Here is a 69,811-nt window from a genome sequence, read left to right as displayed (position 1 = left end):
TATTGCCTGTGAAATTCCAGTGAATAGAGGATCCTGGCAGGCTACAGTCCATGGGGGTCACAAAGAGTGAGACATGACTGAGCGACTAACACACTATTTTATAGGAAACATGTATATATCTTATGTAGCATAAGATTTATCTAAATCTTATATGATTTATATGTGTATATATTTATATTTATTGTAAAGAACTTTTTAAAGATTCATTATAAAGACTTGGCTCATGTGATTATGAAGGCTGGGAAGTGCAGAATCTTCAGGGTGAATTGATTGGTAAGCTGAAAATCCAGGGGACCGTGGAGAGCAAGTGTCACAGTCTGATCCCTGCAGACAGGGTCTCAGTCTCACCAAAGTGAGCTCCAGCCAGGATGTGTCTTAGTATCTAATCAGGAAATAAGGCCATGCCCTTTGTGGCTTCCAGCATCTTATGAATTCCCCACATCAAAGAAAGACAAAGATGCCTTTCTGTTGCTCTTACTCACATGGAAGCGACTGTACTGTTCCTATGGAAAGATTGACTCTCTACCCCATGACGAGGGTATCAGCTCAGGGTAACCATTGTTGTTGTTGTTCAGTCGCTCAGTCGTGTTGGCTCTTTGAGACCTCATGGACTGCAGCACGCCAGGCTTCCCTGTCCTTCACCAACTCCTGGACTTTGCTGAAACTCATGTCCATCAAGTTGGTGATGCCATCCAACCATCTCATCCTCTGTCGTCCCCTTCTCCTCCTGCTTTCAATCTTTCACAACATCAGGGTCTTTTCCAATGAATCAGCTCTTCCCATCAGGTGGGCAAAGTACTGGAGTTTTGGCTTCAGCCTCAGTCCTTTTGATGAATATTCAGGGTTGATTTCCTTTAGGATTGACTGGCTTGATCTTTTTGCTGTCCAAGGGACTCTCAAGAGTCTTCTCCAGCACCACAATTCAAAGGCATCAATTACTTGGTGCTCAGCTACTGGAAAAACCATAGCTTTGACTATATGGGTCTTTGTCAGCAAAGTAATGTGTCTGCTTTTTAATATGCCATCTAGGTTTGCCATTGCTTTTCTGCCAAGGAGCAAGCATGTTCTAATTTCATGGCTGCAGTCACCATCCACAGTGATTTTGGAGCCCAAGAAAATAAAGTCTGTCACTGTTTCCATCAGGCTCTAGAAGATACTAATTGTGCCCTCTGTGGGGATGGAGAGAATGAGAATGATTATTTGATAGCAGACTAATGTCATGCAGAAACAGACATTCACATCAGTAGGGGGGTCAACTCATGCTGTGCTCTCCCTGCCATCTTGGGCTTGGCCCCCCTGCTCTCTGCTCTCCTTCTGGCCGCTTCCACCATCCATCCCCAGTGGCAGCTGGGATGGGTCTTAGGAAGCCTGATTGCGCTTGCATTGCTCCACTGTGGTGCCTTCCAATGACTTTGCTTGCTGCTTATAGTAGAATCCATACTTGTCATCATGGGGCCCCCAGTGAGCCCCAACATCATTCTTCACCATTTTCTCCATTGCTCACCCCACTCTGGCCACATTGGCCTCTCCCAAGGCTCCAAGCTCACTCCTGCCTTGGCTATTCCTTCTGTGTAACACACTCCTCCCCAGATCTTCATGTGGCTGTCTGTCCCTAGTCGTTCATTCCACAACCTGAGTGTCAAGTTCTCTGAAAACTTTTCTCAGACCACCGTTCTAAGTGGTCTTCCCCATCCCAGCGTGGTCCTATGCCCCATTACCCTGTTCTGTGCTCTTCATTGGCTGTATAACCATTATAACAGTGATTATAACAGTGATCTCATTGATTTGTGTTCTTATTTTTTTGTCTGCCCTCGCCCACTAGATTATAACCTTCACAAGAGACTCTGTGGTTTAATCACCTCGGTCTCTCTAGTGTCTAAAACTTTGACGTTCAGGAACAACAGGTACTCAGATATTGATGGAATTAATCACAGCTCTTTCAGTGCACTTCGCTCGGTTTGCTCTTTTAACAAAGCTTTTAAAATATTATTTCAAACAAAATGTGAACATGATTTTGGGTGTTTTCCAGAGAAACTAGTTCATGGAGAAGCATTACAAAAATAAGACTCATTTGACAGAAATAGTATGGGATTCAGTTGGATCACAGTTTGCATTTGTAGGGGCGCATGTGAGGTCCTGAGCTATGGAATGCTTGCCTGTCTGACTTAAGGAGCTCACACCAAGTTCAGAATAAGCTTTTGCTTGTACCCTCTCCTCCTCTAAGTCCCTCTCTCATGCCCAGTGGCAAGGTGGCAAGAAGCAGCTGATGAAGGCGTGGGGCAGACAGGGTCAGACCTGGATCTCTGCCGCCTTCTGACATCCTAACACCTCGGGGAAGATAGCAGCTCTCAGCACCTGGCCCAGGGTCTCCATGAAACCCTGGCACAGCCACCCAAAATGCCAGGGTGCTGCACAGGCAGGCAAGGGACCTTCAGTGGAGGGGGCTGGTGCTGACAGAGGCAGAGAAGTGAGCCAGGGGCCAGCCGGAGACTGTGCTGGAGGCTGCTGGGAACAGACTCGTGTCTCCACCAAGGTTTCAAGCTATCCTCTGACAGTGCTTGTCAGGGGTTTTACCACTCTCCTGAATGTGTATGATTCAGCCCAGCTCAGCTGGCAGTGTGGAGGGGCAATGAGGCGTTTCCCTTGTGCTGTGTCTCACCAGGCTCATGGGTGGTCGCTGGGCTCCTCCAGGTGGTCTTGGGTGGGTAGAGATTGGCATCCAAAGCACAAGTCAGACTTAATCTCCTTTCTTTTAAAATTAAAAAAAAATTCTATTGAAGTATATTTACAATTTTGTGTTAGTTTCAGATGTACAGCAAAGTGCTTCAGTTATACATATACATATGTCAATTCGCTTTCAAATTCTTTTCCCATATATGTCATTACAGGGAATTGAGTAGAGTTCCCTGTGCTATACAATAGGTTCTTGTTGGCTATCTTTTTTATGTTTAGTAGTGTGTATATGTTAATCCCAACCTTCTAATTTATCCCTCCCTCCAACCTTTCTTCTTTGGTAATCCTAAACTTGTTTGCAAAATCTGTGTCTGTTTCTGTTTCATAAATCAGTTCATTTGTATAATTTTTTTAGATTCCACATATAAATGGTATCATATGATATTTGTCTTTTCCAAACTTATGTCATTTAGTGTGGTAGTCGTTAGAGCTATCCATGTTGCTGCAAGTGGCATTATTTCTTTTTATGGCTGAGTAATATTCCATTGTATATATGTGCCACATCTTCTTTATCCATTCCTCTGTCAACCAACAAGCAGATTGCTTCCATGTCTTGGCTGTTGTTAATAGTGCTGCAGTTAACATTGGGAGCATGCATCTTTCTGAGGTACAGTTTTCTCTGGGTATATACCCAGGGCTGGGATTGCTGAGTCATATGGTAGTTCTTTCTATTTTTAGTTTTTTAAGGAACTTTGAATCTACTTTCAAGGTGTATTTTCCACTAGAGATGTAAATTCCCATTTAAAAGTACAAAGTGAGAATTAAAACAGAGCCACATGAAGCCCAGAAAAAAAAAATCCCCCTGTTTTGTGTGTTGGGAAATAAAGGGGCATCAAAGGGTGAACAAAGTCAATTCAGGACCTTAGCATGTAGGTGGTTTTTGTAGCTGGGGCTCCACAAAAATTCTCAGAGATGGGGTGATTTGGGCGATGTCTATGAGGGGTCTGGTGTGGATGACTCTCTTGGTTCAGTTGGATTTAATTCAGGTATATGATCTGTGTCTCTGCTTCATGCCAGGCACTGTGCATAGAGTCTATCAGTTTCTGCCTTCTTGGACTTTATGTTTAGGCCGGGGATGCAAACAGACGTCCCTTCCACAGAAGTGTGATGACAGAGGGGGGCGGCTGCCTCCTTCTCAGCCAGACCTAGGGATTTAAAATCCCAAGAGTCAGTTCAAGTTCCTAACTCACCAACCTCTAGCTCTTTGAGTTTTGGCCAATTATTCAATATTTTTAAGGCTTTAGTTTTCTCAGCTGTAATATGAGGAAATGACATCTTCCTTGTTCATGTTATGAGGTTCATGTTATGAGGATCTGATGAGATCATTTATCTGAAAGCCCTTTTGAGCTCATAAGGAGAAATGTAAATTGTTACTGGGACCACCAAGAATTCAGTTTTGGAGTTTTCAGAGATAATCTTTTGCTGTTGACTGCTGTGTTGTGATGCTCCCTGTTAGCAATGGGATGTGAAAAGCTGAAAAAAGGTACAGAGATGCTCTGTCCAGTATGAGAGCCACATATGACTGTAAAGCCCCTGAAATAGACCTAGTCTGAACCGAGACGCACACAAGGATGTGAACTGTTGTAAAAAGAAAAAAGAGAGAGAGAGAGAGAGAAATAAGTAAAATCTCACTAACAATTTTTTTTGTATTGGTGACATGTTCAAATGATAATACATTGGATTATTAGGTTAAAAAATATATTATAATTGATTGAATTACTTATTTAACATGGTTACTAGAAAATTTTAAACTACCTGTTTGGCCCACATTAGGTTACCCTCGTGGCTCAGATGGTAAGGAATCAGCCTGCAGTGCAGGAGACCTGGGTTTGATCCCTGGGTTGGGAAGATCCCCTGGAGGAGGACATGGCTACCCATTCCAGTTTTCTTGCCTGGAGAATTCGATGGACAGAGAAGCTTGGCGGGCTACAGTCCATGGGGTTGCAAAGATTGGGCAACTAACACACACATACACACACACATATTTTCACTGGAAGTACAGCTGTAGGGTTTCTCTTTGGAAATATCATTCTATTCACAGTACACATAAACATTCGTATAATTTCAGACATGAAGACTCCTTAAAGCCTCAGCTGCTGCTGCTGCTGTTGCTAAGTTGCTTCAGTCGTGCCTCAGCTATGTAACTCTAAAATGACTGTTTTAAAGGTTGTTTTCCATTTACATTCAACATACACACGAAGAATGTTCATATGAACATTGGATCACCTTTAGTGAGAAGCATTACTGTGTTCCTCCAGGCAGGAAAGGGTTTCTTCATCATCGTCATCTAAGAGGCTGTATGGAAGGCCCCTGGACACTGTGTGCAGTGCACTTGGATCTAGACGGGCAGGTTTCTGCAGAGACACGACTGACGCATCACTACAGCTGTGTGGTTGAAACAGAGACACCCCAATGTGTCAGCAAGGAAGAGATTTTCCAAGGACCCCATGAACAACCACAGTTTCCTCCAACCCTCGAATCTTTTCGCCCTGTCACGGAAAAAAGACCAAACAGAAAGACCCAGCCTTTCGGTCCCTTTTTCTAATTCCCTAGCTCACTGTATTCATTCCCCAACCCTTTGAAGGATTACCCACACTGATTTTATCAGTGGAGGCAAGGTGGCTCAGAACAGCTCAGAAGTTGGCTGGCAGTCAGGTGGGTTGGAGGGCTGGGATGCAAACGCTTCCTAGGATTGGTCTCTTTTTGCCACTCAGCTGCTGTCAGAGGAAGAAGCAGGAAAGTAGAAGGAGTCGCGGGTGGGGGGTGGGGGAGGGAGGGAGATACTGGCCACGCCCACTCCCTTGCTTTTCTTCTGAGAAGGAAGCTTGGGTGTTCCTACCATGAACCAGGTGCAGGGGATTCCCTGGGGTTCTTGGAGTGCCACCTTTATTTTTTGTTCATTTTGTTTTGTTGTTTGCTTTTGTTTTTTGTTCATTTTTTATTGAAATATAGTTGATGGTGCAGACGGTTAAGAATCTGCCTGCAATGCTGGAGACCCGGGTTCAATCCCTGGGTCAGGAAGATCCCCTGGAGAAGGGCATGGCAACCCACTCCAGTATTCTTGTCTGGAGAATTCCATGGACAGAGGAGCCTGGTGGGCTTACAGTCCATGGGGTCGCAAAGGGTCAGAAATGGCTGAGCAACTCACACTTTCACTTTCATAGTTGATTTACACTGTTGTATTAATGTCTGCTGTACAGTAAAGTGACTCAGTTATACATATATATACATTCTTTTTTAAGTGTTCTTTTCCATTATGGTTTATCATAGGATACTGAGTATAGTTCTCTGTGCTATATAGGGAAACCATCTTTTCATGGATTCTTTCAGAGGAAAACCGCTAGATGCCTAACAGCAAAAATAAAGCCTCAAACCAGCAAGCAAAAAACCCAGTCTGTAGAATTTGTCCAGCTTGAGTTAGATGTGAGTCCTTGTCTAGAGGAGCTACAGAAACAAGTCGTGTCCCTCCGTGAAAGATGGGCTTGGAACGCCATCTACCCTCACACATGACACTGCTGAGGGCTTCTGGGTTGACTGGGATACAGTGAAATGCTGGTGTCAGTCACCTTCTGGAGGAGTTTGCTGGCCTGGTCCGCAAGCAGACCCAGCAGATCCCTGCCCAAGTTCCCCGAGTGGGATGACCAGTGGCGATATAAAGGGCAAGTGGACAAGTGAGTCTTTCTTTCTGAGAATGTTTTCACTGCAGTTAGGTTAGAAAATGATCCAGGGAAGATATAAACTAGCCCTTTCATTTAGCAAAATAAAATGCCTATCCCCTGGGTAATCCGTGGAGTAGATGTCACAGCCAGAATCTTGTTCTTAAAGTTTTCATTTAATTTGCAGACCCCCTTCCTGCCACCTGCCAGGATCAGGTTGGACAAGAAGAGAGGGAACAGCAGCCTGGCAGATGCTGCCACGTGGTATGTCCTTGTAGAATAGCTTCCATGGCATTTATGTTAAATAACCACTGGAAAATGTGAGGTGTCAATGATAGGAGGTGTCTGCGTCTCCTGGGGCTTTGTTCCAGTTTTAATGAATATGGACAATGCAGGGAATGTCTCAATTTTCAGAGCTGTGTTTCTTCATTAAACACTGTCACTCTTCACGGGGAAGGAACTAGACATTCCTGACACACGATTTGGCAGGTCTCAATCACAGACACTCCAATACTGGCTTTCAGAAACCTGTTCCAAATTTGGCCCAGGCTGTCAGACCTTGTCCACGCACTGATTAGGAGAGGACCTCCAGGTCTGGGCAGAGAGCCATGCTCTAAAATAATAGTTGCTGAGTCTCCCAAGGAAATCCGGTTGAAGAGGGTAAGTGGATTGCTCTTCAAATGACCTCTCCCCCCTTGGGAGAGAGCACATGGGGTGAAAGTACTCGGTGTACCTCTGGTGTCCCCACAAGAGTTTCAGACAAGAGAAAGGACCCTCTGTGTATGAACCAAGTGAAGGTTTTGTTTGATTCCTAGCACACCTGTCCTCATCAGCTAATTCAACTACAGCGCAGCTGGTGGCAGGGGCTTCTCAGGTGGCACAGTGGTAAAGAATCCTCCTGCCAATGCAGGAGACATGGGTTGGATCCCTGGTCAGGAAGACCCGCAGAGAAGGAAATGGCAACCCACTCCAGTATTCTTGCCTGGGAAATCCCATGGACAGAGGAGCATGGCGGGCTACCATCTGTGGGATTGCAAAGAGTGGGACTCGACTTAGTGACTGAACATGCGTGAACAGCTGGTGGCACCTGTCGATTAAAATGGAAATTGTAAGGTAAAAATGCATTTTGTTCAGGAATTGGGGCTGTGTCTTCCGAGTGGTGCCTCATTCAGCATTTCTCAAAGCATGTTCTTGAGATCCTCCTGCATCAGAACCTGGGGATCTGTTTCAGTTAGATTTGAGGGCTCCTAACTACCAAATATGTGAGAACTGGAGCCAAAAACTTGCACTGTGCCAACCCACAGGCAATCCTGATATACCCTGAAGTTTGTGAGCCGGGGATGTAAAGAGAATGACATTTGTTTCATTTTGAACTTGTATGTCCATTGACGGGAAATTTTGAACCACAAAAGACAGGGATCCTTATGTGTCTTGTGTTTGCTGACTAATGGCGTGTATCTTGTCCTTTCTCAGTTATAGGTCGCCATCTGCCAAATACAGTGTTTCTAAGAAGTTGTTTCTGTGCCTCTTCTGGAAAGAATTTGTCCTTCAGTATATGTGATTGCAACATGTTGATAAAAGCAAGAGAAAAACAATAAAACTGTTTTGTTGAGTTTCTCATTTTTCTGAAGCAAGCAGTTTTCAAGTGATAAAAAAGCAATTTAGTGAAACTTACTGTTCAGGAGCTTAATGATAGAAGGGATATGGGCCTGTGTATTCATACGCAGATCCTTGCACATATAATCATCCAAGAGTCTGAGTTGCTTGGTCCTCAAAAAGCATGCTTTTTGGAGTTTGCACTATACCTGAATCTAGAATGACGTTTGGTTGCTGAAAGGATGCTCATGTTAGATCAATGTAGCAGGGAGTCGAACATTTTTTGATAAAGTTTGGATGATCTGAATTGCTTGTGTGTGTGTGTGCTATGCCAAGTTGCTCAGTTGTGTCCAACTCTCTGTGACTTCATGGATTGTAATCTGCCAGGCTCCTCGGTCCATGGGATTTCCTAGGCAAGAATACTGGAGTGGGTTGCCATTTCCTCCTCTAGGAGATCTTCCTTACCCAGGGGTCGAAACCGCATCTCTTGTGTCTCCTACATTGGCAGGCAGATTCTTTACCACTGTGCCACCTGGGAAGCCTTATCTGCACTGTTTATGTTAGGAAAAATTTAGTTTTAAGCTATCTGGTTACCTTTCAGTTCAGTTCAGTTCAGTCACTCAGTCATGTCCGACTCTGACCCCATGAATTGCAGCATGCCAGGACTCCCCTGTCCATTACCAACTCCCAGAGTTCACTCAGACTCATGTCCATCGAGTCGATGGTGTCATCCAGCCATCTCATCCTCTGTCGTCCCCTTCTCCTCCTGCCCCCAATCCCTCCCAGCATCAGAGTCTTTTCCAATGAATCAACTCTTCACATGAGGTGGCCAAAGCATTGGAGTTTCAGCTTTAGCATCAGTCCTTCCAATGAACACCCAGGACTGATCTCCTTTAGAATGGACCGGTTGGATCTCCTTGCAGTCCAAGGGACTCTCAAGAGTATTCTCCAACACCACAGTTCAAAAGCATCAATTCTTTTGCGCTCAGCTTTCTTCACAGTCCAACTCTCACATCCATACATGACCACTGGAAAAACCATAGCCTTGACTAGACGGACCTTTGTTGGCAAAGTAATGTCTCTGCTTTTGAATGTGCTATCTAGTTTGGTCATAACTTTCCTTCCAAGGAGTAAGCGTCTTTTAATTTCATGGCTGCAATCACCATCTGCAGTGATTTTGGAGCCCAAAAAAATAACGTCAGCCACTGTTTCCACTGTTTCCCCATCTATTTCCCATGAAGTGATGGGACCAGATGCCATGATCTTCGTTTTCTGAATGTTGAGCTTTAAGCCAACTTTTTCACTCTCTGCTTTCACCTTCATCAAAAGGCTTTTTAGTTCCTCTTCACTTTCTGACATAAGGGTGGTATCATCTGCATGTCTGAGGTTATTGATATTTCTCCTGGCAATCTTGATTCCAGCTTCTGCTTATTCCAGCCCAGCGTTTCTCATGATGTACTCTGCATATAAGTTAAATAAGCAGGGTGATAGTATACAGCTTTGACGTACTCCTTTTCCTATTTGGAACCAGTCTATTGTTCCATGTCCAGTTTTAACTGTTGCTTCCTGACCTGCATATAGGTTTCTCAAGAGGCAGATCAGGTGGTCTGGTATTCCCATCTCTTTCAGAATATTCCACAGTTAATTGTGATCCACACAGTCAAAGGCTTTGGCATAGTCTGGTTACCTTAGGCAAGGCCTATTGCATTAGACAGCAATGGAAACAAATAACCCTTGCCCTACAAAGTAACAAGTGGCTCTTCAAACAAATAGTCCTTAATTACTGCAAAACCACTCTAGTTCTCTAACAGATCCCAAACCATGGCATCTAGGGACTGGCCACATGGAGTCAATGAGACAAAATGAAAACATCAACATTAGGCCAAAACTACATCTTTCTTCTTATGAACGGAGGAATCTTTTAGCCATCAAGGAAGCTCTTTGTAGTTTGTCTAGTTAACCTAGAAACACCAAGGTGGTGTCCTGGACAACCTAGCAAGCAAAGAAGAATGTTGTTTCCTTCATTGTGTGACTTTGGAGAGGCCTGAAAGTGTGTGCTGTGCTGTGCTTAGCTGCTCAGGAGCCCGCCAGGCTCCTCTGTCCATGGGGATTCTCCAGGCAAGAATACTGAAATGGGTTGCCATGCCTTCCTCCAGGGGATCTTCCTGACCCAGGGATTGAACCTGGGTCTCCTGCATCGCAGGTGGATTCTTTACCATCTGAGCCTCCAGAGAAGCCCTTGAAAGTGTATAGCCCACAAATTTATTAGTTTTAGAGGAGATACATTGATTTTGCTGAAGTTGTTGGGCCAGGAGGTTCTATAAAGTCCAGTCATGCTTCTCTGCACCCTTCTCTATGCTATTCTATACTATGCTAAGTCACTTCAGTCGTGTCTGACTCTGTGTGACCCCATAGACGGCAGCCACCAGGCTCCCCGTCCCTGGGATTCTCCAGGCAAGAACACTGGAGTGGGTTGCCATTTCCTTCTCCAATGCACGAAAGTGAAAAGTGAAAGCGAAGTTGCTCAGTCGTGTCTGACTCTTAGTGACCCCATGGACTGCAGCCTACCAGGCTCCTCCATCCATGGGATTTTCCAGGCAAAAGTACCGGAGTGGGGTGTCATTGCCTTCTCCGCACCCTTCTCTCAGGTCCTCTTATTACTCCGTCACAGTGATGGGGATCCACCTCGTTCAAATAAACACTTATGAAATAAATGATATGAAGTGTCCAGGGCTGATGAAAAGTGGTCTCAAAATGTATGTGTTTCCTTTACTTGATCTGGATTAAAATGAAAAATATCAGGTCTTAGACATTGCAAAGTTTAATCAGGAAATCAGAATCTACTCTGAGTCTTTTAAAAATTTATTTATTAAAAGTTTTATTTATTTATGGCCGTGCTGGGTCCTTGTGGCTGCATGTGGAATTTCCCTAGTTGCTACGAGCTGTAGCTACTCTCTAGTTGTGGTGCACAGCCTTTTCATTGCAGTGGCTGCTCTTGTTGCAGAGCACGCGGTCTAGGGTGCTCGCGCTTCAGTAGTCGCAGCATGTGGGCTCAGTAGTTGAGGCTTAGCAGGCTCTAGGGTATGGGCTCAGTAGTTGTGGGACACAGGCTTAGCTGCCTGCGGCATATGGGATCCTCCCGGACCAGGATCGAACCCGTGTCCCCTTGCATTAGCAGGCAGGTTCTTAACCACTGCACAACCAGTGAAGTCCCACTCTAACTATTTAAAATAGAGGATGTTTAATACAGGAAATTGGTTACACAGCTGATGAAAGTTCTGAGAAGCCAAGCAATGGGAAGTGAAGGAATCCAAAAATCAGCAAGAGCAGGAGGCCCCCAGTCCCCTAGGCTGGGGACTCAGGAAGGAGGGTGTTAGCAGAGTCAGGAGCCGAGTCACTCAGCACCCATGGTGGGCGTGTCTGGTGGGAGCTGGAGCCATGCTGGAGATGCAGCAGCTGCTGAGACAGCCCGTGAAGCAGAGAGAGAAAGAGGGTGGCCCCCTGGGTTCTCCCTTCCTCCTTCTCCTCAGTCTCTTTCCAGTGCTGTCCTTCAGCCAGGAAGCCTGGAAAACACAATTGACAGAGGTTCATTTCCATGTGATCAATACAGGGGAAGGAGGAGTGGATGGACGCGTCACTCTGCTGGGAGTAAGGCAGGACCGACTCCTTGCTGTCAAACATGGAATTCACTGAATTGTTGGAACTCTGGCCCAGCCTCTTGGCCAACCGCAGTAGGGCAACTTTCCTTCTGAATCGTTTATTTGCTTGAGTGTGATATGCCATGATCATCAATACAGACAAAGCAAGTGCAGACCTTTACCCACCGCATAGAATAACCACGGTACTTGGCGTCATCCACCTGTTGTGGCTGCCTGGGGCAGTGTGGCGGTTCTGATAGAAGTTAAAAACGTAACTAGGGCCTCTAAGAAAAGGACCACAACTTTCAGAGATCCTCCTCTGCTCAGGGATTGTGAATCTGGGATGGAGGCTCTGTATTAAGCCATGCTGGTTCTTTCCAAGGAAAGGTGTGTGCCTTGGGATAGTTGTACTGACTTATACTATTTAGCTATACTGAAGTAATATGGTCAGGAAAATACAGCAATTATTAGAGCAACGATCCATCTATAACATGAATCTTTCATGGGAAAATATTCATATTGTGAACTTTAAATGCTTTCCTTTTTCTGTACTGATCCCCTCCTCCCCCGTGTTACCCCAAAACTGAGTTTGCCTCTCGGTGGTTGTTCAGCCAAAAAACACAACCAAGCCAAAGATCAGGAGAAAGAAGGATTTATTATTACTTTCAGTAAGTAAGGAAAACACTGAAGATCTTTCCCAAAGCAGTGTCTCCCTGAACAGAAAACTGGGAAAGTTTTAAGCTAAGTGTTAGTCCAGTGGAGTCCGACTCTTTGCAACCCCATGGACTGTAGCCCTCCAGGCTTCTCTGTCCATGGGATTCCCCAGGCAAGAATACTGGAGTGGGTAGCCATTCCCTTCTCCATTTAAGCTAAGGGTATATGCATATTCATGAACAGGCTTGGGTTGTTGACAGAGTTCAAGCTTTAGTGGATTGAAGTCGTGAGGGTCAGAAAAGGCCAACACGATCATCCCTTAAGTTCCAACTGATCTGGTGGTTGAGCCTACAGGCTAATATTTAGCATTGAAACAGAACTGGGAGTTTTTGTTGTTATTTAGTTGCTGAGTCAAGTCCGACCGTTTTTGCAACCCCATGGACTATAGCCCACCAGGCTCCTCTGTTCATGGGACTTTCAAGAATACTTCAGCGGGTAGCCATTTCCTTCTCCATGGGATCTTCCTGACATGGGGATTGAATCCCAGTTTCCTGCATTGGCAGGCGGATTCTTTACCACTGAGCCACTTGGGAAGCTGGAGAGTCTTTACAACTGATACTTTATCTAAGCTATGGTTACTTCTCTTACCTGAAACCAGTAGTTTTATTTCTATATTCTTTTGTTCCTCTACAATTAGTAACTACTGAGACCTGTTCAAGGGCAAGCACTGTGGTCAAGCTTAGATCACAGAATGGCTTAAGGCAAAAATGGCTTCTCTTCTGTCAAGAAATCCATTCCCATTTCTCTTTTTCCAGGGACTCCCTACCCTATTTGCTCATATTACTTTCTGGTACTGCATCCCACGTTAGGCTCATCTTGTACATTTCCTGCTCCAGTCCTACAGTCAGCCACTTCTCTAAGGAGCCCTGGAGCCTTATATTGGAGAACAGCTTTAGAAACCAAGACCTCAGGGCTAGATGTGCTGTTTGACCACTCTTCATCCATCCATCCCTTTCTTAAGGATATACCTTTCCCAGTGCCGTCTTTGGACAAGACTCCAGAGCAGAAGAGACAAATGAAGTGTAAACAATTCTATTCTGCGTGGCCCAAGAGAAGTGCTGTCCCTGGGTATGCACAGAGCTCCACAGCAACCGGGAGGTGAAAGGCCATTTCCAGTTGGAGATCCATTTCACGGAAGTCTCTGTTCTTGATTCTAGACTCTACCTCCTATCTTCTAGGTCCATATCTTAGTAGCTTGGCTCATATCTGCCCTTCTACATTACGGTCTGTTATATCAGCCTGAGCTGAGTTGAAATTCTGGTTCTGTCACTTATTAGCTATGTGGCCTGGAGCCTGTGTTTTCACAGTGGGGATGGTGATGCCAATAGGACCCACCTTTGGAGGCCTTTGGGAAGATTCAGCAGAAGGCATGTGGAGTGCCTGGCACAGTGTCTGGCACAGTCACGAACAACAAATGCTGGCAAGCAGAATGACAATGAAAACTGGATTCCCTCTGGAGGCAGCATCACCTTGAGTGTGACACTGATTCTTAGGACAGAGATGCAGACGAGGCTGTGATTAAAACAGGCTGTAAAGGCAGAGCCCAAGAAGTGGCTGCAGAATGGTCTGACTCCTGGGGTCACAGTCAGGTCTTTCCTGCAGATGACACTGTTTTTGAGATGTGAACCATCAGTGATGGAGGTCTTGGGGTCACCTGGCGAATGGGGGCTCAGCACAAAACTTAGCACCAGGGGGACGAGACGGCTGTTGCCACTTTCTCCCACCTCCATCTCTGTGATTTATGCTTATCAGGATGCATTAACATAGCCTCCGATGTCAATGTATGCTTGATGTTCCAGAAGGAATCTTCGTGCTAGGGTTTTCCACCACAGAGCTGCTTCCCCTGACAGTGATGATGAGCCTATCAAATGTTTTCTGTTCTGGAAGGAAAACAGTATTTAAACTAAGGTGCTTCAGAGAGTCTTGAGAACTTTTAGGGGCAGGTGAAGCATAGATGTCATGAACTTTTGCTGGGACCAGGTGTGTCCCCAAAGTCTTAAAATAGAGTTTACTATGGAGGTTGTGGTTGTTTCACGTGATGTTTTTCTTTAAATCAAGAAGCATCTAGATTAGTGATCTCAAGGTGTGGCTCCTGGACCAATAGCATCAGCAACCTCTAGGAACTTGTTAGAAATATAAATTCTTGGGTCCTATCCCAGACCTACTGAATCAGACACCCTGGATGTACGCCTTGCCTCCTACCCCTGCCCATTACAATCTATGTTTTAACAAGCCCTCTAAATGATTCAGATGCCAGATAAACCTTTGAAACCATTGATCAAAAAGATGCAGGACTCTCCCAAACTTTCAGCCTTAAAGCTAAAAGTATTTTGAGCTCTGAGCGCCTGAAGAGAGGACTCTATCTAATGTATGACACTCAGTAGGTACACATTAAGTGTTTATTGAATGAATGAATTTAAAAATACTGAAGGGGTTAAAATTCAAGACACTGACAACAGCAAGTGCTGGGGAGGATTTGGAGCAAAATGAACACTCATTGACTGCTGATGGGAATGTGAAATGGTACAGCCACTTTCGAAGTCAGTTTGACAGTTTCTTACAAAACTGAACATTCTCTTAGCATACAATCTGGCAGTAGCACTTTTTAATACTTACTCCAAGGAATTAGAAACTTATGTCCACACAAAAAACCTGCACAGGTAGGTTTATAGCAGCTTTATTCATTAATTGCCCCAAAGTGGAATCAACCAAGAAGTCCTTCAGTAGGTGAATGGATAAATAATGTGGTATATCCAGACAATAGAATAGTATTCTGCAGTTAGAGGAAAGGAGCTATCAAACCATGACAAGACATAGAGGAACCCTAAATGCGTATCACTAAGTGAAAGAAGCCAATCTGAAAAAGCTACATTCTATTTGATTTCAACAGTGTGACATTGAGGAAAAGGGAAGACTATGGAGATAGTAAATAGGTCAGTGGCATTCAAGGGCCGGGGGAAGTGTGGGATAAAAAGGTGGCTCACAAGAGGATTTTTAGAGCAGTGAAAAGACTACTTTGTATGGTACTACAATGGTGAATATGTATCATTATACATTTGTCCAAACACATAGAAAGTACGGATAAAGAATGAGCCCTCGTGTAAACTATGAAATTCAGTTAATAATGATGTATCAACATTGGCTCATCAATTGTAATAAAGGGACCACACAAATGCAAGATGTTATCATCAAGCCTTAAACACATTAGCGTCAACCCTCCAGATACACATGGAACTGATTTAAGAGCATCTTGTTTCCTTGGAAGCATAAATTCCTTAGTCTCTTTTTCAAAAGGGAGGAGTCTTCTTTCCAAGAAGAAAGAGAAGGAAATTCTTCTAGCTCTTAAAGACTTGGTGCAGTGAGCCTGGAAGAGTTGTGCCTGTCCCCTTTGTGAAGATCCAGACCCTTGGGGCATGCTTTGGGAAATCAGTGGATGAATTTTGACAGTTGGGCTGTTCTTGGTACCTTGTTCCTCATGGGGGCCAGTTAGTCATTCTGAAGAAGCTCAGTATTTCCTACAGATGATAAGTAAGAGCTTCTCTGTGACATAACCACACTGCACACTTATAGAAACATTCTGGTGATAACTACATGGCTTTTTTTTAATCTTAAAGAATTCATAGTGCCTCACCAATGCTGGCAAAGGGGGTTTGCTGGAGAAACAATGGAAGTGGCAGCAGAGCACCATCTTTCTTTAGGGTTGGACTCAGCTAAGGTTGGACTAGCTAGGGTTGGACTAGCCAGAGAGGGCTGGGGACAGCTGCAGCCAATGTGATGTAGGCAGATGTTGTGGGGTGGGGCCTCCAGGTAAACTCTATAAAAGACAGAAAGAAAGGTGAAGTGGGAGGGAATAAATTGACATACACCTTTTGTCCTCTGTCCATCTCTTTCTTCTGCTTGGAATGCTGATGGAATGCTGAAAGTGGAGTTGCCACCCTGTAGCCATGAGGAGATCATGAGTGCCAAGTTCACAAACTGAGGATAGGCATACAGAAAGATAGGAGAAATGTCACACTTAGAGGGTGTTGTACTGCTTCTACCAGTCCTGCACTATTTACCACTGAATTTTATTTTTTACATGAGGGGAGAAAAATAACCCTAATTTGTTTAAGTTGATATTTTGGGAGTTTCTGCTACTTGCAGTCAAATCCCGCATCTAACTGAATGAGAGGTATATTCAGTTGATGCTTGTGGTTGAGAGCACAGACTTTGAGGTCTGCCTGGCCTGGTTATGTGTTCTGCCATGTGCGTTTGAGCATACTCAACTTTGGATACTTCATCTGTGAAATGGACTCAGTAGCACTTCTGACCACAGTATTGTTTTAAGGATGACTTGAAAGAACATATTTTAATGGTTATAAGCACAATGTCTGGTGCATATTAAGGACTATTAAGGACAGAATAGATGGTAGTACAAGACTGGAGTTGCCTCCCACCTCAGATATGCAAGAATTAAGAAAAAAATAGAGCAGGATCTGAGTGTTGTCTTGGACACTCTGAGTATTGTACAACTTCTGGATTTCATTGTCATGGGCTAAATCAAAGTCACATGATGCCAAGTGGATATTCCCAGACCTAACCCCAGACTGTTATCCACTCTCACCCACTTCTAGGGCTTGATGTCTACAGATCCCTCTGGGAAATAACCCCCACTCAACACAGAAGAGTCATGGACAGTCAAGCAGAGGGAGCAGCCTGCGATTCCTGCCCCAAGGCCATCGCTGATGGCACCAGAAGTAGACATCCAACCTGAAGGGGTACACTCTGTAGGCTGGCCAGCGGTCTGGCAAGGGTCCTAGTGGGACGATTCTTCCCACGAGGGTCAGTAGTTCTGCTGGCTGGCCACTCTTCTGGAGGGACCTCAGTGCTGCCTGGCAAGCTGGTTCCTTGTCACTGATCCACACATTCTCCTACCCTCTGAGATGGCTGTCTTGAATGTTTTTATCTCCCTCAGGGCTTTCCTGGTGGTTCAGATGGTAAAGAATCCACATGCCAATGCCAGGAGGCATGGGTGTGATCCCTGGGTTGGGAAGATCCCCTGGAGGAGGGCATGGCAACATCTTCAAGTATTCTTGTCTGGAGAATCCCCATGGACAGAGGAGCCTGGCGGGCTACAGTTTATGGGGTCACAAAGAGTCACACATGACTTTTGCATCTTGCTCTGTACAAACATGCCCAAAGGTTCTCATCTTGAAACAACATGTGACTTCCCTGTGGTCCAGTAGTTGAGAGTCTGCCTTCCAATGCAGGGGATGTAGGTTTGATCCCTGGTCTGGAAACTAAGATCCCACATGCCCCAGAGCAACTAAACCCGTGTGCTGCGACTAGAGCAGGCATCGCAATGAGAAGCCTACATGCTGCAGTGAAGACCCAGCACAAGCCAGAAAAAAAAAATCCTCCCTGCGCCCAAGTCCCCGATGCCCTCCACCCCGCCCTGTGCTTCCGTTTACAGCCCACTTCTGCCCTGTCCTCACTTCCTTGCCTTCTGTCCCCTTGGATTTCACTCAACAGGCTTCCATCTCCACTGTTCCAGGGACACGCTCTCGTCACCCGACGGTTTCTTCCTTATTGAATCTGGTGGTCACTTCTCAGTCCTCAGTTCATTCACACTTCTAGTAGCCTCTTACACAGATGATGATTCCTTTTTGGAAAAAGTGTCTTCACTTGGTCTCCTCAGTGTGAGAAATGGACAAGAATAAATACCTTGATGATATGGCTGGGGCAAGGACATTATTTCATTTTCAGCAGTATCCCCAGCACCTGGGACAGTATCTTTCATGTATGAGGAACAGAGTATCTGTTGAATGGATGAGTCTAGATCAGGGGTAGCAAAGTACAGTTCACAGGCCAAATCTGGCCCACTGCCTGTTTTTGTAAATAAAGTTTTATTAGAACACAACTGTGTTCATTTGTTTACAGATTGTCTAAGCCTGCTTTCACACATTCCACAAGTTGAATAGTGTGACAGAGACCACGTGTCCCACAAAGCCGAAGATATTTACTGTCTGGCCCGTTACAGAAAAAGTTTGCAGACCCCTGATTTAGACAATTGTTTCTATTTCCACTGTGTGCTATGTGTGTAAGACCCTGACTACAGATGATCAAAGAGACAAAGCTCACAAAAGGAATCACAATGCCCTCCCTCACCCACGGACATTATCAGGGTCTGTCTGTAGCCTGGTCTGTGGTGAATAATTCAGTGGTGATGGGAGAGTGAGGGAGGTGGAAAGGAACAGAAAAAGAATATTAACCTTATTTTTATTAATTAATTTTTATTGCAGTATTTGTGCTCAGTCGTGTCTGACTCTTTTCTACCTCATGGATTGTAGGCTGCCAGGTTCTTCTGTCCATGGAACTTTCCAGGCAAGAATACTAGAGTTGGGTGCCATTTCCTACTCCAAGGGATCTTCCCAACCCAGGGATCAAAGCTGCGTCTCTTGCATATCCTGCATTGGCAGGTGGATTCTTTACTCCCTAGTGCCACCTGGGAAGTGCTTATTGGAATAGAGTTATTTTACAATGTTGTGTTAGTCTCTGCTGTACAGCAAAGTTAATTGGCTCTATGTGTACGTACATCTTCTCTTTTTGGATTTCCTTCCAATATTAACCTCACAATCATTTTATACCATGCATTTTGCATAGTTTATTTCACTTCATCTGCACTGCCTTCTCCAATCTACGAATGAGGAAACTGAAGCACTGGCAGACTAAATGTTTCATGGAAAGTCACACAGAGCTCTGAAGTGTTGGAAAGGGGGTGGCAAGGCCAGAACCTGGGATGGACCCTGGCTCAAGTGGCAGTGATGATGGCAGCAAACACACATGGGGCCTCTGAAGATGTGCAGATACTGTTCTTAGTCTGTCCCATCAACCGTGGTAAACTAAGGCACAGGAAGAGTGACCAACTCCCCCAAGGTCACCTGGCCCTGGTCAAGGGCAGGGCCAGGACTTGACCTGTTAGTTTTGTTTTGTCTCTGTTCCCTTCCACTTTACCATAATGTGTATTAGGTCCTCAATGAATAGTCATCGAACTAGTGGATTTGAACTGGAACTTCCTGGCTCCCGGCCCAGAATCTTTGCCACTATCTGGCACCAGCCACCCATTGAGGGTTCAAAGGACTGTGCAACATTTTGCTCAGAGTAGAGCTGGAGGCCACCTAACTTGTTTCTGCAGAAATTACTAGAACATTTTAGAATTTACTCATCCTCTATCTATATTTTCATCTCTTGGTACACTGCCCGCTCCCTTGGGGAAACTATAATTTCCATAACTGATGATAACATCTGTTTTCAGACATGTGAATCGGTTGCAGAAATGTGTGTCAGCAGAGAACTAAGCCTCCAAGCTTCAAGGAGGTTTCTTACAAAAGTCGTCGGGAGTGGCTTTCTTGCTCAGTCCTGCCAAGAGTTTCAAATCGTGCAACAAAATATATTCTCCAGTTGACAGTTGTGTACATCATAGCTCTCCAGTGGGAGGTGAATTTTCTTCCCCATGTGAAAGTTACTTCACCTAAAATATGGTATTTGATGTATTTATCTTCCAAAATTAGATAAAACCATTATAAATTTTACATACACCAGCCATCCTTCAAGACTAGGACAGAGCTATTTGGGAAAGGAGGCATTCTGTATTCATTAAGGCACACTTCCAATTTATTGCTGGTGGGGAAAGAAGAAAGTGACATCTTTCTCTCTTAGTTATTTCTAATTCCCATAAAAAACAGAGAGTACTGCAGACTGGGTGGCTTGAACAACAGCATTCATTATTGGTTCTGGAGACTGAGAAGTCCAAGATTAACATACTGGCTGGTTCAGATCCTGGTAAGAGCTGTCTTCATCACTTGCACATGGCCACCCTCTTGCTCTGTCCTTGCATGGCTTTTCTTTGCTGCCTGCATTTGGGGCACCATTTGCGGTACCTTCTAGGAAGGCCACTAATCCTATTTGACTAGGACCCCACCTTCGTGAACTCATATAACCTTTACTTAGCTCCTAAAACAATCACTTGGGGGTTTGGACATCCAACATATGAATTTTTTAAAATTTAAATTAAAAATATTTTTATTTTGTATTGGAGTATAGCCAATTAACAATGTTGTGAATTTCAAGTGGACAGCAAATGGACTCAGCTATACATATACGTGTATCCATTCTCTCCCAAACTACCCTCCCATCCAGGCTGCCATATAACATTGAGCAGAGTTCCCTGTGCTATACAGTAGGTCCTTGTTGGTTATCCGTTTGAAATACAGCAGTGTGTATATATTGATCCCAAACTCCCTAACTATCCCTTCCCACCAACCTTCCCCCCTGGTAACCATAAATTTGTTCTCTAAGTCTGTAAGTCTGTTTCTGCTTTGTAAATATGGTCATTTGTATCATTTCTTTTTAGATTCTATCTATAAGGGAATCTGGGCTTCTCCTGTGGCTCAGCTGGCAAAGAATCGGTCTGCAATACAGGAGACCTGGGTTCAATCCCTGGGCTGGGAAGATCCCCTGGAGAAGGGAACAGCTACCCACTTCAGTATTCTGGCCTGGAGAATTCCATGGACTATATAGTCCATGGGATCACAAAGAGTCACACACGACTGGGAAACTTTCACATATAAGGCATATCATATAATAGTTCTCTTTCTCTGTCTGACTTACTTCACTCAGTAGCCAACACATGAGTTCTGGGAGGACAAAATTTAGTTCTCTTCTCATCCCTGGGAACCTCCCCATGGGACCTGACATGATGGAAGTTTGTTAGCTGATTTTGCAAATATGATTCAGTCTGGTTTTGAGTCTACATTAAACATGCTTCTATATGGGAAAACCTCCATCGGTTTGCTTTAGCTTCAAGTTCTTGTACCCAGGAGGAGAAGTCAGGTGTACCAGCAGCAGTTAATCATCTTTGTGACTCCTCCATATGGTAATAATAATGGAGGCTTTCTTTTAACAACTGCATAAGAGATGCCAGGTGCCATCTCAAGAAGTTAGTGTCTTGAAGCACTTTGTCTTATCTTTTCATCTTTTTGAGAACCTATGATGGACGGGGCTGTATTTATTTTTACTTCCGTTTTGTAGATGAGGAAACTCAGGTTAGAGAAGCCAAGTGATTTGCTTAAGAGGACACAGTTAGGAAATGACTCAGTCTGTATTTGAACTGAGTACAAACTCCAAGGAACTCTTCTGACCACACTCTCTGTCTCCCATTTGGCCAGGACACTTATATTTCCAGAAATGTCAGTCCACAATCATCAAGAATAATGGTTCAACACAATCCTTTAGACGAATCTCTAGCTGAGAAAGAAGCTGATTCATTTTGACTGAGTTCTTGCTTCCATTCGGATTTACCTTATTCATTTTTGTTGGTCATATAATTGAGGCCATGGGACACCTTTCTGAAAAGTCACTCATAACTTAAAAAGATTTGGTTTTTTATTAGATGTTTAGAAGTTTCTGGAAAGATTCACTTCTGAAAAGAAGCAGTGGAGGATCAGAACAGTGTTGTTTTCTCATTCTGTAATTTCTTTTCATGGCTGTCTTCTCTCATCTATGCGGAGGGGATCCTGAGACAGTTTTATGGCCTTTTTTTTTAAATGAAAATTTCCCTCACTTTTCAGAAATGCAAAGGAAAAATGATCACAGAAAATGTTTTTCTTTTCTCTCAGTTCTGTGTTGCAAGTAGTATGTTTTTGTCATGATTACAGTCATTTTTTTCAAAGGCGTCCAGCTGTTTGAACGCTCTGAGTTGGAAGCAGGGAAAGGAATGGAAGGATTGCTTCTTCCTTCTTGAAAGCTAACGTGGGCGGAATTCAGGCTGCACAGACCTTAGACATAAACAGTGATGGAGGCGAGAACATATGATCCAATAGGTTACCCCTAGTTACTAGAATTAGGGAGTTTATCTCTTTTCTTCCCCCTCTAAATGTTTATACTTACGGGAGAATTTTCCAGCTCCCTGAGAAAACATTTATTTCCCCAAGAAAGATAAGAGTGCTTATTCTGTGCCGTGTCTATTCAACTGCAAAGAAGTCTTGCAGGTGGAAAGAAGCCCTCTGATTACCAAGCGGCCCATTTCAGAGCATCCAGACTTGCTTTATTGTCCGTGCCCACTCATTTTGTAAACTGTTCATCAAATAGTTAACTCTCTCCCGCTGCCCACCTGCCTGGAGGATGGGAGGATGGAAGGAAGCCACCGGTACAAAATCATGCGGCAACAGTGACAAGCGTTTGGCTCGTTTAGAGGTGCCTGTCCAAGAACCACACAAGAAAACAATGGCGTGAGAGTATGTGAACTTCTAACCCTCTTCCCCACATGCCAGTGGGGCGGTGGGTGGTGTGAGCAAGTGTTCAAGTTCCCTGAAGTGGGTGTTTTTATGGAGCCAAGTGACAAAGAACCAAAGAGGGTCAGGACTTGTGAGCAGCAAGTGGAAAACTACCAAGAACTGTTCAACCCTGCCTGCCGCTTAAATCACTTCTCTGAAATGAGGGGAGCCTGGGTTCACTTCCCTCCCCTGTGCTTCTTTGACATGGGACAGCTCTAAGGGGCAGAGATTTTGCCAAACACTGACTTTTTTGCCCAGTCAGCCCCTTCTCAGTTCCTCTTGTCCAAACGTAGTGACAGTTTGTCAGCAAGCAGGGTGGGGAGGCTGGGGCCGGAGGGTGTTCATTATTGCTAAATGACTCCCATCTGCGATTCTGCCTGCAGCTTTTATGAACCCCACATGTTTTAATTAACACATCGCAAAGGCAACATCAGCTGAAAAGTGCCAGCAGTGAGAGTATTTCAGTGGATCCCCACTCTGTGATTGTCTGAATTGGATCTGCTAGAAGCATACTCGGAGGAGTACGCTTACAGTAAACATTTGGGAAAATAGTGTGAAAAGGCAGGCAGACCGTGCAGCAGCTCCATCAAGGAATTCCTGAAGGTTTACCTCTGGGTTTACACCGTGGCTTTAGCATTTGGTGAAAGCTTCCTAGGGGGTGGGAATATGGGAACCCCGGGGAAGAGCCAAGGTCTTTTCGTGATAAAAAGTGAATAGACGTTGGCTGAGCACGCCAAGTGTGCTTGGGTCAGTGGCTGGTATTTTTACAGAACATGCTTCAGGAAGGCAGTGGGATTTTTCTGGAAAGCACATTGGTTCTGGAGATGTGAGGGGTGGGATTGAGCTGGAATTTCTTCTCATTGTGACACCCTGGGCAAGAAATGTAACTTTTTGGAGAGTCTGTTAAAAGGGGACAATGCCACCTGCCTGTCTCGCATGAGGCCAAGTGTGCAGGAGTGCCTTGTAAAAACACAGCACTACTGCCATAAACGTTACATAAATTATCTGTAGCACTTATAAATAATGTAGGTGGTCACTTCATTTGTGGGTTCAGCAAACAGCATGAACATCTACAATTCCCTGTGCCCCCGAGTTTACAATTGACACACACAAATAAACAGAAAAATACTCTATGACATGTGAAGTATTATAATGGGGAAATAGAGATCGTGTGGAAGTTCATAAATATGGCACTTAACCTGGACTTGGAAAATTTCAAGAAGGCTTCTAGGAAGAAGGAATGTCCAAGCTGAGCTTAACTGTCATCTTCTGGGTGAGGACTCTCATACCCACGTTACTTAAAAAGTTAGCCCAGCCTCTTGTACACCCTGTCCCCCATCTAGCTTTATTTTCCTTTAATGCGCTTATTACCATCTGACACACACTACATGGCTACTTGTTTATGCTTTGTGTCTGTCTCCCTCAACCAAAATATAAGGTCATAAACTTAGATACTTTCTTTTGTTCCCTACAGTATCCTTATTCTCAGTACCTAGACTAGTTCATGGTGCAGAGTAGGCACTCAGCAGATGTTTGTTGAATGAATTATTGGGAAATGTAAGTGTTAGATGAACAGGAAGGAATATTCTAGGTGAGGAATAGGCATAAGCAAGGACCAGGAGCTGTAGAGCACAGGTGGGCTTGGTGTCTTGGTCTGTAGGGGCTACTATAACACAGTATCCTAGATTAGGGAGCTTACAAGCCACTGACATCTATCTCTCACAGATCTGGTTGCTGGGTGTTCAATGCCAAGTTGCTAGCGTACTTGATGTGTAGTGAGGGCCCTCTTCTTGGTTCTCAGTTGGCCATCTTCTCATATTGTCTTCATGAGAAGGGACTGGGAGCTCTCTGGGGTCTCTTCTATAAGGGCACTAATCCCATTCCTGAGGGCTTCACCTTCATAACAAACCACCTCCCTAAGGCCCCATCTCGAAATACCATCACACTGGGGATCAGATTTAAACATAAGAATTTGAGGTGGGGGGATACAACCATTTACCCTATAGCATTTGGTTTGGCTGGAATATTAACCTGTGTGTGTGTGCGCTCAGTCATGTCTGACTCTGTGACCCCATGGACTGTAACTTGCCAGGCTCCTCTGTCCATAGAATTTTCCAGACAAGAATACTGGAGTGGGTTTCCATTTCCTACTCCAAGGGATCTTCTTAACTCCAGGATCGAACCTGTATCTCCTATGTCTCCTGCATTGGCAGATGGATTCTTTACAATTGAGCCACCTGGAAAGCTGAGATATGGAGAGATGAAACTAGCCGGTAGGTTGGGCCAGATCCTGAAGGGCCATGTAAACCAAGTTAAAGAGTTTGGATTTTCTTTCGAGGGTAATAAGGACAATCGAAATGTTTAATGTGAAAATGACAATAATATCTGGGTTTCCACAGCTGGGCACTATGGGAAACTCCTACAATTGTCTGGGATCAAAATGGCGACAGTGTGAACTAGGACCATTGCAGTTTGGGGAGAGGTATTTGGGAGCTGGAGTTGAAAAGCCATTCATGTGATGTCTGGAATTATGGCAGCCGCAGTGCAAACCATGAAGGCAATTAATCTAGCAAGCTAAAGATGAAAGTTTTGGGGGCAGGGTGGGTGGGGAATGCAAAGAAACTAAGTCCTTGATGACATCACCAAATAGCCAATTTAATCAAGCTGGGGATGTGCTTTTTCTAGATTTTTTTCTTAATGAGAAATAACAAATTTTCCTATTACTAAACTGTTTTAAATTAGTCAGTTGGTTTTTTTTAACTTAACAACACAAAATATTCCCATTTAAAAATCATGAATTTAGTTACATTGTTTAAACAAGTTATTACCCTTTTAGATTATTATATTTTATTTTAGGTGAAGACTGGTCTGGGTTTTAGGAAACTCAGACTTGGATAATGTTTTACAACACACTAGGAAGTGGGAGTCAAAATACTTTTTGTGTCCGAGTTAGAGTAAGATTGAATATTTGCATGAAATTCACATTCTGTAAGAAACAATCAAGAATATGACTATGTCAATTGGCATTTTTTAAAGCCTGTCATTCACAAATGAACTTATCTACATACAAAGCAGAAACAGACTCACAGTGTAGAGAACAGACTTGTGGCCAAGGGGTAGTGAAGGGGGAGGGATGGATTGGGAGTTCGGGATTAGCAGATCAAAATTATTATATGCAGGATGGATAAACAATAAGGTCCTACTGAAGAGCACAGGGAACTATATTCAATGCCCTGTGATAAACTGCAATGGAAAAGCGTATGTTAAAAAAGGTATATATATGTACCACGGAATCACTTTACTGTACACACAAATTAACACAACATCATAAATCAACTATACTTGAAAAAAATAAAATAAAAAAAAATCTCCCAGTCTGTCATTGACCCACCGGACAGATATGAACAGCTTCACAAACCCGAGAGGACTCATTCCCTCATTGATCCAATATTTATGTAGAATCTACTATGCATCACTGCTTCTCTTTTCACCTGCTGGATTGTGCTTTACTAGGAATGCTATTTCTCTTATTTATTTTTATACCCTTGCTACTTAGCAAGCAGGATTTGAAACATAGTTGGCCCATAAATATTTGTTGAACAAAATGTGATCTGATTTTTCCGGTTGGGTTGAAAATGTGGGTTTCAGCTTCAGACGGGGCTGCAACTTTGATACTGTAATTGAGTGACCTTGGGAAAGTTACTTACTGTAGCCTAGGCTCAGATTCCTACTTACTGGGGATAAAAATCCACCAGGGGGGGTATGAAAAGTGTCTGGTTTATTGCCTGGCACTAAGTAGGCACATTGTAAATAGCTGTTATCTTCCTCCTCCTAACAAGATCTAAATCAAGCCACGTTCTATGCTCCAACTGACGAATATTCTAGGAACCCAAGTTTTGTGGCAAATGTAACAAGGTGAATCTGTTGCTGGAAAATTATGTAAGGCACTTGCAAATTATTTTTGCCTTGGGTTCTCCTTTTTGTGATCTACCGCAGGGTTTCCTGCTATTAGTCCAGTTAATTGAGAGCCAACCGTCTTTCACATCAACACCCATGTGATCAGAGGATCTCCCAGACACACAAAGGCAAAGACAAGTCTCTTCTTTCCATTTTTCAGATGTAGTATTTTCCTTACCAGCTGAACTAAAGGGTAACTTAAATTCTAATCTTATGCCAGCATTATAGGTTCTTTTTTTTATTTAAGTAATTTTAAAATTGAAGTATAGTTGATTTACATTGTTTCAGGTGTACGGCAAAATGCTTCAGTTATATATATATATATCCATTCTTTTTTAGATTCTTTTCCGGTATAGATTGTTATAAGATACTGAATACCGTTCCCTGTGCTATACAGTAGGCCCTCGTTGTTTACTTAATTTGTGTACGACACTGTGTCTCTGTTAATCAACTATTCTTTTTTGTTTAAGTTAACTTCTGTCACAATTTATCTGAGAGACACAACTTTAAGACAAGGTTAGATGGGAGAAATTTGTCCCTGTTGATGCTTGCTGTATAGGCAAAGCAGAGATCATAGCTTGTGCTTATTTTGTTTGAATTAAATTCAGGGCTTCTGAGCTTGGGTCTTAACTCTGTGACTCAACTGGAGTGTTGGACTTCAGATGTGCCCTGACCTTGGTTTCTGCTGTAAAATTAGGATTTTAGACTAGATAATTCTGGAGGTCCCTTAAGCTCTGAATTCTGTGCTACAGGTTTCTTTGCTGCTTCCTTCTCCTCTTCTTGATTTCTTATTCCAATATTCATTTCTTAAATAATTCAAAAGAAGAACAAAGTCAACCAGAGCTCCATTATTTTTCCACAGAGAGCAAAAAAAAAAAAAAATAGCCTAATATCCAATAGAAAGGAAAAGGCTAACTGAACTATGATTTCAGTCACCTCACTGAAATATCATCCAGTGATCAAAGAGGATGTTTATGACGACTCTCTAGCAAAACAGAAACATCTTTTTATGTGATGTTGAATGAAAAAGGCAGAGAATAAATGATCCGTCTGGCATGATAACAATGATCTAGAAAATATACGGAACTGTGTAAAAGTTCTAAAAGGGAGTAAGAAAGTGAAAACCGTTGATATGTAAAAAATAGTTATTCTCTCACTTGTGAGAGGAAGGAGGTTTTCAGTATATTTAAGGTTTTTCATTGGGTGTCTTGTCTTGTACATTTATTCAAGGTAGACTTCAGGTACCTTAAATGCTACAAGCTGCAGGAGGTTGGCTGACCTCAAGTGCGTGAGATCCCAGGTCCTCCCTCCTCTGAGTCCAGGTTCCTTCTACTACAAGAGCTTGTCTTGGTGATAGTGAGGGAGGAAAATGTGTCCTAAAGACTTTGGTCTTGGGACTTCCCTAGCGGTCCAGTGGTTAAGAATCCTCCTTCCAATGCAAGGGACGTGAGTTTGATCCCTGGTCAGGGAACTAAGATTCTACATGCTCCAGGGGGATCTAAGCCTGCAACTAAGCCCAACAAAGACCCAGCACAGCCAAAATAAAAAAATTAAACTTCCCTAAAAAATATGCATTGAGCTTTGCTTTACTCTGCCTGCCCTCTTTCTTCCTTTTTTCCTTGTTGTTTACACTCTTTTTTTTTTTTTTTTTTTACCATTAAGGAACAGTTTGTACCCAGTCACTCAGTTGTGTCCGACTCTTTGTGACCCCTTGGGACTGCAGCCCACCAAGCTCCTCTGCTCATGGGATTTTTCAGGCAAGAATGCTGAGATGGGTTGCCATTTCCCCCTTCCCTGAGTTTCTACCATGTCCTGCATCACAGGTGGATTTCTTTATCCACTGAGTCACTGGGGAAGCCCAAGGAACAATTTATACACTATGAAATGTGCAGATTTGGAGTGTACAGCTCCATGAGTTTTGATAAATGTACACATTCCTGTACACTTGCCAGTCAAGATACAGAACATTTCATCCCCCAAGAAAGTTCTCTGTGTCCTTTCCCGGTAAATTACCTTACCTCTAGGCAATTACTGTTCTGATTTCTATCAGCATAGATTACTTATGCCTCTTCTGAAACTTCATATAAATTGAATCATACATGTTTTCTCTTTTTTTGGTCTGTCCTCTTTTGCTCAACATCCTGTTTGCAAACTTCACTCATGGTGCCTGTGTTAGCAGCTCATCCTCTTCTCCTGGGTAGTATTTTCCTGTGGTCAACTGAATACTGGCCTCAAAGATATCCAGGTTCTAATTCCTGGAGCCTATGGATCTTATTTCATGTTGCAAAAAGGACTTTTGCAGGTGTGATTAAGCAAAAAACTTGAAATGGAAAGACTAGCTTGGATTTTCCAAGTAGTCCTAAGTGTAGTCACAAATACATGGGAGGAAGAGGGAGGTTTGACCTCAGAGGATGAGAAGGAAATGTGACCAGAGCCACAGATCGAAGTGATACACTGTGAAAAGACCATCAGCCAAGGGATACAGGAGGGGTCACTGGACGCTGGAAAAGGCAAGGAAACATTCTCTCCTGGAGCCTCCAGAGGGAACCAGCTGTGCCAACATTTTGATATTTAACCCTGTGAAAGTGATTTCAGACTTCTGACCTCCAGAACTATCGGAGAATAAGTCTGTGTTCAGTCACCCAGTTTGTGTGAATTTGTTATACCAGCAACAGGAAATTATTATTATTCCATTGTATGGTTATACCTGTCTTCCCTGATGGCTCAAATGGTAAAGAATCTGCCTGCAACAAAGGAGACCCAGGTTCAATCCCTGGGTTGGGAAGACCCCTTGGCGAAGGGCGCAGTATTCTTGCCTGGTGAATTCCATGGACAGAGGTGCTTATCACAGTGGATTTATCGATTCACTTCTTGATACATTTTAATTTGGGGCTCTTCTGAATCAAGCTGCTAGGCGTGTTCTTACACAGGTCCTTGTGTGTCGTGTGTTTTCATTTCTCTTGGGTAAATATACCTCAGAATGGAATTACTGTGGCATAGAGCAGGTGTATGTTTAGCTTTATAGAAAATGTCCAGTTTTCATAGTGACTATACCATTTTATATATCCACCAACACACTTGATAGTTGATCCTCTTTTAAAAAACACACAAAAAATAATAAGGTTGAGATTGCTGAGATGGGTGGGAGTCAATTCCTGGATGCTTTCTGGATGATTCCAGGACCTGATTGTATTTCCAGAGCCCACAGTGTGAGCTCTAGGACAGATTTATGCAAGGATTTTTTTTGTCTTTATTTATTTATTTTTCTTGAAAAGGAAATAATTCACCTGCCTCCCACCCTCTTCCCTCTTCCCTCTGTCCCTGTGTGCCCCATTAGCACGCACTGTACTCTCTCTGTGGGTGGGAGTCACAACCCCAGAGGCCTGGGCGACCCAGGGAACAGGAGCCAGCCAGTCTGGACCTCGGGGTCCTGACAGCAACCCAGAAAGCAAGAACGCAGCACGCTGAATGCCTTTCCCGTTGGGGCAGTCAACCATGTTATTCTTCAGTGAATGGAATTTTCTTGCTCCTTTAAGTAGAAAAACACCAGTAGCCCAGATGCCTCCCACAACAGTAGTTGATAAAACACTCAGAGAAAAGGCCCCAGGGAAGGGAGGGAAAATCCTGCCAGATCTGCTGGCGTTTGTTGTTGTCACTGTTATTCTCGCTTTTTTTTTTCACCTATAGAAAATTCGCCAGGACCACTTCCAACCCTGATCTCTCTAGATTCTGGTAGTTTTCTGAGGTTAAACTCAAGAACAAAGAGGCAATTGTTTTCTAGATGCAATCTTGGCGAGCCCAGTTTTGACACCTGAGAGATCTGGTGTGAATTTGGGGGTCAGCTGGTTTATCCCCCCATGATCCTCAAGCCCATTCAGATCACTGAGTTTTTTTGTTGTTGTTGTTAATGGCCTGTCAGCTTCCTGAAACACTACTCCCATCCCTTTCCATTTACAATACCCACATAGTAGTACCTGCATAGACTGTAACCTTCTAAGCCATATCTTTCCTATGAGCCCGTCTTAAATTCAGTACATCCTTTGGAGCTTCTGAGCTTACATCCGTATAAACCCTCGTATATTTCGGTGGTCTGCTGGCTGTTCTGATGACCTTTGGAACTCAAGATCCTGGCTGTCGTTTGGGACCCCTTGGAGCCAAGGGGAGTCTTGTAAAATATCAGGGGGCTGGATCCATCCTGGATCTCAGTCCTGGATGGTCCCTCAGCAGTGACTGAATGGGGATCCCATGCCAAGCCTGGCCGGATGTTGGCCCGGGCACCCTCTTTGCACACGGCAGGACAAGTCCTCTCCCTGCTGCGCAGTCATAAAGCTCTGGAATGTGAGCACAGCATGTGGTATGAGCATGAGCTTGCACAAACGTGGAAGCCTCCTGGGAGGTGTGGTGCATGGCCTTGCAAAGGAAGTTATTTGCACAGGGCCCCAGGCTTGACACTGCCAAGTGAGCTGTGGAACTGCTTGGGTAACTGTCCTTGGCAGGAAAAGGGCTGCGCAGGGTTTACAAGGAGATTTTCCTCCTGAGCCTTGTCTCTACCAAACTCGCAACAACGCCGGCCTCTTGTTGGACCAGTCTTGACAATACACGCTTGACCTGCATCATCTCTTGATCTTCTCAGCTTCTTTGGAAGCGAGGCCGGGAAACAGTAGGGCAACTTCTTTCAGGCGCTCACACCTCCCCATCGTTTCCCAAACTAGACACCCTGAGAGCCTGACCCTGTGGTTCTGGAATGTGCCAGTCTCATGGGGGTACGGGCACTCACGTGTCCTCTTCAGGTGGAACAAAGTCTACACCCCGGCGGGTGCCGTGATGCCGCAGAGCACCATGGAAAGACCAGGGCACCAGGGTCTGAAGATGGGGAAGAGGGCGGAGTTGTTTACTCTCGCTGTGTCCTCACTTCCTCATCTGTCAAACGGAAGGTTCTACCACCCTGACTTCCTCCCAGGGTGATGAAGAGGGCCCAAGAGACTTTGTGAATGAATGTGCTTGGTCCACTGCCAAGGCCACACGGAAGCAGGTGATAATTATTCTTGGTTGGGAGGCAATACACATTCAGGCAGAATGAGAGAGCATTTGTCCTTGGTGGGAAATGGCACCAGTGAGGAGATGAGCACCCAGAGATTGAGCTGGAGCCTGGGAGGAGGTTGGGACTCAGGGAGGGGGGTGTACCTTCTCGGGAGGATGGTATGCAAGGAGAAGGTTGTAACTCAGAGAGAAGAAGGATACCCAGGGAGGCAATTTGGGCTGAGTAGGGAGATGAGACTTTGGAGAGGCTCATCACCTGATTTGACCCATACAGGGGTCAAAGGACCAAGTTCAGAGGCGATGGAAAGAGACAGCTTGTGCAGTTCTTCAATTTAGTAAAAAGCAACAGCACGTCCTAAACCCTCAGTGCTCTGCCCACGGTGAGGTGTTTTAGAACAACCATTTGTCCACAATGGTTTTAGATTTCTGCCCAAGGAACACTACTTAAAATTAAAGTCAACATTAGTTCGATGGAGCTGATCTCATATTTCTCCTGCCTGGAAATACCTACAATTCCTTAAAACAATGTTTCAATTTACCCCAGGTCCGGAGGAATTTTACAGTGTAATAGCTGCCCTCCCCTTTCCTTTTCCTGCCTCCCAATCCTGGTTTGTTGGAGCCGGTAGCGCACACATGGACTTTCTATCGAATGAAGACTGCTGCTGCTGCTGCTAAGTCGCCTCAGTCTTGTCTGACTCTGTGCGGCCTCATAGACGGCAGCCCACCAGGTTCCCCCGTCCCTGGGATTCTCCAGGCAAGAACACTGGAGTGGGGTGCCATTGCCTTCTCCATGAATGAAGACTATTCGCCCTGTATTTGGACTCCTCCATCTTTACTGAACTGAAGTGCACGACAGACCTGCAGATGCTGGTGACTCATGTTAAATCATGGGGAACCAGGTGGGCGAGCCATAAGTGAATGACGTGCGTGTGCTTTCCTGTCCATCTGACATGTTCCTGGACTTAATTAGAAGGATCATGAGGCCACTGTGGATTTGAGACCATTCGTTCACCCAGTAAGCTTAACTGACCTCCACTCCTGGTCATGTGTCTGCATTTGCACCCGTGGTCAGGACTGATATTTGGCATGTTCAGCTCAGTCTATTAAAATATTGAACTACTTTCATGTTGGTTGCCAAATAACCATTGACTGGACACTTTCCAATGTCCGCAAGGGTCTGTGTTCATTCTAATTGGTCAATGCTTTTTATTACACTGATCATTAAATTGCTGTTGTTTGGGGCAAGTAGTCATTAAATAGTTGTCATTCGGTGTGGCATCAGGTGCCATGCATTCCTTTGCTTGGAAAAGCCTCCATGGTTCTTTCAGGATGAAAGGACTCCCTAAGTGTTGTCTTTGTTTAGATGATTGAGAAAATCAAGTTGAGAAAAGACCCTGACAAGGTCCAGAAGGGATGTTAGCCTTTTTTTTTTTTTTTGCAGGGGTCAGTAAGAAAGTCACTGAAATAATAAAATAAGCAGACATATGGCCTAAAAAAGATGAGTTTTGTACAATGAGGCAGCTGTCCTCTGGCTCAGAAGGGCCAGTAAAGATGGGATCATTCTATTTAATGTCAGAACTCCCTGGGCTGTTGTCTATTTTTTGAGTCTTGGGACACGTTGGAGACAAAATTCAGAAGGCAATTCTAATTGGAAGCTTTGTAATCCTGACCCACAGTTGGTCACCACAGGGGATACCTGTACTGGAAACCTGTTTATTTCCATCTGTTCACTGTCCACCATTGGCTTCCCAGGTGGCACTAGTGGTCTAGAACCCACCTGCCAGTGCTGAAGATGTAAGAGGTGTGGCTTCCATCTCTGGATCGGGAAGATTCCCTTGGAAGAGGGCCCACAACCCATTTCAGTATTCTTGCCTGGAGAATCCCTATGGACAGAGGAGCCTGATGGGCTATAGTCCGTAGAGTTGCAAAAAGTCAGACATGACTGAAGCAACTTAGTGCACATGCATGCATCCCCATAACTTATGAAGATTATAAAAAACTAGAATAACTGAAAGTATGAATTTTTTCCCCATCATAGCCCCTGCCAACCCTTCCTTTGTTGTTGTTCAGTCACTAAGTCATGTCTGACTCTTTGTGACCCCATGGACTACAGCATGCCAGGCTTCCCTGTCCTTCATCATCTCCCAGAGTTTGCTCAAACCCTTGTCCATCGAGTTGGTGATGCCATCCAGCCATCTCATTCTCTGTTTCCCCCTTTTCCTCCTGCCCTCAACCTTTCTCAGCATCAGGGGCTTTCCCAATGAGCCTTCACATCAGGTGGCCAAAGTATGGAGCATCAGTCCTTAAAGTGAATATTTGGGTTTGATTTTCTTTAGGATTGACTGGTTTTATCTCTTTGCAGTCCAAGGGACTCTCAAGAGTCTTCTCTAACACTGCAATTCAAAAGGAGCAATTCTTCTGCCCTCAGCCTTCTTTACGGTCCAACTCTCACATCCATACTTGACTCCTGGAAAAACCATAGCTTTGACTCTATGGACCTTTGTCAGCAAAGTAATGTCTCTGCTTTTTAATATGCTGTCTAGGTTTGTCATAGCTTTCCTTCCAAGGAGCAAGCGTCTTTTAAATTTATGACTGCTGCCATTGTCTGCAGTGATTTTGGAGCCCAAGAAAATAAAATCTGCCACGGTTTCCACTTTTTCCCCATCTGTTTGCCATGAAGTGATGGGATTGGATGCCACCAACTTCGTTTTTTGAATGTTGAGTTTTAAGCCAGCTTTTTCACACTCCTCTTTCACCCACATCAAGGAGCTCTTCCTTTAGCTCTCCCAAAACAGTCTCTGCTAGTGATTTGCCTGCATATAAACATACTTTTTAATACTTAACATATGAACCGGTATGTAAAATCTGCTTATTTTCACTTAATGTACGACACTACAGTGGATGGTGTGGTGTGCTCCCCAGGTCCTGTTTCAAAAGTGAGACACTCATTTCCTCAGCTGTCTGGAAGCTCACTGGTGACAGACCACAGCTAAGTCCTCGCCCTGGAATTGCTCTTGTTCAAAGTGACCCATTCTCCCAGGGGACAGATCACATCCAGGGGCTGGTCAATGCAGGGTTCTAAAGGCTCAGCCTTCACTCTGAAAGGCCTTCCCAGCGTCAGAGTCTCCAGTGGGTACAGCTGAGACTCCTGGTCCACCTGTATTTCAGTTGAATTTCTCCTTTTATGTCCTCCTGCTCCTTTCACTCCTGTACAGGTGTTGTCTCTGAGGGCATTTCCCAGCAAAGCTCCAGCCTCCAAACCTCCATCTCAGAGTCCATGTCCCACGAACCAGTCAAGACAATGCCTATCACCTCAATGTCCGCGGAGTATTCCATCATACTAGGAATTCCCTAGTACCTCAGTTGGTAAAGAATCTGCCTACAATGCAGGAAACCTGGGTTCAATTCCTGGGTCAGGAAGATCCCCTGGAGAAGGAAATGTGAACCCACTCCAGTACTCTTGCCTGGAGAATTCCATGGACAGAGGACCTGGCAGGCTACAGTCCATGGGATAGCAGAGTCAGACTCAACTGTGAGACTAACTTTCACTTTTCCTTGCATCATACAGAATCTAACAAATATGTTTAGTCTCATTCCTGTAGCCATGTTTCATGTTTTCTGTTTAGTATTCTTTCTTGCTATTTCCTTCTAATTTTTAATAGATTTTTTGTTTCATTTTACCAGATTAGTAGTTTCCTTTGTGCTTTTTTCATTCCAGACAACACTCTCCAATAGAAAGCTAATGAGAGCCACATATGTAATGTAAAATTTTCTAGCAGCCATGAAGACATGACTCATTGGGGATCATCTGAGAATTCTGACTCCCACACACATTAAAAATGGTTTATTAAAATATGAAATTAATTTTAATAACATATGTTACTTAATCCAAGATAATGAATATATTATTTCAACATATATTTAACATAAATCACAGCAAAAGCCTCTTTGACCCACCTTCTAGAGTAATGGAAATAAAAACAAAAGTAAACAAATGGGACCTAATGAAACTTAAAAGCTTTTGCACAGCAAAGGACACTATAAACAAGATGAAAAGAAAACTCTCAGAATGAGAAAAAATAATCACAAATAAGCAACTGACAAAGGATTCATCTCCAAAATATACAAGCAGTTCATGCAGCTCAATATCAGAAAAACAAACAACCTGATCAATAAGTGGGCAAAAGACCTAAATGGACATTTCTCCAAAGAAGACATACAGATGGCTGACAAACACATGAAAAGATACTCAACATTTCTCATTATTAGAGAAATGCAAATCAAACTAAAATGAGGTGTCATCTCACACTGGTCACAATGGCCATCATAAAAAAATCTACAAACAATAAATGCTGGAGAGGATGTGGAGAAAAGGGAATCCTCTTGCACTGTTGACGGGAATGTAAATTGATGTAGCCACTGTAGAGAATGGTATCGAGATTCCTTAAGAAACCAGGAATAAAACTCCCATGACCCAGCAATCCCATTACTGGGCATGTACCCTGTGGAAACCATAATTCAAAGAGACACAGGTACCCCAGTGCAGTTCATTGCAGCACTGTTTACAACAGCCAGGACATGGAAACAACCTAAATGTCCATTGACAGATGAATGGATAAAGAAGTTGTGGTATGCGCCTTGTCTTGAGTCTTTGTGGATGTATGCAAAGAGATGCAGCAATGCTATGAATACGAGGGTAGCAGGTGCTGAATTCCAAACATACAGGTGAATCACAGAGGGGCATGGGAGTTATTGCTCATTTTATTTGATTCTTTGTGATTTTTTGTTTGATCAGGACACCTGTAAGTCTCTTTGGGCTTGACAGTTATGCAAGCTAAATGGAATCATTACTGAAAAAAAAAAAAAAGGAAGTTGCGGTACATATATATAATGGAATATTACTCAGCCATAAAAATGGAATAGAATTAGGTCATTTGCAGTGATGTAGACAAAACTAAAGTTTGTTATACAGAGTGAAGGAAGTCAGAAAGAGAAAAACAAGTATCGCATGTTAATGTATATATATGGAATCCAGAAAAATGGTACTGATGAACCTATTTGTAGGGCAGGAATAGAGATGCAGATGTAGAGAATGGATTTGTGGACACAGTGCAGGGAGGAGAGGGTGGGATGAATTGAAAGAGTAGCATCGACATATACACTGCTGCTGTTGCTGCTAAGTCGCTTCAGTCGTGTCCGACTCTGTGCGACCCCATAGACGGCAGCCCACCAGGCTCCCCTGTCCCTGGGATTCTCCAGGCAAGAACAATGGAGTGGGTTGCCATTTCCTTCTCCAATACAGGAAAGTGAAAAGTGAAAGTGAAGTCGCTCAGTCGTGTCCGACTCTTAGCGACCTCATGGACTGCAGCCTACCAGGCTTCTCCATCCATGGGATTTTCCAGGCAAGAGTACTGGAGTGAGGTGCCATTGCCTTCTCCACTACTATGAGCAAAATAGGTAGCTAGTGGGAAGCTGCTGTATAAAACAGGGAGCTCGGCTCAGTGCTCTGTGATGACGTAGACGGGTGGGGTGGGGGTGGGGTGGAAGGGAGGTCCAAGAGGAAGGGGATATGTGCATACTTATAGCTGATTCACACTGTTGTACAGCAGAAAGTAATGCAACATTGTCAAGCAGATATTCTCCAATTTAAAAAATATATTCAAAGTAACAAGTCATTAAGAAGATACTTAAAATTCTTTTTTATTGTATTGCCTTTTACTGTATTGAAATTCAGTATGTATTTTATATTTACAGCACATCTCAATTTGCACTAGCCATGTTTTAAGGGTTCAATCGCCCCATGTGGCTAATGGCTACAGTACTAGACAGCATACTTTTAGAGGTTTGAAGGTCTCCATCAAAATTGCATTTTAAGATGCCAGCAAAAAATGATGAAATAAGGACCTCCAAAAATTCTCTCCTCCATAAAAGCAACAAAAATGCTGGCAAAAAAGTTAGAATCAACATTTTCAGAACTCTGGAAATTAACCAGAAGCTTGCAGCAATCTGGGAGCATTTGTTCAAGAAAAATAGCTGAATCCTGGCGGGAACAATGAGCTTTGTGTAATTTTCTCCTGTCATATTCCATTAGAGCCCCCCCCCCACCACCACCCGCAGCACCACAGCAGCTTCAAAATCCAACAGCCTGAAATCACAGTGAAAACCAGCAACCCAACAGCTACTGGAGGGAGCAGAATGGGGTTGAAGCTCCTTCGAAGCCCCATCCTTTGAGTAATGTCATAATTGACCTGTCTGATAATTCTTTGGGAGACCCCCCCACCTAGTGAGACTGTCTGTATTTTCTCTCATTCAGAGTTCGTCTAGTGCCAATAGTCTTTTCCACAGAGGTGTGTGTTGAAAACAATCAGAGGCAATTATTGAACAGCATGATCACCTGAGATGGTAGAATAAGAGTTGGGACAAGCAAGAGGCTAACCAAAAAGCTTAAAAGGAAAATCTGGGCAATGGATACCCATAGGGGATTCTGTGCGACCCCATTGACTGCAGCACCCCAGGCCTCCCTGTCCATCACCAACTCCCAGAACTTACTCAAACTCATGTCCATTGAATCGGTGATGTCATCCAACCGTCTCATCCTCTGTCATCCCCTTGCCCTCCCGTCTTCAATCTTTCCCAGCATCAGGGTCTTTTCCAATTCTTTGTATCAGGCGGCCAAATTATTGGAGTTTCAGCTTCAGCATCAGTCCTTTCAATGAATATTCAGGACTGATTTCCTTTAGGATGGACTGGTTGGATCTCCTTGTAGTCCAAGGGACTCTCAAGAGTCTCCTCCAACACCACAGTTCAAAAGCATCAAGTCTTCAGTGCTCAGCTTTCCTTATGGTCCAACTCTCACATCCATACATGACCACTGGAAAAACCATAGCTTTGACTAGATGGACCTTTGTGGGCAAAGTAATGTCTCTGCTTTTTAATACACTGTCTAGGTTGGTCATAGCTTTTCTTCCATGAAGCAAGCATCTTTTAATTTCGTGGCTGCAATCACCATCTGCAGTGATTTTGGACCCCCCCCCAAAATAAAGTCTCTCACTGTTTCCACTGTTTACCTATCTGTTTGCCATGAAGTGATGGGACTGGATGCCATGGTCTTTGTTTTCTGAATGTTGAGCTTTAAGCCAACTTTTTAACTCTCCTCTTTCACTTTCATCAAGAGGCTTTTTAGTTCTTCTTTGTTTTCAGCCATAAGGGTGATGTCATTTGCATATCTGAAGTTATTGATATTTCTCCCAGCAATCTTGATTCTAGCTTGTGTTTCATCCAGCCCAGCATTTCACATGATAAACTCTGCATATAAGTTAAATAAGCAGGGTGACAATATACAGCCTTGACATACTCCTTTCCTGAATCATTAACTGACCACTAATCAAAGACTTCAGTGTTCTCATACAACAAGGAATATACACTTCACAGAATTAGTTCAGAAAATTCAACAAACATACAACAAACAACATCAACAACAACAAAACCTGGGATGGAATCTGAAAATCAGATTTGTTCAATTTTATTAACAATCGATTTGTTCAATTTGTTTAACAATTTGTTCAGTTTTATTAGCAATCAATTTGCTATTTTATTTGTTTAATCTTCAACAAAAAATTATGAGACATGCAAAGAAGCAAGGAAATATCTCACATAGGCAGAAAAGCAGTTGATAGAAGCAGTCTCTCAGGCAGCACAGATATTGGATTTACTATGCAAAGTAAGTCAGTCTTGTTAAATATGTTTTAAAAAGCTGAAGGAAACTATGGCTAACAAACTAAAAGGAAAAAGTTTCTATATATAGAAAATCCTAAGGAATCTACAAAAAAGAAAACCAAAATCAGTATACAAAAACCAATTGTATTTCTATACACTAGCAATGGACATTCCAAAAATGAAATTAAGAAAGCAATTTCACTTACAATAGCATCCACAAGATACATTTAAAAAAAGAAGTACAAGTCTTGTACACTAGAAACTACAGAATATTAGGTGAAAAAAACTGGAGACCTATATAAATAGACACCCTATGTTCACAGATAGGAAGATGGCAATACGTCCCAAAGAGATTTTCAGGTTCAACACAGTTCTATCACAGTTCAAGTTTTTGCTTTTTGAAAAAATTGTCAAGGTTGTCCTAAAATTCATATGAAAATACAAGGGATCCATAATAGCCAAAACAATCTTGAGAAAGAAGAAATCTGGAGAACTTACATTTTCCAACTTTGAAACTTAAGCTGCAATAGTCAGGATTGTGTGGTACTGGCATGTAGACAATGGACTAGAACTGAGAGTCCAGAAATAAACCCACACATTTGCGGTTGATTAATTTTCAACAGCACTGCAAGACAATTCAATGAGGGAAAAATAATCTTTTCAACAAAATGATGCCGGGACAACTGGGTATCCACAGTGCAAAAGAATGAAATTGTGCCTCTTACCTCCTACCATCTTCAAAATTTAACTCAAAATGAATCAAAGACTTACGTATAAGAGCTAAAACTGAAGAACTCTTAGAACCATCGGGGCCACCAGGAAAGACCCTTAGAAAAAAATATAGGTGTAAATCTTCGTGACCTTGGAATAGGCAACTTTTTCTTAGATATGACACCAAACCACAAGCAATTAAAGGAAAAATAGATAAATTGGATTTTATAAAAAATTTAAAAATGTGTGCTTTGAAGTACACTATCAAGAAAGTGAAAAGACAAGCCACAGTACAGGAGAAAATACTTGTAAATCATAAACTTGATAAAGGTCTAGTATTCAGAATGTGAAAAAACTTAAAATTCAACAATAAAAAGGCAAATAATCCAACTTAAAAGTGGGAATAGAATTGAATAGATATTTCTCCAATGAAGATTACAAATGGCTATTAAGCTCATGAAAATATGATCAATATTATTAATCACTAGGGAAATGCAAATAAAAACCACAATAAGATACTGTTTCACACTCATTAGGTTTGTTATAACCAAAGACAGGCAATAATGAGTGTTGACAGTGATGTGGAGAAACTAAACTCCTCCTACATTACTGACAAGAATACAAAATTGTGCAATTGCTCTGGAAAAGAGTTTAACATTTCACCAAAGAGTTAAATATAGTTTCCATATGACCCAGAAAGTCTTCTCATGGATACATACTCAAGAGAAATGACCTCATATGTTCACACAAATCCTCCTACGTTGTTCAGAGTATCACACACAAAGTGAAAACAACCTAAAATCCCATCAACTGATGAACAGATAAACAAAATGTGTTATATCCATATAATGGAATATTATTTCGCTAATAAAAGGAATGAAGTAATGATTCATAATACCACATGATGAATCTTAAAAGCATCATGCTAAATGAAAGAAATCAAATATCAAAGACCACAAGTTGTATGAATCCATTAATATAAAATATCCAGAATAAGAAAATCCAGAGATAAATAGAAGATTTGTGATTGTCAGGGATAGGCCGCTGTGGGGAAGGGAAAATGGGACTGGACTGCTAAGGGGTATGGAGATTCCTTTTTGTGGTGATTATAGTAAAATAATGGTAACAGTTGTACAACTTTGTGACTATTACTAAAATATACTGAATTGTAAACTTTAGAAAGGAGATTTTTATAGTATGTAAATAAATATGACAGAAAACCACAATCACAGAAAACTAACCAAACTGATCACATGGACCACAGCCTTGTCTAACTCGATGAAACTATGAGCCATGCTGTGTAGGACCACCCAAGACAGATGTGTCATGGTAGAGAGTTCTGACAAAACGTGATCCACTGGACAAGGGAATGGCAAACCACTTCAGCATTCTTGCCTTGAGAACCCCATGAACAGTATGAAAAGGCAAAAAGATAGGACACTGAAAGATGAACTCCCCAGGTTGGTAGGTGCCTAGATGCCCAGTCTACTACTAGAGAAGAGCGGAGGAATAACTCCAGAAAGAATGAAGAGATGGAACCAAAGTGAAAACAACGCCCAGTTGTGGAGTGACTGGCGATGGAAGTAAAGTCTGATGCTGTAAAGAAAAATACTCCACAGGAACCTGGGATATTAGGGCCATGAATCAAGGTAAATTGGAAGTGGTCAAACAGGAGATGGCAAGAGTAAACATCAACATTTTAGAAATCAACGAACTAAAATGGACCAGAATGGGTGAATTTAACTCAGATGACCATTATATCTACTACTTTGAGCAAGAATCCCTTAGAAGAAATGAAGTAGCCCTCATCATCAAGCAAAGAGTCTGAAATGCAGTACTTGGGTACATTCTCAAAAATGACAGAGTGATCTTGGCTCATTTCCAAAGCAAACCATTCATTATCACAGTAATCCAAGTCTATGCCCCAATCACTAATACCAGAGAAGCTGAAGTTGAACGGTTCTATGATGACCTACAAGACCTTCTAGAATTAACACCAAAAACAGATGTCCTTTTCATCACAGGGGACTGAAATGCAAAAGTAGGAAGTTAAGAGATACCTGGAGTAACAGGCAAGTGTGGCCTTGGAGTACAAAATGAAGCAAGGCAAAGACTAACAGAGTTTTGCCAAGAGAACGCACTGGTCATAGGAAACACTCTCTTCCAACAACACAAGGCACAACTCTACACATGGACATCACCAGATATTCAATATTGAAATCAGATTGATTATATTCTTTGCAGCCAAAGATGGAGAAGCTCTATACACTCAGCAAAAACAAGACCGGGAGCTGACTGTGGCTCACATCATGAATTTCTCATTGCAAAATTCAGACTTAAACTGAAGAAAGTAGGGAAAGACCATTCAGGTATGACCTAAATCAAATCCCTTGATTATACAGTGGAAGTGACAAATATATTCAAGGGATTAGATCTGATAGACAGAGTGCCTAAAGAACTATGGATGGAGGTTTGTAATATTGTACAGGAGGTGGTGATCAAAACCATTCCCAAGAAAAAGAAATGCAGAAAGGCAAAATGGTTAACTGAGGAGGCCTTACAAGCAGCTGAGAAAAGAAGAGAAGCAAAAGGGAAATAAGAAAGGGAAGCTATACCCATCTGAATGCAGAGTTCCGAAGAATAGCAAGGAGAGATGAGAAAGCCTTCCTCAGTGATCAATGCAAAGAAATAGAGGAAAACAATAGAATGGGAAAGACTAGAGATCTCTTCAAGAAAATTAGAGATACCAAGGGAACATTTCATGCAAAGACAGGCACAATAAAGGACAGAAACGTTGTGGACCTAACAGAAGCAGAAGATATAAAGAAGAGGTGGCAAGAATACACAGAAGAACTGTACAAAAAAGATCTTCATGACCCAGATAATCATGATGGTGTGATCACTCACCTAGAGCCAGACATCCTGGAATGTGAAGTCAAGTGGTCCTTAGGAAGTATCACTATGAACAAAGCTAGTGGAGGTGATGGAATTTCCAGTTGGGCTATTTCAAATCCTAAAAGCTGATGCTGTGAAAGTGTTGCACTCAATACACCAACAAATTTGGAAAACTCAGCAGTGGCCACAGGACTGGAAAAGATCAGTTTTCATTCCAATCTCAAAGAAAGGCAATGCCAAAGAATGTTCAAACTACTTCACAATTGCACTCATCTTATATGATAACAAACTAATGCTCAAAATTCTCCAAGCTAGGCTTCGATAGTATGTGAACCAAGAACTTCCAGATGTTCAAGCTGGGTTTAGAAAAGGCAGAGAAACCAGAGATCAAATATCCAACAAATGCTGGATCATAGAAAAAGCAACAGAATTCCAGAAAAACATCTACTTCTGCTTCATTGATTACTCTAAAGCTTTCAACTGTGTGGATCACAACAAACTGTGGGAAATTCTTAAAGAGATGGAATACCAGACCACCTGACCTGCCTCCTGAGAAATCTGTATGTACGTCAAAAGCAGCAGTTATAACTGGACATGGAACAATGGACTGATTCCAAATTGAGAAAGGCTGTATATGGTCACCCTGCTTATTTAACTTATATGCAGAGTACATCACGTGAAATGCCAGACTGGATGAAGCACAAGCTGGAATCAAGATTGTCGGATGAAATATCAATAAACTCAAATATATAGATGATACTACTCTAATAGCAGAAAGTGAAGAGGAACTAAAGAGCCTCTTGATGAAAGTGAAAACGGAGAGTGAAAAAGCTGGCTTGAAACTCAACATTAAAAAAACCTAAAATCATGGCATCCAGTTCCATTACTTCATGCCAAATAAATGGTGAACCAATGGAAAATATTGACAGAGTTTATTTTCCTGGGCTCCAAAATCACTTTGGATGGTGACTGCAGCCATGAAATGGAAAGATGCTTGCTCCTTGAAAGAAAAGCTATGACAACCTAGATGGTATTAAAAAGCAGAGAGATCACTTTGCTGACAAAGCTCTGTATAGTCAAAGTTATGGTTTTTCTACTAGTCATGTATAAACGTGAGAGTTGGACCATGAGGAAGGTTGAGCACCGAAGACTTGATGCTTTTGAACTGTGGTGTTGGAGAAGACTCTTGAGAGTCCCTTGGACTGCAAGGAGATCCAACCAGCCAATCCTAAAGGGAATCAACACTGACTATTCATTGGAAGGACTAATGCTGAAACTGAAACTCCAATACTTTGCCCCTAATGCAAAAATACTAATTGGAAAAGACCCTGATGCTGGGAAAGATTGAGGGCAGGAGGAGAATGGGGCAGCAGAGGATGAGATGGTTGGATAGCATTACTGACTCAATGGACATGAGTTTGAGCAAACTCCAAAGATAGTGGAGGACAGAGGAGCCCGGCATGCTGCAGTCCATGGGGTTGCAAAGTGTTGGACATGACTTAGGGACTGAACAACCACAATAAAACTTAAATAAAAATAAGAAAAGAAAATGTTAAAAAGGTGGGGGGAAAATTTATTCTTTGGTATTTTAAATTTTAATTAATTAATTAAATGTTGGCCCCTCTTGGTCTTTGTTGCCGCATGTGTGCTTTCTCCAGCTGCAGCAAGCGAGGGCTCCCTTCCAGTTGCGGTGCTCAGGCTTCTCACAATGGTAGCCTATCTGGTTGGTGAGCACAGGCTCCAGGATACATGGGTCAATAGTTGTGTGGAACTGGCTTAGCTGTCCCATGGCATGTGGATCTTCTTGGACCAGGGATTGAACCCCTCTCCCCTGCATTGGCAGCTGGATTCTTAACTGCTGGACCACGAGAGAAGTCCCTAGATATTCTAAGTTTTTAACAAACCTATTTTAAGCCACATTTCATTTATCCATCAACATCAAGAATTAAATAGCATTTATAAATCACCTTCCTTTCTTTATTTCCACAGTCTGAGAATTTAATGTTCTTATTCTCCCTACTCACCTCTCTACAACCTAGATTTTGTAGCTGATAATGATAGTGGAAATATAAGTATTACTTATTGAGTGTCACGTGCCAGGTACCTTGTTTGTTTTAAACACCTTGTCTCATTTTCCCCAAGCTCTTAACTACCACCTCAAACTACTCCTCCAGAGAAGGCAATGGCAACCCACTCCAGTACTCTTGCCTGGAGAATTGCAGGGATGGAGGAGTCTGGTCGGTTGCTGTCTATGGGGTCGCAAAGAGTCGGATACGACTAAAGCGACTTAGCAGCAGCAGCAGCAGCAAACTACTCCTCAGACTGTTCAGAAAATTTTTTGAAAAAACACTGTCTTCTATTTCAAGCCTCCTTCAAACAATATTAAATTAAGTCGTGTAACTACACTGTCAATGATTTTTTGTACGGATTTCTTTTTTTTTTCAACATTTATTTATTTATTTGGCTATGTTGGGTCTTAGTTGTGGCATGCCAGATCTTTGTTGCAGTGTGAAGACTTCTCTAGTTGTGGCTCATATGGACTCAGTTGTTCTGCAGCAGGTGGGATCTTAGTTCCCCAACCAGGGATCGAACCCTTGTCCCTGCATTGCAAGGCAGTTTCTCAACCACGGATCACCAAGGAAGTCCCTGAATTGATTTCTTAAAGTCATTTTCCTCCTGTGGCTTCTATGACAACATAGAATCCCACTGTTCTCTTACTTCTAGCATATTTCCTCTCATTCTCTTCTGCTTGATTCTCTCTTCTGAACTCCTTAATACTGGAATACCACAAGAGTGAGCCTTCAGACCTCTGGTCTTCATGTACCTCACACTTTAAGTGATCTCACCCGGTCCCATGGCTTTAAACAACATCTTTCGCAGATTTTGAAGTTTGTATCCTCAGTCCTGACCTTTTTCCTAAATTCCACCTGCCAGTTTGACGTCTCCACTTGGATGTTCAGTAAACATCTCAAACTTAACATGTCCAAAACCAAATCCAGACTCGGTCTTCCTCTCTTCTTCACCATCTCAGAAAATGACACCTTATTAATCCAGTTTTTATGTTAATTAATTAAATGATTAATCCAGTTACTCAGGTCAACAACTTGAGAATCAAACTTGTATTGTCTCTTATACCCTGCACATTCAATACACCAGCAAATTCTGTTGTTTCTGTCTTCAGTGTAAATCTCCACTTCTTCTGCTAACACCATCCTTGTCCAAAACACATATCTCTTGGATCATTGCAGTAGACTCTATCTTGGTTCGTTCTCTCTTGCCTCCTTACGATCTTGTCTCCAAACCCAAGACAGAGCAATAATTATTTCACAGTGTACACATCTATCAACTCATTATATTATATACTTTATATATGTATAATTTTATTTGTTAATTATCCTTCAAAGAAACTGGGGGAAATGAAAGACATTTCACCATGGCAGTTTCGGTTGACCGTCTTCTATTTAGTATTCCTGACTTGTGTTTGTTGTGTTCCTTTGATGTGAAAATGCAAGTCTTTCTTTGGCACAGGGGAATTTTCTTTTATTACTTACTGGATTATGGCTTCTCTTCCAAGTAAATTATTGTCTATTGGAACCCATTTAAGTGTCTGACTCTCTTAGATCTTTCCTCATATTTCTTATCTTAGTCTTAAAATGTCTATTTCTTTGACTTTTGTTTTTTTGAAATTTTTTTTTAGTTATTCATGCATTGGATTTCAGAAATGTTCTTTATACTATTCAGCATCCCCATTGAAGTTATTTTGATGTACTTAAAAAAAAAGCTTCTAAGATATCTTCTTCATTTTTATAGCAGCTTGCTTTGTGAACAAAAAATTTGCTGTAGATGGAATGGTTGTGTCCTCCCCAAGATTCATGTGTTGAAACCTAATAATCCCCAGTGCAGTATATTGGGAGGTGGGGCCCTTGGGAGACAATTAAGTCATTGTGGTGGAATCCTTGTGAATATGATTAGTGTTTTTTTTTTTGTTTGCTTTTTTTTTTTTTAGTGACTTAAATGTCCTTTTCATTATAGGGGACTGTAATGCAAAAGTAGGAAGTCAAGAGATACCTGGAGTAAAAGGCAAATTTGGCCTTGGAGTACAAAATGAAGCAGAGCAAAGGGTAACAGAGTTTTGCCAAGAGAACGCACTGGTCATAGAAAACACCCTCTTCCAACAACACAAGAGAAAACTCTACACATGGACGTCACCAGATGGTCAATATCAAAATCAGATATTCTTTGCAGCCAAAGATGGAAAAGCTCTATATAATCAGCAAAAACAAGACCAGGAGCTGACTATGGCTCAGATCATGAACTCCTTATTGCAAAATTCAGACTTAAATTGAAGAAAGTAGGGAAACCCACTAGACCATTCAGGTATGACCTAAATCAAATCCCTTATGATTATACAGTGGAAGTGACAAACAGATTCAAGGGTATAGATCTGATAGACAGAGTGCCTGAAGAACTAAGGATGGAGGGTTTTAACATTGTACAGGAGACGGTGATCAAGACCATCCCTAAGAAAAACAAATGCAAAAAGGCAAAATGGTTGTCTGAGGAGGCCTTCGAAATAGCTGAGAAAAGAAGAGAATCTAAAGGCAAAGGAGAAAAGGAAAGATACATCCATTTAAACACAGAGTTCCAAAGAATGGCAAGGAGAGATGAGAAAGCCTTCCTCAGTGACCAACGCAAGAAAGAGAAGAAAACAACACAGTGGGAAAGACTAGAGATCTCTTCAAGAAAATTAGAGATACCAAGGTTACATTTCATGCAAAGATGGCACAATAAAGGACAGAAACATGCTTTATTAATATCTTTCTGCTACCTAACAGAAGCAGAAGATATTAAGAAGAGGTGGCAAGAATACAAGGAACTATACAAAAAAGATCTTCACCACCCAGATAATCACAATGGTGTGATCACTCACCTAGAGCCAGACATCCTGGAATATGAAGTCAAGTGGGCCTTAGGAAGCATCACTATGAACAAAGCTAGTGGAGGTAATGGAATTTTCAATTGAGCTATTTCAAATCCTAAAAGATGATGCTGTGAAAGCACTGCACTCAATATGTCAACAAATTTGGAAAACTCAGCAGTGGCCACAGGACTGGGGAACACAGGTATACCTGTGGCAGATTCATTTCGATATTTGGCAAAACGAATACAATATTGTAAAGTTAAAAAAAAAAAAAGAAAACAATGACAACAAACAGAAAAAAAAAAAAAGATCAGTTTTCATTCCAATCCCAAAGAAGGGCAATGCCAAAGAATGCTCAAACTACCACACAATTGCACTCATCTCACACGCTAGCAAAGTAATGCTCAAAATTTTCCAAGCCAGGCTTCAACAGTACATGAACCAAGAACTTCCATTTTAAGTTTAAGCTGGATTTAGTTTAAACTTAAGTTTAATCCAGTTTAAGCTGGATTTAGAAAAGGCAGAGCAACCAGAGATTAAATTGCCAATGTCTGTTGGATCATTGAAAAAGCAAGAGAGTTCCAGAAAAATATCTATTTCTGCTTTACTGACTACACCAAAGCCTTTGACTGTGTGGATCACAACAAACTGTGCTGTGCTGTTCTAAGTCACTTCAGTTGTGCTAAGGGCTAAGTCACTTCAGGCTCACTTTTTGTGAGCCTAGGGACTGTAACCCGCCAGGCTCCTCTGTCCATAAGATTCTCCAGGCAAGAATACTGGAGTGGATTTCCATTTCCTTCTCTAGGGAATCTTCCTGACCCAGGGATCCAACCCAGATCTCCTGCATCGGCAGGCAGATGGATTCTTTACCACTAGCACCACCTGAGAAGTCCCAAACTGTGGAAAAAGCTGACAGAGATGGGAATTCCAGACCACCTTACCTGTCTCCTGGGAAATCTGTATGCAGATCAAGATGCAACAGTTAGAGCCAGACATGGAACAAGGGACTGGCTCCAAATCAGAAAAGGAGTATGTCAAGGCTGTGTATATTGTCACCCTGTTTATTTAACTTATATGCAGAGTACATCATGAGAAATGCTGAGCTGGATGAAGCACAAGGGGAAATCAAGATTGCTGGGAGAAATATCAATAACCTCAGATATGCAGATGACACCACCCTTATGGCAGAAAGTGAAGAGGAACTAAAAAGCCTCTTGATGAAAGTGAAAGAGGAGAGTGAAAAAGTTGGCTTAAAACTTAACATTCAGAAAACAAAGCTCATGGCATCTGGTCCCATCATTTCATGACAAATAGATGGGGAAACAATGGAAACAGTGAGAGACTATTTCTTGGGCTCCAAAATCACTGCAGATGGTGACTGCAGCCATGAAATTAAAAGACTCTTCCTCCTTGGAAGAAAAGCTATGACCAACCTAGACAGCATATTCAAAAGCAGAGACATTACTTTGCCAACAAAGGTCCGTCTAGTCAAAGCTATAGTTTTTCCAGTAGTTATTTTTGGATGTGAGAGTTGGACCATAAAGAAGGCTGATCTCTAAAGAATTGAAGCTTTTGAACTGTGGTGTTGGAGAAGACTCTTGAGAGTCCCTTGGACTGCAAGGAGACCCAATCAGTCTATCCTAAAGAAAGTCAGTCCTGAATATTCATTGGAAGGACTGATGCTGAAGCTGAAACTCCAATAATTTGGCCACCTGATGCAAAGAACTGACTCATTGGAAAAGACCCTGATACTGGGAAAGATGGAATGCAGGAGGAGAAAGGGTCAACAGAGGATGAGATGGTTGGATGGCATCACCAACTCAATGGACATGAGTTTGAACAAGCTCTGGGAGTTGATGATGGACAGGGAAGCCTGGACTACTGCAGTCCATGGGGTCGAAAAGAGTCAGACATGACTGAGGGACTGAACTGAAGTGAAAACAACAAATACTTATTATCTCACAATTTCTGTGGCCAGGAATTTAGGAACGGCTTTGCTGGGTAGTTTTGGCTCAGGATTTCAGCAGGGACTGCATTCATTTGAAGGTTTGATTAGGACTGAAGGATTGGCTTCCCGGTTTACTCCCACGGCTGTTGGCTGGAGGCTTCAGTTCTTCAACTGATGAGCCATTCCCTGCCCCCCTACCCCGGATCTATAATTTGGCTTTTTTTGTTGTTGTTAAGATTTTTTTCTTTGGAACTTTTTATTTTATATTGGGGTATAGCTGATTAGCAATGTCGTGATAATTTCAGGTGGATAGCAAGGGAACTCAGCCATATATTTACACATATCCATTATCCCCCAAATCCCCCCCTATCCAGGCTGCCTCATAACATTGAGCAGAATTCCCTGTGCCATACAGTAGGTCCTTGTGGGTTATCCATTTAAAATATAGTAGTATGTACATGTGGAGAAGGCAATGGCAACCCACTCCAGTACTCTTGCCTGGAAACTCCCATGGACGGAGGAGCCTGGTAGGCTGCAGTCCATGGGGTTGCGAAGAGTCAGACATGACTGTGCGACTTCACTTTCCCTTTTCACTTTCATGCATTGGAGAAGGAAATGGCAACCCACTCCAGCGCTCTTGCCTGGAGAATTCCATGGACGGAGGAGCCTGGTAGGCTGCCGTCTATGGGGTCGCATAGAGTCGGACACGACTGAAGCGACTTAGCAGCAGCAGCAGCAGCAGTATGTACATGACCATTCCAAACTCCCTAATTATCCTTCGTGAATATGATTAGTGTTCTTTTTTTTAACTGATTTTTAAACTGGAGTATAGTTGGTTTACACTGTTGTGTTCAGATCAGATCAGTCGCTCAGTCGTGTCCGACTCTTTGCGACCCCATGAATTGCAGCATGCTAGGCCTCCCCGTCCATCACCAGCTCCCGGAGTTCACTCAGACTCATGTCCATAGAGTCAGTGATGCCATCCAGCCATCTCATCCTCTGTCGTCCCCTTCTCCTCCTGCCCTCAATCCCTCCCAGCATCAGAATCTTTTCCAGTGAGTCAACTCTTCGCATGAGGTGGCCAAAGTACTGGAGTTTCAGCTTTAGCATCATTCCTTCCAAAGAAATCCCAGGGCTGATCTCCTTCAGAATGGACTGGTTGGATCTCCTTGCAGTCCAAGGGACTCTCAAGAGTCTTCTCCAACACCACAGTTCAAAAGCATCAATTCTTCGGCGCTCAGCCTTCTTCACAGTCCAACTCTCACATCCATACATGACCACAGGGAAAACCATAGCCTTGACTAGACGAACCTTTGTTGGCAAAGTAATGTCTCTGCTTTTGAATACTATCTAGGTTGGTCATAACTTTCCTTCTAAGGAGTAAGTGTCTTTTAATTTCATGACTGTTGTGTTAGTTTCTGCTGTACAGCAAAGTGAATCAGCGATGTGTGCATGCTAAGTTGCTTCTGTTGAGTCTCTTTGCAATCCCATGGACTGTAGCCTGCCAGGCTCCTCTGTGCATGAGATTCTTCAGGCAAGAATACTGGAGTGGGTTGCTATGCCCTCCTCCAGGGCATCTTCCTGACCCAGGGATCGAACCTACAGCTATTACATCTCCTACAGTGGCTGGTGGGTTCTTTACCACTAGAGCCACTTGGGAAGCCCATACGTATGCATATATACATTCTCTTCTAGACTCCATTCCCATGGAGGTCACTATAGAGCACTGAATAGGGATTGAATCCACATCTCTTATGTCTCCTACATTGGGTTCTTTACCACTAGTGCTACCTGGGAAGATGAGGCTATGATGTTTTTGTTTTAGTGGCCTGAACAGACTAAGATAAGGATGAAAATAAGAATGTTTTTGAAAGTTCCTTCATGTTTTCTGTAGTGACTTTTTGTTTTTCCTTCTCCAGCAGTTTCCAAATAGGTTTGCCTGTCCCATTGCACTAGGCCTAGTTGAATCACAAAAACCCATCACCCTTTAAAAATTTTTATTTTTTTAATTGAAGGATAATTGTTTACAGAATTGTGTTGGTTTCTGCCAAACATCATACTAGCCTCCACTGTAGTCTCTGTTGACACAAAAATTAAGGCATAAGTTTAATAAGCTTATGTAGTAAAAGGTTAACTATACAGTTTACTTTAAAAAACTGTAGAGGAAGAATTAAGCAAACAGAAGAAATTACTTTTAACTGGATGAAGAAAATTTCCCTTTTTTGTTGAATTTGCTATTTGATACTGGAATACATTTTAAAATATATGTGATTATGTTACACATCATTTTAATGTGCATTTCTAGCTTTGTTTTTGCTAATAACTTGTTACTTGATGTTTATTTTGTATTTATTTTAGACTATAGAAATGATGTTAGGAAAAAAAAAAAAAACGAGTGATTTTATTTTTTAGTTCGAAATGGGTCTTAAAGCAGCGGAGACAACTCTTAAGACCAACAATGCATTTGGCCCAGAAACTGCTAACAAATGTACAAGGCAGTGATGGTTCAAGAAGTTTTGCAAAGGAAATGAGCCTTGAAGATGAGGAGTGTAGTGGCCAGCCATCAGAAGTTGACAATGATCAATTGAGAGCCTTCATCAAAGCTGATTCTCTTACAAATACACGAGATGCTCCTGAAGAGATCAGCGTTGACCATTCCATGGCCATTCAGCATTTGCAGCAAATTGGAAAAGTGAAAAACCTCAATAAGTGGGTGCCTGGTGAGCTGACTGGAAATTTAAAAAAATGTCATTTTGAAGTGTTGTCTTCTCTTATTCTGTGCGACAACGAACCATTTCTCAGATTGTGACGGGCGACAAAAATGTGGATTTTATATGACAACTGGCAACCACCAGCTCGGTGGCTGGACTGAGAAGAAGCTCCAAAGCCCTTCCCAAAGCCAAACTTGTGCCCAAAAAAGGTCATTGTCACTGTCTGGTGGTCTGCTGCCTGTCTGATCCACTACAAGTTTCTGAATCCTGGTTAAACCATTACATCTGGTAAGTACACTCTGCAAATTGATGAAATGCACCAAAAATTGCAATGCCTGCAGCTGGCATTGGTCAACGAAATGGGCCCAATTCTTCTCCACAATGACACCCAACAGTAGCATGTTGCACAACCAAAGTTTCAAAAGTTGAACAAATTAGACTGTGAAGTTTTGCTTCATCTGTCATAGTCACCTGATCTCTCACCAACCAACTACCTCTTCTTCAAGCATCTCTACAACTTTTTGTAAGAAAAGTGCTTCCACAGTTAGCAGGATGCTAAAAATGCTTTTTTTACATTACAGGAATAAACAAAATTATTTCTCATTGGCAAAAATGTGTTCATTGTAATGGATCCTATTTTGACTAGTAAAGATGTGTTTGAGCCTAGTTACAATGATTTAAAATTCATAATCCAAAATTGCAATTACTCTTTCACTAACATAATATAAACTCTGAATAATATTGTCCAGATATGATGTCATGTGGATTAAATTGAGAAAACTCAAACAGTCACTACATAATTCCACAGTCCTGAAAGTCAGAATCTGTCCCCTGAAATCTTCAGTGGTGAATTCAAATGTTTGGCGAAGAAATAACACCAGTCTTATATGTACGGTTTTAGAAAATAGAAAAGGAGGAATTCTCCAAAACTTGTTATATGAGGAAAACACAACCTTGATGTCAAAACTTGACAAGGACATTATGAGAAAGGAAAATTCAAGTCAATTATACTCTAGAATCCACAAGCAAAAAACCCAAACACGACATTGTAAAAGCAGAGCTAAGTTCATAGCAATACAGGCATACCTCAAGAAATAAGAAAAAAGTCAAATAAATAACCTAACTCTACACCTAAAGCAACTAGAAAAGGAAGAAATGAAGAACTACAGGGTTAGTAGAAGGAAAGAAATCTTAAAAATTAGGGCAGAAATAAATGCAAAAGAAACAAAAGAGACCATAGCAAAAATCAACAAAGCCAAAAGCTGGTTCTTTGAGAGGATAAATAAAACTGACAAACCATTAGCCAGACTCATCAAGAAACAAAAGGAGAAAAATCAAATCAATAAAATTAGAAATGAAAATGGAGAGATCACAACAGACAACACAGAAATACAAAAGGTCATAAGAGACTGCTGCTACTGCTAAGTCACTTCAGTTGTGTCCGACTCTGTGTGACCCCATAGACGGCAGCCCACCAGGCTCCCCGTCCCTGGGATTCTCCAGACAAGAACACTGGAGTGGGTTGCCATTTCCTTCTCCAATGCATGAAAGTGAAAAGTGAAAGTGAAGTTGCTCAGTTATGTCTGACCCTCAGTGACCCCATGGACTGTAGCCCACCAGGCTCCTCCATCCATGGGATTTTCCAGGCAAGAGTACTGGAGTGGAGTGCCATTGCCTTCTCCTCATAAGAGACTACTATCAGCAATTATATGCCAATAAAATGGACAACTTGGAAGAAATGGACAAATTTTTAGAAAAGTACAACTTTCCAAAACTGAACCAGGAAGAAATAGAAAATCATTACAGACCTATCACAAACATAGAAATTGAAACTGTAGTCAGACATCTTCCAGCAAACAAAAGCCCAGGTCCATACAGCTTCACAGCTGAATTCTACCAAGAATTTAGAGAAGAGCTAACATGTATTCTACTCAAACTCTTCCAGAAAATTGCAGAGGAAGGTAAACTTCCAAACTCATTCTATGAGGCCACCATCACCCTAATACCAAAACCTGACAAAGATGCCACAAAAAAAGAAAACTACAGGCCAATATCACTGATGAACATAGATGCAAAAATCTTTAATAAAATTCTAGCAATCAGAATCCAACAACACATTAAAAAGATCATACACCATGACCAAGTGGGCTTTATCACAGGGTTGCAAGGATTCTTCAATATCTGCAAATCAATCAGTGTAATACACCACAGTAACAAATTGACAAATAAAACCATATGATTATCTCAGTAGATGCAGAGAAAGCCTTTGACAAAATTCAACACCCATTTATGATAAAAACTCTCCAGAAATCAGGAATAGAAGGAACATACCTCAACATAATAAAAGCTATATATGACAAACCCATAGCAAACATTATCCTCAATGGTGAAAATTGAAAGCCTTTCCCCTAAAGTTAGGAACAAGACAAGGGTGCCCACTTTCACCACTACTATTCAAGATAGTTTTGGAAGTTTTGGCCACAGCAGTCAGAGCAGAAAAAGAAATAAAAGGAATCCAAATTGGAAAGAAGTAAAACTCTCACTGTTTGCAGATGACATGATCCTCTACATAGAAAACCCTTAAGACTCCACCAGAAAATTACGAGAGCTAATCAATGAATATAGTAAAGATGCAGGATATAAAATCAACACAGAGAAATCCCTTGCATTCCTATACACTAATAATGAGAAAATAGAAAGAGAAATTAAGGAAACAATTCCATTCACCATTGCAACGAAAAGAATAAAATACTTAGGAATATATCAACCTAAGGAAACTAAAGACCTATATATGGGAAACTACAAAACACTGGTGAAAGAAATCAAAGAGGACACTAATAGATGGAGAAATATACCATGTTCATGGATCAGAAGAATCAATATAGTGAAAATGAGTATACTACCCAAAGCAATCTATAGATTCAATGCAATCCCTATCAAGCTACCAACGGTATTTTTCACAGAGCTAGAACAAATAATTTCACAATTTGTATGGAAATACAAACAACCTCAAATAGCCAAAGCAATCTTGAGAAAGAAGAATGGAACCAGAGGAATCAACCTGCCTGACTTCAGGCTCTACTACAGAGCCACAGTCATCAAGACAGTATGGTACTGGCACAAGGACAGAAATATAGATCAATGGAACAAAATAGAAAGCCCAGAGATAAATCCACGCACCTATGGACACCTTATATTTGACAAAGGAGGCAAGAATATACAATGGAGAAAAGACAATCTCCTTAACAAGTGGTGCTGGGAAAACTGGTCAACTACTTGTAAAAGAATGAAACTAGAACACTTTCTAACACCATACACAAAAATAAACTCAAAATGGATTAAAGATCTAAACGTAAGACCAGAAACTATAAAACTCCTAGAGGAGAACATAGGCAAAACAATCTCCGACATAAATCACAGAAAGATCCTCTATGACCCACCTCCCAGAATATTGGAAATAAAAGCAAAAATAAACAAATGGGACCTAATCAAAATTAAAAGCTTCTGCACAACAAAGGAAACTATAAGTAAGGTGAAACGACAACATTCAGAATGGGAGGAAATAATAGCAAATGAAGCAACTGACAAACAACTAATCTCAAAAATATACAAGCAACTCCTGCAGTTCAATTCCAGAAAAATAAACGACCCAATCAAAAAATGGGCCAAAGAACTAAACAGACATTTCTCCAAAGAAGACATACAGATGGCTAACAAACACATGAAAAGATGCTCAACCTCACTCATTATCAGAGAAATGCAAATCAAAACCACAATGAGGTACCATTTCATGCCAGTCAGAATGGCTGCTATCCAAAAGTCTACAAGCTATAAATGCTGGAGAGGGTGTGGAGAAAAGGGAACCCTCTTACACTATTGGTGGGAATGCAAACGAGTTCAGCCACTATGGAGAACAGTGTGGAGACTCCTTAAAAAACTGGAAACAGAACTGCCTTATGACCCAGCAATCCCACTGCTGGGCATACACACCAAGGAAACCAGAATTGAAAGAGACACGTGTACCCCAATGTTCATCGCAGCACTGTTTATGATAGCCAGGACATGGAAGCAACCTAGCCGTCCATCAGCAGATGAATGGATAAGAAAGCAGTGGTACATATACACAATGGAGTATTACTCAGCCATTAAAAAGAATACATTTGAATCAGTTCTAATGAGGTGGATGAAACTGGAGCCTATTATACAGAGTGAAGTAAGCCAGAAAGAAAAACACCAATACAGTATACTAATGCATATATATGGAATTTAGAAAGATGGTAACGATAACCCTGTATGCGAGACAGCAAAAGAGACACAGATGTATAGAAGTCTTTTGGACTCTGTGGGAGAGGGAGAGGGTGGGATGATTTGGGAGAATGGCATTGAAACACGTATAATATCATATGTGAAACGAATCGCCAGTCCAGGTTTGATGCATGATACAGGATGCTCTGGGCTGGTGCACTGGGATGACCCAGAGGGATGGTATAGGGAGGGAGGTGGGAGGGGTGTTCAGGATGGGGACCATGTGTACACCCGTGGTGGATTCATGTTGATGTATGGCAAAACCAACACAATATTGTAAAGTAATTTGCCTCCAATTAAAATAAATAAATTTATATTAAAAAATAAATAAAGTTGACAAAACTAAAAAAAAAAAAAAAAACCCCAAACACTGGCCAACCAAATTCCGCATTATGAAAAAATGATATCTTGACTAAATTAAACTTTTTCTGTGAATAACATTAGAAAATAATCAGTGTAATTTGCTACATTAAGAGATTAAAACAATTATGACTACCTCAGGGATTTGGAAAAAAATCTTTTGATAAAATTTATCATCCATAAAATTTTGTTTTAGAAAATTGGAAATGGACGAGAACTTCCCCAAGGTGGTAAAAGTTATCTAAGGAAAAAAAACTACAGTAGCAAACATCATACTTATTGGATGAAATGTTAAAAGGTTTCCTTTTGAAGATGTTAATATGACACAAATGTCCACTCTTACTCCTATTGAGCATTATGCTGGGGCTCCTAGCCAATGTAGAGAAAACAAGATAGGGAAATGAAAGAGAGATGAATTAGAAGGAAAATATAAAAATCTCATTATTCATAAATAATATCATACCATGTGTCAAAAAGATCTAGTGGCATTGAAATGCAGAGGACAGAGAATTGCAAAACTTTCCTAAGAAGAATAATAAGGCAGAAGGATTTGCTCTACTGGATATCAAGTTATGAAACCACATTAATTAAAATAATGTGTATTCGTGGGTGGGTAGACAGATGTTTCAATGGCACAATATAAAGAGATCTTGAAACACACTCATGCATATTTGGAGCCTGGGTATTTAACACAGCTCTCTCCAACAAATGATATAGGACAAAGAATATCGACATGGAAAGAAAAAAGTTCAACCCATATCTCACATCATACATAAAATTCAATTTCAGATGTATTCTAGATCTAAATGTGAAAGATAAAACCAAACTTTTAGTTGATAATAGAGTATACTCTTTTCCTACTTTGAGAGAGAAAAAAAACCTTCCTAAAGAGGGCACATAAAGTATTAACCATCAAAATAAAGATTAAAAAATTGTACTTTATTAAAATGAAGAATTTTTGTTCAACCAAAGATACCATTAACATAGAGAAAGGGCAAGCAACCATTCAAGATTTTTCTTAAAAGCAACTTTTATAAACCAATAAGAAAAGGCTTCCCTGGTGGCTCAGATGGTAAAGAATTTGCCTGCAGTGCAAGAGATCTGGGTTCGATCCTTGCATCTGGAAGATCCCCTGGAGAAGGGAATGGTTACCCACTCCTGGAGTGGTCTCTCCTGGAGAATTCCACGGACAGAGGAGCCTGGCAGGCTACATTCCATGGGGTCACAAAGAGTTTTAGCAACTGAGCACATGTGCACATGAGAAAAAGATAACTGAGAGGCAAACAATTTGAATGGGCAAAAGACATTAATCCAAATGGCCAATGTACCTCTAAATCAAAAAGGTGCACATTAAAACCACAGTGAGAATCAACAGATTCATCAAAATGGCTACGATTAAAAAGACTGATAATACTAAGTGTTGGCGAAGTAATAAAGCAAAGGGAACTCTCATACATTGCTAATAAAAGAATAAATGCAACCACTTTGAAAAACAGGTTAGCATTACTTCTGAATTTGAAAGTACACACACATTATATTCCTACAGTTCCATCCCTATATCTATGCCCAATAGAAATACATGCACATGTGTATGCACAAGAATGTCCAGGAAAAAGTTCCCAGGAACCTCAAACTGTAAACAGTCAAAAAGTCCTATAACAGTGGGGTGCATAACTGAATGAGAACATATTCACAAAATAAAGTGAGCAATGAAAATGAATGAACTTCAGCTGTATGTAACAACACGGATTACCGTCATAAACAAAGAAACCAAATGCAAAGGAAGGCATACTACAAATTTCCATTTATATGAAATTCAAAAATCAAGTGAAACTAAACTATAATGTTTAGGGATATAAGCTTAGGAGGTTAAAAACTTTTTAAAATTCAGGAAGTGACTTCCATAAAAGTCAGGATAATGGCTACTCTTATCAAACAGGTATGATGATTGGGGTATTGAGGAGACTTCTAGGCAGCTGGTAATATTCTGTTTTGAACTAAAGAGATGTTCACTTAAACAATTAAGCCATATGTTTTTTTTTTTCCTTTTCTGTACTTGGGTTCTCTCTCTCATACACACACACACAATTACAAAAAGAAAAAAGAATTATTAAATATGTTAAGATACATGTAAATTACAGTGTCTAGTGATGCTGAGCCTCAGTTTAACAAAATGAAGTAGAATTATACATACTGACATTGGAGAGCTTTTGAAGACATACTGTTACCCTTGAGAAAACTAAGCAAATTTCATAATGATGCACACAATGTGATACATTTATATCAAAACAAAACATTATTATATATTTTTGTATGTACATTCATACATGCACTTTTGTAGTACATACATACATATCCAACTACATATACTTCTATAGTACATAGAAATAATTTCAGAAGTATTTGTATAAATCTAAAAACAGTGGTGACTTCTAGGGAGAGGCCTGAGTCCTTGTTGGTGTGTGGATGCTGTATGTATCACTTGCACAACTAAAAGTAAACAAAGGTGGAAGGGAGGGAGGGAGGAAGGAAGGACCAAGCCCAGAAATTTGGACCAAGTCACACAAGATTAAAGTGGAGATAGTTTAGAGCAGCTTCACTAGTTGCTTCTTTCTTCAGTTCAGTTCAGTTCAGTCTCACAGTCATGTCCGACTCCATGTAACCCCATGAACCGCAGCATGCCAGGCCTCCCTGTCCATCACCAACTCTCAGAGCTTGTTCAAGCTCATGTCCATCGAGTCCGTGATGCTATCCAACCATCTCATCCTCTGTTGTCCCCTTGTCCTCCTGCCTTCAATCTTTCCCAGCATCAGGGTCTTTTCTAATGAGTCAGTTATTCACATAAGATGACCAAAGGATTGGGGCTTCAGCTTCAGCATCAGTACTTCCACTCAGGACTGATTTCCTTTAGGATTGACTGGTTGGATCTCCTTGCAGTTCAAGGGACTCTCAAGAGTCTTCTCCAACACCACAGTTCAAAAGCATCAGTTCTTTATCAGTCAGCCTTCTTTAAGGTCCGACTCTCACACCCATACATGACTACTGGAAAAACCATACCATTGACTAGATGGACCTTTGTTGCCAGAGTAGTGTCTCTACTTATTAATACACTGTCTAGGTTTGTCATAGCTTTCCTTCCAAGGAGCAAGCATCTTTTAATTTTGTGACTGCAGTCGCTGCAGTGATTTTGGAGTCCAAGAAAAAAAAAATCTGCCTCTGTTTCCACTTTTTCCCCATCTATTTCCCATGAAGTGATGGGACCAGGTGCCATGATCTTAGTTTCCTGAGTTGTGGGTTTTAAGCCAACTTTTTCACTCTCCTCTTTCACTTTCATCATGAGCCTCTTTAGTTCTTCTTCACTTTCTGCCATAAGGGTGGTGTCATCTGCATATCTGAGGTTATTGATATTCCTCCCAGTAATCCTGATTCCAACTTGTACTTCATCCAGTCCAGCATTTCTCATGATGTACTCTGCATATAAGTTAAATAGGCAGGGTGACAATATACTCCTTTCCCTATTTGGAACCAGTCTGTTGTCCCATGCCTGGTTCTAACTGTTACTTTCTGACCTGCATACAGATTTCTCAAGAGGTAGGTCAAGTGGTCTGGTATTCCCATCTCTTGAAGAATTATCCACAGTTTGTTTTGATCTACACAATCAAAGGCTTTGGCCTAGTCGATAAAACAGAAGTAAATGTTTTTCTGGAATTCTCTTGCTTTTTCATTGATCCAACAGATGTTGGCAATTTGATCTCTGGTCCCTCTGCCTTTTCTAAATCCTGCTTGAACATCAGGAAGTTCACGGTTCACGTACTGTTGAAGCCTGGCTTGGAGAATTTTGAGCATTACTTTGCTAGTGTGTGAGATGAGTGCAATTGTGCGGTACTTTGAGTATTCTTTGGCAATGCCTTTCTTCGGGACTGGAATGAAAACTGACCTTTTCCAGTCCAGTCTTCATGAATCCTTTAGCTAATTATGAGTGCCTCTTCATTGCCTCCTTCAGTGCTCTCTCCCATTATTTTGAGATTTTCTTCATGGCATTAAAGAAAAGCTATGATAAGCCTAGACAGTGTATTAAAAAGCAGACATCACTTTGCCAACAAATGTCCATAGAGATGTGAGAACTGGACCATAAAGAAGGCTGAGCGCCAAAGAATTGATGCTTTTGAACTGTGGTGTTGGAGAAGACTCTTGAGAGTCCCTTGGACTGCAAGGAGATCCAACCAGTCCATCCTAAAGGAAATCAGTCCTGAGTATTCATTGGAAGGACTGTTGCTAAAGTTGAAACTCCAATCATTTGGCCACCTGATGCAAAGAACTGAATCATTGGAAAAGACTTTAATTCTGGGAAAGAGAGAAGGCAAGAGGAGAAGGGGACGACAGAGGATGAGATGGTTGGATGGCATCACTGCGGGGAGCGAGCTCCGCCTCTGGCAAAGGTCATGAGGAAGAAGGCTTGGCATACGCAAAGGCGGGATCAAGCCTCAGGAGTCTCCCTGGAAATTCTCGAGCAATCTACCCCCAAAACCAGAGTCTGCCTACTTTCTGCTTTGTGCTTTCACCTACACCTCTGACTTTACGGGGGGCTGTCCCCCACTACCTCTCTGAAAAAAGTTAGCTTATAGCTCCAGTTAATAATTCCTGGGTGTGACAGTGTTTAACCTACAAACTCCTTTGGAAGTCCTCTAGCCTGCCTGAATAGGTTTTTCCGGCCACATGTGATTGTTCAGAGCCTCCCAACTGTGAGAGGCAGGAGATGTTCTAAACTGTCTAAACACAGATTCTTTTGAGTAGTTAAAAGATTGATTAGAAATTGTATTGGTGAAGGGATTTTCACTTGTTGGGCCAATGTTTGCTGCTAAGTCTCCATATCCCTTACCTGCTGTGTCCCTGGCAGTGTATTGATTAATATAATTGGTGTAAGTAGTAGCTTTAATGTTTGTAACCTGGGACCCTTGAGTTAATTCTTTTTCTTGTTATAGCCCACCACACCTTTGCGCTGTAGGAATGCAACTTTATCTAATGCTTTTGGAGGGTGGCTCCTGACCACCTTTACAGAAAAGTAAGTTTTCTGAAGAAAAGGTCTTAAAATGTTAACAGGCCTCCGGGCCAGAAGATGATGCAAATCACCTAAGCTTTTGCATATGATAACTTTGCAGGAAGAAAGCTTGGTTTGCTGCCTGACTCTACCCCTTCCCCCATTATCCTCTATGCATAACTTAAGGTATAAAAACTACTTTGGAAAATAAAGTGCGGGCCTTGTTCACCGAAACTTGGTCTCACCATGTCGTTCTTTCTCTTACCTTCTGGCTGAATTATTCAGCCTCTTTTCTCCACTGAATTTCCTCACTGAGCTATCCTTATTTCAGCCTCTTTTCTTCACTGAATTTTACTGAGCTATCCTCATTCTATTACTCTTTATATCCTTAATTAACATTTAATTAAGCAATTGTCTCCTGATTTTCGCCTACGCCGTCTCTCCTTGGAATACCCTGGATCAGCCGGGGCTGGTCCTCGGCACATCACCAACTCAATGGACATGAGTTTGAGCAAGCTCCGGGAGATGATGATGGATAGGGAAGCTTGGTGTGCTGAAGTCCATGGGGTCACAAGAGTCAGACACGACTGCATAAGTGAACAACAAAATGTTTTTATAGGGGCTTTCCGGGTGGTACAGGTGGTAAAGAACCCACCTTCAATGCAGGAGACGTAAGAGATGTGGATTCTATCCTGTGTTGGTAAGATCCCCTGGAGGAGAGCATGGCAACCCACTCTAGTATTCTTGCCTGGAAAATCCCGTGGATGGAGGAGCCTGGAGGGCTACAGTTTATGGGGTCCCAAAAGAGTCAGACACAACTTAGTGACTAAACAAGAACAACAGCACATATTTATACATATTTATACATTTATACAAATACAAGCTTCAGTAGGAGAGGGACTTGCTAACTTTGCAGTATCTCAAGTGCAAGAATGATGCCTGACATACGGTGGGCAGTCAAGAAAACTGTTCACTAAGCACTGAACAGGTGAGCTTAATGCTAGTCCCTCTGGAGCTTATTACGTTACATCCAAAGTGATTAATATAGTTGCTTGCATTTATAATGAATTATGTAAATAAAAGAGTTACTCTTTGAATAACATTGGGGTTAGGGACACTGATGCCCTGCAACATTCGAAAAATCTGTGTATAATTTTTGACTCCCCCTCAACTTAACTACTAGCAGCCTCATTGACCAGAGGCATTGCTGATAAAATAATTGTCAGTTAATACATATATTGTATGTATACCTACATATATTTTATGCATTCATGACATACCTAACTTTTTCTTAATTTTTAAGATCTTTCTTGGCTGGCTACACAGTTTGTGAGTTTTTTCAAACTGTTGCCAGTCTCCCCCAAATATGTAGTATATTTAATGAAAAAAAAAATCTGTGTATAAGTAGACTCCCACAGTTCAACTTTGGGTTGTTCAAGAGTCACCATACATTAAATATGATATTAATTCAATAATAAGAATGAAGTCTGTTATCTATCTAGTTCATTTACCAAATGCTTACTATGTACCACACATTGTTGGGTATGGGTGAAAAAAATAACCATTACTTAAGGAGCTTCTGAGTATGTGTATGTGTGTGTATAGGGTGTGGGTGGGAAAGAGAATACTACACTGTGTAGTAAGTGCAACTGTAGAGTTAAACACAGATGCTGGTGGCATAGAGGAAGGGCAGGTGAATATGAACAGGATTATAGTGGGGTGTGAGGGAAAGCTTTCAAGAGGAGCTGAGAATGCAGCTGAGTTAGGAGGACCATAATAATCATCCAAATATGTGGGGAAGCTTGTAAAGGGCACCAACTTACTAAAAGCAAGGAAGTGGTACTTTGGGGGAACCGTCTGGTGCAAGGCAGGGATGCACTGAGAGGTTAAGCTGGATATGTGGAAGAGCCATTCACAGATGACTTTGGATTTCATTGAATTTTATATCACCATGTCTTCTCTATTTATCAATGTATACCCACTGCTGGCACAGTGCCTGTCAGATGGTAAGACCTTGGTAAATATTTTTTGAATGAGTGAATGGATTTGGAATGTTACTCCAGAGTATCCAGGAGCCAGTGAGAGTGTCAGTAGGGGGGGACCTGCTCAGAATGCCATTTGAAATAGACCACTCTGGAAGCAGAAGAAGACTCAAGTCAGTGAGGGGTGATCAGGAGTGAATTTAAGGACCCTGGAGTGAGGTAGACCAGAAAGATGAGATGGATTTGAGTGTTACTTGGCAACTGATTAAATGATGGGAAGTAAGAAATAGGGTTAAGGCTGCCGCTGCTGCCGCTAAGTCACTTCAGTCGTGTCCGACTCTGTGTGACCCCATAGACAGCAGCCCACCAGGCTCCCCCGTCCCTGGGATTCTTCAGGCAAGAACACTGGAGTGGGTTGCCATTTCCTCCTCCAATGCATGAAAGTGAAAAGTGAAAGTGAAGTCATTCAGTCATATCTGACTCTTAGCGACCCCATGGACTGCAGCCTACCAGGCTCCTCCATCCATGGGATTTTCCAGGCAACAGTACTGGAGTGGGGTGCCATCGCCTTCTCCAGAGTCAAGGCTAGAAGGGTTGCAAATTTCTGGCTTAAGAACTAGATGTTTGTTAGTGTCACGCACAAGACACAGGACCCAAAGAGGAGTTACTGGATTCAGCTGGAGTCTTGAATCTGAGTCACTTTGGAACATCCTGGTAGAGATGTCAATAGTCAGCCAAAATGTGGGCCTGGAGCCCAAGAGAGAGATCTGGGCTGGAAGATCTCTCTAGGTGCCAGCAGTGTTGAGGTAGTGCATGGAGCCTGTGAGTGAGGAGACAACCCAGGGAAGGGGCCCTCCAGGGTGGGTACTGCAGAGGTCCTGGAGGCATGTGAAAGGACGAAGCAGAGAGGTGCCCATGATGGGCTCAGAGATGTTGGATGGTGAACTACGATTTGAAGGAACCAAAGTCCAAAGCAAAAGGATTTTGCCTATGAACACCGTTGAAGCATGCAAGAATGACCAATAAGAATGAAAGTTGAAAGGATAAAATCCAGGATGGAGTGTGGCCTGAAGGAACAGACCAAGGCAAGCAGCCTGGCATAAGCAGGGGCTCCCTCTTTACATGATGCCCTGGGTGAGGTCAGGGCTTCCCTGGTGGCTCAGACGGTTAAGAATCTGCCTGCAATGCAGGAAATCCAGGTTTGATCCCTGGGTTGGAAAGATCCCCTGGAGAAGAGAACAGCAACCCACTCCAGTATTCTTGCCTGGGAAATCCCATGGACAGAGGAGCCTGGCAGGGCTACAGACCATGGGGTCGCAAAGTGTCGGACGCGACGGAGTGACTAATACTTTTCACGCTGGGTGAGGTGCTAGGTGGGGTGACTTCCAGGAACCATTGGGTTGGGGCGGTTTCTGTCTTTTTATAACTTTGGATGCCATCTCCCAGGACAGTAGAGCTTCTCTAAGTGTCATGCCCCTGGGATCATGGCCTTCACCCATCCTTCTCCCACGCCCAGCCTCTGCAGCAGAGCACTTGAGCAATTCAGGGCGGTGCAGGTCCAAGTGCACCGTCTGCACACGTGGGCAATTACCATGTCTAGACTCATTACTCACATTCTCTGGCACAGATCTCCACATAAATCAGGTGTTTTCAGCCATTCCCAGTTCCTCTTCCTGGGTCCTCTGACCTCTTTCCCTAGTTCTGGGGAAGTTTGATTGTAGTTTCTTGGAGACTGAGAACTTAGGATGCTTGCTATGTGGGCCTTATTTTCCCCCCAGTTCTGGCTCTCTTCTGAGGGCTGCTCCAGCCTGCTGTGCCCTCTTTGGGAAAACTGTGTGACCTTAAGACCATAAATAGTTCAGGAAATTTTTCCTTGGGATGCTGAGTGAAGGAGGCCTTCCTAAATGCAGAAAAAAACCGATGCCCAAAGATGTTCATCTTCAGATTGGTTTTAAGAATGAAGCATGAAAATAGCACTGATACATGTATATTCAGATCAGATCAGATCAGTCGCTTAGTCGTGTCCGACTCTTTGCGACCCCATGAATCGCAGCACGCCAGGCCTCCCTGTCTATCACCAACTCCCGGAGTTCACTCAGACTCATGTCCATTGAGTCAGTGATGCCATTCAGACATCTCATCCTCTGTCGTCCCCTTCTTCTCTTGCCCCCAATCCCTCCCAGCATCAGAGTCTTTTCCAATGAGTCAACTCCTCGCATGAGGTGGCCAAAGTACTGGAGTTTCAGCTTTAGCATCATTCCTTCCAAAGAAATCCCAGGGCTGATGTCCTTCAGAATGGACTGGTTGGATCTCCTTGCAGTCCAAGGGACTCTCAAGAGTCTTCTCCAACACCACAGTTCAAAAGCATCAATTCTTTGGTGCTCAGCCTTCTTCACAGTCCAACTCTCACATCCATACATGACTACTGGAAAAACCATAGCCTTGACTAGATGGACCTTTGTTGGCAAAGTAATGTCTCTGCTTTTGAATATGCTATCCAGGTTGGTCATAACTTTCCTTCCAAGAAGTAAGTGTCTTTTAATTTCATGGCTGCAGTCACCATCTGTAGTGATTCTGGAGCCCCAAAAATAAAGTCTGACACTGTTTCCACTGTTTCCCCATCTATTTCCCATGAAGTAATGGGACTGGATGCCATGATCTTCGTTTTCTGAATGTTGAGCTTTAAGCCAACTTTTTCACTCTCCACTTTCACTTTCATCAACATGTATATTACCATATGTGAAATAGATGGCTAGTCCCAGTTCGATGCATGAGACAGGTCACTCAGGGCTGGTGCACTGGGATGACCCTGAGGGGTGGAATGGATGGGAAGTGGGAGGGGGGTTCAGGATGGGGAACACATGTACACCCGTGGCTGATTCATGTCAATGTATGGCAAAAACCAATACAATATTGCAAAGTAATTAGCTTCCAATTAAAAAAAAAAAAAAAAAGAATGAAGCATGAAAAATGGTGAAGGAAAATGGCCAAAAGCAGGGGAATGATTAAGAGGACAATGGCATTTCCTCGGATGGAATATAACACATAGGTGTAAAAAAGTATTTATTTATTTGGCTCTGAGGGGCTTAGTTGCAGTATGTGGAATCAAGTTCCCTGTCCAGGGATCACACCCAGGCCCCCTGCATTGGAAGTGTGAAGTCTTAGCCACTGGTCACCAGGGAAGTTCCTAATGCAACAGTTTTTATAATAGTCACAAAGATAATTAAAGAATCTGAAAATGTTGCTGGTAAGATATTAAGGAAGGAAAGAGAATACAAAATGATGTGTGTAGTGTGATTAAAATTATGTAAATAAAAATGCACAAGAAGTCTAGAAAGGAAACTCTAAAATGTCAACAGTGGCTGGGTTTGATTGTGGGATTACGGGCATTTTAAAAAAAAAACTATTTCCCAATTTATCTGTAATGAGGTTATATTGATCTTGCAATGGAAAATACACATAATAAAAACTTTAAAAGCCCTGAAGTCTAATTGGAAAGCTATCTTCTCTTCTCAGGCTTTTCAAGAACAGAAATAAGCTCGAACCTTCTAGGCAGGGCATCCCCTGGAGACTAGACCCCTTCCTCGAGGTGGGGCAGATACGGCTCTGTCCTGGGGTGTTGGCATTCAGAATGTGCAAAAGCTATTAAAAACAGGCTGTGAAGAGCACACTGTGCAGGGAGAACTACCAGAAAGTTCCTGAGGGCCATTCCCACACCCTGTCCCTGACACCTGTCACGAAGTCACACCCCGGTACACTCCTGGGGGTGGAGCACTCAGCCTCTTGGGGCCAGTCTGGAGCCCCTTAGCACACCATCCTGGCTCCCCATAGTGACTCCCAGGCCATCCATACACAGCAAAGTCAGAAAGAGAAAGACATATATCGCAACTGGACGCATATATGTAGAATCTAGAAAAATGATACACAGATGCCTATTTACAGGGCCAGAATAGAGCCGCAGACAGAATGAACTTGAGGACACAGTTGGGGGTGGGGACAGAAGGCTGGGACGAACTGGGAGATTAAGATTACACTAGCATGTGTGAAGCTGCTGTAGTGGGAAGGGGCTGCATGACACAGGGAGCTCAGCTTGGTGCTCTGTGATGTCCTAGAGGGGTGGGATGGCAGGGGGTGCGGTGGGGAGGGAGGGGATATAGATACACATATAGCTGATCCATTTCGTTGTGCAGCAGAAACGAATGCAACATTGTAAAGCAATTATCCTCCAGTTTAAAAGGCAGGGGAATGGTATCACAGGAGGCTCTGGAGAGGCAAGCCAGCAGACAGCTGGCCCAGGAAGGCGCAGCAGCAGCAGCAAGGTTCGAGGCCTGTTTCTCCACCCGGGAGGTGTGTGGATGGCGGCAGAGGCAGGAAGGGGAGGGGGGACCGGGGGGAGCGGTAAAGCAGGACTGGACCGCAGGAACAGGGCAGCCAGCCGGCCTTAGAGCTGACTCTCTGCCGGACGAATTACGGGGGACATAAAACACCAAAGGAAATGGCAGCCCACTCCAGGATTCTTGTCTGGATAATCCCATGGACAGAGCAGAATAGCGGGCTACAGTCCATGGGGTCGCAAAGAGTCTGACACGACTTCGGCGACTGAGCACGCGCGCACGCACTCTGGGGGCTGGATTATCAGGGACATGAAACGCCCACGGGGTCGCCTTGTTGTTTTGCACAGCTGTGGCCCAAGAAAGGAGAATGCCCCCCTCCTCCAGACGACACCAGGCTGGGGAGGCCGCCGTTTGTCTGAAGACTGAGCTGTCTTGAAATTCCTCCTAGAATATTCTTAATTTAGGCCCCCTGAAGGGACCCCTTAGCTTCCCTTGGGGCTCAGCTGGTAAAGAATCCGCCTGCAATCTGGGAGACCTGGATTCGATCCCTGGGTTGGGAAGATCCCCTGGAGACAGGAAAGGCTACCCACTCCAGTATTCTGGCCTGGAGAATTCCATGGACTGTATAGTCCACGGGGTCGCAAAGAGTTGGACACGACTGAGTGTGTCATGGGACTCCTTAGGGGGAGGGGGCCTGGGGGCAGAAATGGCCGTGATCTGTGTCCCAAATGGAACCCATAGCCTCAAGTTTGATGCTCTTCTTCCTCTAGTCTCTGTTCCCGGGAGCTTCACTGAGCTAAAGGCTTGGGTACCTCCCATCCCCGGACTCACAGGTTGACACCCATAGCCTTCCCCTGGACAAAATGCAAGAACGCTGCCTTGTGCTGTCGACAGATACTTACTGGATGCCATCTGTGTGTTGGGCGTCCTGCAGGAGCCAGGACCAGCAGCCCACATCCGTCTGATGTCCCAGAGCACCACAAACCCGTTAATGTTCTGTAGGCTGATGCTGACGGAGCCAGGCACTATCTCAGAGGCTTCGCACATGGACACAGATTTCATCTTCACAACAGTACCTTCCTCACTGTCAGAGAAGAAACCTGAGAAAGGGGCCAAGGGGCTTGCCTGGATGTGCAGTTAGTGGGCACAGAACTGGATTGGAACCCAGGCAGCCTGATTCTGTACACTACCAAACTTCCTGTTTTTTGCCTTAAATAGAAATTGTGATTTCCCTTTCATGTCA

General features: G+C 42.5%; 1 long non-coding RNA gene across 1 annotated transcript; it reads right to left on the bottom strand.

The window, feature by feature from the left end:
- Positions 1–11,486: 11,486 nt before the first annotated feature.
- Positions 11,487–40,257, bottom strand: LOC133254004 (uncharacterized). Its single transcript, XR_009738530.1, has 3 exons — positions 39,862–40,257; positions 16,204–16,273; positions 11,487–11,548 (listed from the first exon to the last, which is right to left on the bottom strand). It is a non-coding gene; the product is annotated as an uncharacterized LOC133254004 (long non-coding RNA).
- Positions 40,258–69,811: the final 29,554 nt, after the last annotated feature.

The sequence above is a fragment of the Bos javanicus genome, chromosome 1 (genome assembly GCF_032452875.1).
Source record: "Bos javanicus breed banteng chromosome 1, ARS-OSU_banteng_1.0, whole genome shotgun sequence".
Classification (NCBI taxonomy): domain Eukaryota; kingdom Metazoa; phylum Chordata; class Mammalia; order Artiodactyla; family Bovidae; genus Bos; species Bos javanicus.
This window is presented reverse-complemented; position numbering and strand designations above follow the sequence as displayed.